Source organism: Musa acuminata, chromosome BXJ3-10, assembly GCF_036884655.1.
Source record: "Musa acuminata AAA Group cultivar baxijiao chromosome BXJ3-10, Cavendish_Baxijiao_AAA, whole genome shotgun sequence".
Taxonomy (NCBI): Eukaryota; Viridiplantae; Streptophyta; class Magnoliopsida; order Zingiberales; family Musaceae; genus Musa; species Musa acuminata.
Genome location: NC_088358.1, coordinates 27703085 through 27773570, shown reverse-complemented (window position 1 = coordinate 27773570; position 70486 = coordinate 27703085). Strand labels below are relative to the sequence as shown.

The 70486-nt window shown below is 38.6% G+C and overlaps 7 protein-coding genes and 3 non-coding genes across 16 annotated transcripts in view; 7 read left to right on the top strand and 3 right to left on the bottom strand.

Moving 5' to 3' along the window:
• Positions 1-869, top strand: part of LOC135651327 (potassium transporter 5-like) — a 3017-nt gene extending 2148 nt beyond the window's left edge. Inside the window, exon 8 of the mRNA XM_065171336.1 lies at positions 1-869. This exon is cut by the window's left edge and continues 86 nt beyond it. Coding sequence (XP_065027408.1) covers positions 1-777 — 777 coding nt within the window. The 3' untranslated portion in view covers positions 778-869.
• A 4353-nt stretch (positions 870-5222) lies between these two features.
• LOC135650795 (induced stolen tip protein TUB8-like) lies at positions 5223-6433 on the bottom strand. The gene is made up of 2 exons (XM_065170394.1): positions 6276-6433; positions 5223-5925 (listed from the first exon to the last, which is right to left on the bottom strand). The coding sequence occupies exons 1-2, from the start codon at positions 6288-6290 to the stop codon at positions 5485-5487; spliced, it is 456 nt and encodes a 151-aa protein (XP_065026466.1). The 5' UTR covers positions 6291-6433; the 3' UTR covers positions 5223-5484.
• A 3651-nt stretch (positions 6434-10084) lies between these two features.
• Positions 10085-24743, top strand: LOC135650413 (uncharacterized). Of its 3 annotated transcripts, none has more exons than XM_065169721.1 (19): positions 10085-10412; positions 11170-11641; positions 12145-12236; positions 14201-14365; positions 14462-14855; positions 15567-15685; positions 15815-15887; positions 15959-16173; positions 16312-16356; positions 16435-16528; positions 17974-18165; positions 18637-18743; positions 18884-18962; positions 20641-20772; positions 22634-22759; positions 23215-23385; positions 23993-24052; positions 24143-24302; positions 24402-24743. In XM_065169721.1, the coding sequence occupies exons 1-18, from the start codon at positions 10345-10347 to the stop codon at positions 24275-24277; spliced, it is 2739 nt and encodes a 912-aa protein (XP_065025793.1). In that variant the 5' UTR covers positions 10085-10344; the 3' UTR covers positions 24278-24302; positions 24402-24743. The 3 variants fall into 3 exon arrangements, with proteins under 3 accessions (XP_065025793.1, XP_065025792.1, XP_065025791.1); XM_065169720.1 differs by having other exon boundaries at positions 10092-10412; positions 24385-24743; XM_065169719.1 differs by having other exon boundaries at positions 10092-10412; positions 24143-24743.
• Positions 24744-34036: 9293 nt separating this feature from the next.
• Positions 34037-54764, top strand: LOC135650427 (E3 ubiquitin-protein ligase UPL1-like). Of its 2 annotated transcripts, XM_065169746.1 has the most exons (17): positions 34037-34238; positions 34357-34484; positions 37729-37824; positions 37910-38113; positions 38237-44768; positions 45047-46128; positions 46283-46585; positions 46661-46868; positions 47114-47379; positions 47459-47754; positions 49466-50561; positions 50651-50797; positions 50926-51006; positions 51679-51904; positions 52011-52150; positions 53241-53347; positions 54202-54764. In XM_065169746.1, the coding sequence occupies exons 2-17, from the start codon at positions 34389-34391 to the stop codon at positions 54302-54304; spliced, it is 10983 nt and encodes a 3660-aa protein (XP_065025818.1). In that variant the 5' UTR covers positions 34037-34238; positions 34357-34388; the 3' UTR covers positions 54305-54764. The 2 variants fall into 2 exon arrangements, with proteins under 2 accessions (XP_065025818.1, XP_065025817.1); XM_065169745.1 differs by having other exon boundaries at positions 37910-44768.
• A 352-nt stretch (positions 54765-55116) lies between these two features.
• TRNAT-AGU (transfer RNA threonine (anticodon AGU)) lies at positions 55117-55190 on the top strand. Its single transcript has one exon. It is a non-coding gene; the product is annotated as a tRNA-Thr (tRNA).
• Positions 55191-55266: 76 nt separating this feature from the next.
• Positions 55267-55340, top strand: TRNAT-AGU (transfer RNA threonine (anticodon AGU)). Its single transcript has one exon. It is a non-coding gene; the product is annotated as a tRNA-Thr (tRNA).
• Positions 55341-55441: 101 nt separating this feature from the next.
• TRNAT-AGU (transfer RNA threonine (anticodon AGU)) lies at positions 55442-55515 on the top strand. Its single transcript has one exon. It is a non-coding gene; the product is annotated as a tRNA-Thr (tRNA).
• A 1960-nt stretch (positions 55516-57475) lies between these two features.
• Positions 57476-59347, bottom strand: LOC135650428 (arabinogalactan O-methyltransferase 2-like). The gene has a single exon (XM_065169748.1). It carries the CDS (start codon positions 59150-59152, stop codon positions 58340-58342), a length of 813 nt encoding a protein of 270 aa, XP_065025820.1. The 5' UTR covers positions 59153-59347; the 3' UTR covers positions 57476-58339.
• Positions 59348-60676: 1329 nt separating this feature from the next.
• Positions 60677-61343, bottom strand: LOC103968468 (uncharacterized). The gene has a single exon (XM_009381700.3). The coding sequence runs from the start codon at positions 61108-61110 to the stop codon at positions 60898-60900; it is 213 nt and encodes a 70-aa protein (XP_009379975.1). The 5' UTR covers positions 61111-61343; the 3' UTR covers positions 60677-60897.
• Positions 61344-61740: 397 nt separating this feature from the next.
• LOC135651541 (PHD finger-like domain-containing protein 5A) lies at positions 61741-65645 on the top strand. Of its 4 annotated transcripts, XM_065171673.1 has the most exons (3): positions 61784-62312; positions 62404-62526; positions 65105-65645. In XM_065171673.1, the coding sequence occupies exon 3, from the start codon at positions 65129-65131 to the stop codon at positions 65459-65461; it is 333 nt and encodes a 110-aa protein (XP_065027745.1). In that variant the 5' UTR covers positions 61784-62312; positions 62404-62526; positions 65105-65128; the 3' UTR covers positions 65462-65645. The 4 variants fall into 4 exon arrangements, with proteins under 4 accessions (XP_065027748.1, XP_065027745.1, XP_065027747.1 ...); XM_065171676.1 differs by lacking the exon at positions 62404-62526 and having other exon boundaries at positions 61741-61839; XM_065171675.1 differs by lacking the exon at positions 62404-62526 and having other exon boundaries at positions 61784-61996.
• Positions 65646-70486: the final 4841 nt, after the last annotated feature.

Here is a 70486-nt window from a genome sequence, read left to right as displayed (position 1 = left end):
ATAGCGATGTTTGTTCTCGTGGTCTTCTCCTTTGAGCTCCTGTACTTCTCATCGGTGCTCTACAAGTTCAGTGAAGGAGGCTATCTTCCACTGACACTTGCAGCGCTGCTCTTCTTCGTCATGTATGTGTGGCACTACGTCCAAAGCAAGCGCCACGCATTCGAAGTGGAACAGAAGGTGTCTGCAGAGTACTTGAGTGGGCTTGGTTCCAACCTCGGCGTCGCTCGGGTTCCCGGCGTCGGCCTTCTCTACACCGAGCTGACGCAAGGCATCCCCGCAATATTCCGCCACTTCCTCACCAACCTCCCCGCCATGCACTCGGTGCTCGTTTTCGTCTCCGTCAAGTACTTGCCGGTGAGCAACGTGCCGGCAGAGGAGCGCTTCTTGCTTCGCAGAGTTGGTCCGGAGGATCACGGGATGTACAGGTGCATCGTGAGGTATGGCTACCGGGATCGGCGAGTCGGCTGCGAGGTCTTCGAGTGCCTGCTCATGGCGCAGCTCAAGTCTTTTATTCGGGTGGAAGCCATGGAGGGAGGCTGCCGAGAGAAGGTAGAGGCAGAGGAGGAGATCAGGTTCTTGGAACGCTCCTGCGCCGCAGGAGTCGTCTACTTGCTGGGTCACAGCGAGGTCAGGGCGAGCAAGAATTCCAGCTTGGTGAAGAAGGTGGTCGTCGACTACGTCTATGATTTCTTGCGGAGAAACTTCCGGCAGGGGCTCGTCGACCTTCAGATACCCAACAAGAACTTGATGCAAGTTGGCATGAACTACACTGTTTGATCGTATTACTCGAAATCAAGGAGACAAATGAATAAATTCTGTCTCACCCATCGATTTCAACTTTAGAACACGATATCAAACGCAGATTGAATTGAGCCTGTGAGTTAAGATCGGCAGTCTTAGGAGATCACGGGCAGATCTAATCACGACCAAAATATAGTTTATATGGTGTAAGCTTTTCTAATGGTCTGACGGCGGAAGAGGAATAGAGAGGTCGATGACTGCCGCACGTGAGCACGTTTGTATTGCCCACCGAGAATGTTGAAGAAGATGAGCAGATCCAGATCTGCAATCTGCTAGCTAATTTCACACACAATTTCAAACCATTAATCATGTATAATCCATTGCTTCGATCTAGTAAAGAAACAGGAGATTATTTGCATGAACTTTGATACTTGTGCACACAATATCGCACTTTCAACAGCTAGACAGCTACTGCTGGATGCACCAGTCGACGATGCATGACACTGCTTATTCCATGCACTTGATATCACGAAGGAGTAATCGACATCTGATGATAAGCACATCATCCCAATGACTGAACCTCGCCACCTCCATCAACAATTTGCTGGTAATTTGAGGTTGCACTTTGGAGGCAGCGTCATGGCCAGGCCGGGGTCGATTCCCAGCGCGGGCAGCAGCGGCGAGTTCTTGTAGGAGCAGAGGCACGGCAAGTCTGCGTTGGCGAGGGCCTTGCAGCACGCCACCGACGGCGGCGGTGGATTCGGCGGCGTCACCGAAGGCTTGCACGCATCGAAACCTTCCTGTGTCATGTTGCAGACGGCTTCGCCGCCCTCGAAAGTCATCGACAGCAGCAGTATGGCCATGGCGGCTGTCCTGAGAAACCCCATTGCTGCAATGCTGGGAGTACAGCTGCTGCATTGGTGCATATATATACATATATATATATGTATACATATAGCGAAGTTTCTAATGACTCAAATAAGCTTGATCACACGATTAATAGCCCGTTAACTCTGAGTTAATTTGATTGGGTGAGTGGGTTGTGAGTAGGCTGATTTGATGGGTTTGGGTTGGAGTTATCGGAGATTAGCAGATGTATTAGCTGTTCTTCATGAGGATTTGGATGCTGCTTCTTGTACGCCCTACGTGTTGGGGAGAATAAGGTGGGTCTTTGAGGCATGCGTGAAAGCAAGGAGGAACGAGGATGTCGGCGACACGTAAACAAAGGCATAAGAACGAAGGAGAGGGAAGCATCGATCATTAGAACAGCACTGGCTTTCTTGGCTTCTCTTCAGCAACTGGGTCAGCTTAGCTATGCGAACGATGTGTGTTCCAGGTCAATGTAACTGGAGACCTTCCTTCGACGTTTGTGCCTTCTATGTTTACCAGACGTGAAGCTCGAAGGGAATTAAACATGCATAAAATATATAAGAAAAGAGTTTTATGGGAAGAACAGCTGTCACATCCTGGATTTTTATATATATATATATATTTTTTCACACAGGCCAAATAAATAAACATCACTTTATTCATCATCTATAACCATTTATTACAATTCATTTATTCATCAAATTACAAATAGAAAAGTTAACTTCAAGAGTCATCCAAGTGGCTCTACCTAGCGGTAGAGGAAGGTTCGCTCTCTATTGGAATCCGATTTAGTACTAGAGGGAGGCTGCTCTGAAAATCAAAAACAAAGAAAATTCAGCAATGCTGAGTAGGAACCCCAAAAGTCAAATCAAAATAAATATATGATCAAAATTCAATCAATCATCCCATTGGCGTATATCAAGTACCCGAAGGAGCACTCCCCCAACAGCGGATGGAGAGGCTTTATCATACGGGATGAGTTTGTGTTCTCCCAACAGCGGATGGAGGCAAACTCATATCACACTCCCAACAGCGGATGGAGTGGTGTCCCACACCCGCCAAAGTGGGGACACGTTCCTCCCAACAGCGGATGGAGGAACCGCCCAGCCGCCGGCCCGCTAATCCCCGAAGGGAATCGCCCTACCTGCTCTTGGCAGGAATATAATCTCACACTAGTCATATCCATTTCGGGATGAAATAACATATTTAAAACATCTCTTTCAAAAATCATCAATATCAAATAATATAAATTAACCCTCAATTGACTTGAACTCTAGTTTAATCGATTCAATTGAACTCGATTTACTAGAGCCTAACTGAACTGATCTCTAATCCTTATTTAACTGGTCTGGAACCACCCTAGACTAGTATAATTTAGATTAGATTAAGTTCAATTTAGGTTAAACTAACTTGAATAAGTCAATCAATTCGGAATCACCCTGAATTGATCTAGACTAATCAAGTATAGTTTAATTCAATCAATATTTGAGCTCAAGTTCAACAATAATATTGGGCTAGATTGAGCCAGTCCATCTATTGGTCATGTGCATTATACATGATTGAGCATGCATTACATAAAACTGTCCCAGCCTTGGCCCATGGACTAGTCATAGCATATACCCATTAACAACATATATGAAAACATAATAATGCATTAAAAGATAGATGAGGAGAAAAGTTTTAATACAAAGAAATAACATTCTCAATTTGACTAGAAATCATAAGACATTAAAAGAGGGACTAGGAGATAAGTTTTAACATAAGGAAATAGCTTTCTAAATTCAAATAAAAATCATGTTTTCAACACATAAAATTTCAACATATTCTAGTCATATTTTAAATCATTCAGAATAATATATTTTAAATTTCAGATGAAGGAATATCAAAAAGGGATTTTAGATAACATATTCTAGTCTAACAAGATTTTAATCCAGATAAGATTAAAGATAAACTGTAATATAGAAAATATATCATATAAAACATATACCTTTTTAACATATTTAGTTCTACAATAAAAACCTTAATCATGGGTCAAATAATATTATGAAAACTTTAACTGATTATTTTAATACAAAAAATTAACATTTAAAGAATTGATGCACATTTTTCAAACTATAAAACTTTCAACATTTAAAGAATCAAAATAAAAGCTAAAACTTTTAAGAAAGGTAGGGAAACCTACCTCTTGTCAATAGGGTGTGACTCCTCGTTCTCTTGTCAACAGGGTGTAACTCCTCGTTCCTCCCGCTGCTAGGCTCAACTAGGTGAGGAACGAAGGAGAGAGATCTCTCCCCTTTAAATAGGAGGAGGTGAGCCTCTATTAAGGGAAATAAATTTTAATTTTCATATTTATTTAATATAAATTATTTCCATTTAATATACTAACAAATATGATATCATCATATTTGGAATAATTACTAGTTATTTCCTTAATTCATATCAACAAACAAGGAAGTAGATTAAGATTTCCTTAAATTATAATAACAAGTAAGGAAAGAAAATCAATTCCTAACTTAAATATTTGATGTGATTACAACAGCTACTGAATTCCTCGCTGATGATTCAAGTGGAGTTGAAACATTCCGGCCCCACAGTTGACATGAAACCAAATTCTTGTTCTGATATAAATTGAAGGATTAATTGAAGGTAATAAACCTACTTTGAGGTTTTTCATGTTTACTTACTATAATCAATGTTTACATGCCATATCGTATTGGATGATACCAACATAATTTATTGATTCGATAGGTAATCGATATATGAACTGGTGTAAATCAGATGACACATTTAGTATCGAACTTGTATCAAGTGGTATAAATCTTATACAATACAAGGATCAATCCTGTAAGATGTGGTACATATTTTATACTAAACCATTTTTGCTTTTATTCTAATCTTTCTTATATTTTTTCCGAGACTCAATATGTATTGTTATAGTGATAATTGATACATTGACATAGTTTGACACCTTATTGATCCGAGCCCTATCGATATATGAAATTACAAACACCAACCATGATAGTGAGGTTGACAATCTAGTAAAATTTTGTTATGAAATTATACAAATTAGTATTCTTAGAATTATATATAATGTAATTCTTATTTATTGAAAATGTCATCTTCTCCTATCGCATGTTATCGAATTCATTAATTCCTTGACACTCAATCAACTTCCTTCGTGCATCAAGTGAGATGACAAATCAAAGAAAGAAAGAGACACCGTCTCCTTTAGTCCAAAGACCTGCTCAAGAGATAGGTTGTGCTTTCGGGTGGCAGGATACTCTTTTCCGCTCTCTCCCTCTCTCCTTCTTTTGATCCTTATGCTTTTGCAAGGTACTCAACACCCCCTTTCCTTAGTCCACCGACGCATGAGTTCTTGAATTATTACTTTCTTTCCTCTTCCTTTTTTGCCTTTTTGGATAGTTAATAACTACTTGCATCAGGTCTGATCACTGTAAGCAACATTATATATATATATATATATATATATATATATATATATATATATATATATATATATATATATATATATATATATATATATATATATATATATCATATAAAAAAATAACGGACACCTTAAACCTGCATTAACCAAATAAAGAGAGTAATTGAGAGATCGAATAAAACACCTTGATATTAAACTCACAGGACAGTATATAGTAAAACAGCCAGGGAGTAATCAAGGAACTACAACACAAACTGGAAAAGGCATGGCGAAGACACCAGCACTATATATACTTCTCATGATCCAGCAGACCCAAATAGCCTCACACTCTCCTTAATATTAGGATAATAGTAGTAGGCTTTAATCCTTAATCTCTTATTGTGAACCTTGATAGCATCCAAAATGATCGCGACCGAAGCAGCATTCTACTCGGCCTTCTCTTCTGCCGCTTCCTCGGCCTTCACCTCCTCCACAGCAGCCGGTGGCTCCTCCACGGCTTTCGGCTCTTCTACGGCGGGTTCAGACGATTCCTCGGCTGCAGGTGCGGCGATCTCGGGCTCGGCCTCCGGCTTAGCTTCTTCTGTGGGCTCGGCGACAGCTGGCTCGGCCTCCACCGCCGCCTCCGCCACCTCGACTGCCGAAGGCTCTTCGACGGGCTTCTCCTCAGGCTCCGGAGCGACCTCTGCTGTGGGTTCCGCTGCTGGTGGTTCCGTTGCCGCCGGGGCTTCTTCTTTGGGCTCTTCTGCAGGTTCGGCTGCGGCTTCGGTCTCAACCACCTCTTCCACGGCAGGCGGTGCCCCGTCTTCCGCTTCGGCAGGGGTGGCGGGGGCTTCTACTGGCACCTCGACAACTGGAGCTGATTCCACCTGCATGCATCACAGAGTCGTCACCATAGATCAAGCTTCAAAGTCGTCGATCGCTCTCTGTCAACTTATTGTCTTTAGATTAAACGAATTCAGCGTGATCACAAGATCTAAATGGCATGCACGTCGTAGAGTTTGGCTAGATGGAAGGATCAGAATCCCATCACGTAGAAAAACTTTTGTGTTAAATCGCCTCTGCTACTGTATACCCTTTATAATAATATGTAGTTTTCAACATGAGAGAAATCACCTATGAAAAATCAAGTATATCATTCCGATCTTTGTTTAAGGATCCATGCAACCTAATAATTCATGCTAAGTAAGAGATGGATGAGGAGGATATTGGCTCTCACCTCAACGGAAGCCATGGGAGAGAGGCAGAGAAAGAAGAGGAGGCTGCAAGCACAACAGAGCACAGAGATAGGAGTGGGTGGGATGGAGCCAGCTCTTGGGGTTGTGAGGGTATTTATACGAGGAACTCGATGGCAGTGTGAGACCTTTACAGGCAAGCAACCACACAGTGTTGGCTTGCCGGAACACCATTATTGTGGTATATTGGTAGAGGAAGATATGCATAGCCATTTTCATTTGTCGAGCATATGCCTCGGATTGTGTGAGCCCATGTAGATGGAGATTCATACACCCCCACAACAATATATATATATATATATATATATATATATATATATAATATTTATATATATTATATGTTAAATAGTACGTATACAACTATACGTCCACACGTAGAAAGCTCATATTTAACGGCGTCCATACTCGGGGGCGGTGTACGATAATGAGTTGGAAACCCAGAGACATCCACGTAAGCATCATTATAGGATCAACCGTTCCTTTAAACGGGCCACGTGGCTGGCCCGCACTGCGGTACGTACGCTCGTGGCCTCTCCTTGGCAGGAAAGCGGGTCCCACAATGGCGGGGCCGCGGCCAGCGAACCTCGCGCAAGAGGGGTGGGGGGATGATATCGGACGGCCCACCTGAGTCCGTCCGAGTGGGACCCGCTCGGTTACGTCGGTGGATGGCGAGGCCACGTGACGGAGACAGGCAGGAGAGGACGGCGTGGGTCCGGCGGCCACCTGGGGAGGGGCGCTTCCGGACAAGCGGCACCGCCCAGGCCGGTGGGTTCCTTTGGTTCTTTGCTTTATCTTGTTCCCCTGTCACGGCCAGGCCACCAAGCGGGAAAATACGCCTTCTCATTGGTCGATAGGACTTCCTTGCCAATCCGCCTCCGTCAGGAAAGGGACTCTTTCACTGAATAGTGACTGGACCAAGACACGTGAGCGGCGCCAATCTTTGCGCGCTCGTGATCTCTGTACGTCCCTTCCTCTCCTAAACTACTGTGAAGAACTCTTACCTCTGTTTCTTCGCTGGAAATACTGAAGTCTGCTCCTCTTTCATTTCAATCGCAACCACTAGACAAATTTCTTGTCTATTAATCTTTTTCTCCTTTTATTTGTCTCTGTTCTCGGAAAACGAGACAATGAGAATAAAATCGGGAGAAGGACGAGTAATAAGAGATCGATCGTCCTTCTGCCAGTGACAACTCCCTCATTGTCATAATGGTCATTTGCTTCAGACACCTATGAAGTAAACTAAGCAACGACTCGCTCAATGGTTATCATTTCATCCTCAACCTACCAACTTTTTTGATCGATGCATGTATTCAATGATCCTCCTTTTCTGGCTACTTGACATAACTTGGCCGAAAGCGTGTTTCCTAACACCCCGTAACACATGATTCTGACAGAGAGATCACTACCATCAAGCCCAGCACACAACAAAAAGCGAAACTGTTGCAGTGTCATGTCCTAGTTTTAGAAGGAAAGATATGAATCAAACACTGCGTTTAGGACCACCATCTTTTGACTCGAGAAGCAGGGCGAGGGGTGGATGATCTCATAATGGCTGATACTGTGGAAGTGGTGGCCATCATCTCCACCAACATTAGCAAAGGAGCGGGGCCGTAATGCAGGATGTGAAGCCATGCTGTTGGTATAGGTAGGCATTGGGTCATAGTCATAGCCATCCGTCTGATTCCAAGTGCTCCTTTAGTTTGGATGGGAGCTTGTGAGTAGGAAGCACAGTTGATTCTTCTTCGCCGAGGAAGAAATGGCTCCTCTATGTGGATGTGAACCAATTCATTTGGTTGTCATGGCCTACAGTGATGTGGAACGCCATCCGAGATGGACATGCACATCAGTGCACCGGAACGACGTGTCTGTCGACATATCTCCATCTCCTTCTTGTCTCAGAGTTAGGGCACGCAAGCATTTCGTCGAGTTGATAACTTCTACGATGAGGGTACTATTTGAGAGAACGAATACTCTATATTGATCTTATCCAAATCTTCTATTGACAGAAGCTCCAGGTGTTACAAGGGAACGGGTGATCGGCATACTTACTCTTACTGAAAGAAAGCTCAAGACTTCGAGATGCGTTGGAGTCACCAAGAAATTTCTGGAATCGATATCATGGGAGACAAATAATTCTTCGAAAGTCCAGACAAACTCTATACAAAGTAAAGAAGCCATAGAAATCAAAGTTCGATTTATTCTATGAGTACCTATGTATTCTAGGCTTTGATGGATTGGTTGATGTCAAAAAATACTTTGAAATCTCTTGGGATTTATGACCAGTAAATATACAACGGACGGACAGATTTCTAACTAGCAGCAATGTCAGGGCATAAGATTATAAGAGCAAAGCAATGAAGGCTGACAGGTGGTTCGATATAGTCTTTTTAGCCCATGTAATTGTCGAAAAGGAGATCAAGGCAAAAAGAAGAAGGAAGAAGAAGAAAAAAAAAAAAAAGCAGGAAAGTTGGATCTTTTGTGTGCCTGTTCATCCAAATATAGACACGGCACAAAAGTTTGTCTCCCTCTCGCCTTGCCATAATTAAGTTCATCTTTTGGGCTTTCAACGATACCACTTCTCTCCATTAAAATTTTGTCATATGTTTTAATATTTTAACAGTATTTTGTTAGGATTCTGAGCTTTTGAATAATGTTTATTGGGTCAGTTTAGTTCAGTTATTTATTAAGATTATTAAATTTAATTAAAATCGGATATATATTTATTTAATATTTAATTATTATTAAGAGTCCAAGTCCTGATAAATAGTAATGTAACACTTTCTTTAAATCAATCAATCAGTTAATTAATGAAATATTATTCCAGTTTGTTACGATAAATCTTAAGAATCTAAGTCCTGATGGACTCCGGGTGAAATTCTATAAATAGTGATGTAATCATTTCTTTAAATCAATCAATCGGTTAATTAATGAAATATTATTCCAGTTTGTTATGACAAATCTTAAGAGATCGATCTCCTCGAAGCAATCGCTAATCCCCTCATCAAGGAGGCCGATCCCCTCGAAGTGATCATTATCATTCTTATTTACGATAAAACTTTGGGATCTTATCATTTGGTACGAGAATTCTTCGTTCTTTTACGATAAAACCTTAAGGTCTTATCACATTTCTAATAGCACATACATTCAAAAAGCTGCTCTCATGCCGAGAAGTGCAAAATAGGGAAACCAATGTCTAGCGTAAAGTAATCTTTACCCTCGGAAACGACTTCGGGTGTCCATGAAACCTCGCGAGGTTAAGATGTGTAGGAAGTCCAGATGGCTCATATACAAACGATGAGTAAACGATTCCATGTGGGTTGAAGGGGTTTCTTTTCTTGCTTATTGGATCAATTTGGGCCTTCGGCAATAAGTAGTAGCGTTATCGGATCCTAGAATCCACCAGGGTTGCAGATCCGGATCCGAATGCATCGAACTCTAATTTCTTCATCAAGAAATCGAGTATTTATTTCTTGATCAAACACAATCGAGTAAAATACAAATTAGACTTCACGTTGTTCATCCCCTTCCTGCGTTGTCGACATTATCCAAATAATTAATGTATTAGTAAAATTCAAGTAGTTTTTTTACACACGCGAACGATGTCCGGAAAAGAGCACTCTAACAATCTGCACCCTCGATCTGACGGCAAGCAGGTACGTTGATCATCTCCAGGATCATTCTTTGACCAGGGTGTTCATTTGGGTATATGGTTTTGGGTGTCTGAGGATTAAAAAGAACCACGATAGCCAGCTGTTTGAGCTCATTGTATTAGGAAATAAGTTATCGGGAAGAAGTTAAATTTGGTTGGTTCCGGTGGGAGGAGGCGACCTGCGGCGGTCGACTCGAGCGCACGTTGGACACCCAAACTACCTCAAACCCGCTGCCGCGCTCGAGCATTCGCCACCACACATTCCTCCGCCGATATAAACCCTATCTACCGATTGTTGCACGGCAAGCGCACCCTTCTCCTCCCGCCGCCGCCTTTCAAGAAGCCGCTCGCTCGCTCGCTTTCCTCGGAGGGCAGATCCGCCGCCGCGGTCCGATCCGAAGGCGATGGCGATGGCCGCTCCCCATGTCGCCGCCCGTTGCTCCCGTCGTGGCGGCGAGAGTCCGATCACGAGGTGGTTTCTTGTACCCTAATGCGCGCAAATATGTTCTTCTTTCCCCTTTCCTGCAAGGATTTTCACAAAATTCGATTTGATCGTGCAACTGTTCGATTGATCTCGCCCCATCTTGATTTTAGTACGATCATCGAGTGCAAGAAAGGTTGTGTTCAGGGACGACAATGAACTCATGGTCTTCTATGCAAATATTTGGTTAACAAATGGCATGGCACTATAAATTTTGCCCCAAATGTCACCCTCCGATCAGAGTAAGGAGTCTCACTAGTTATTATAGGCTTTATTTTGGCTAATTTTGTCCCATGGAGAGAGGAAGCTTTGAAGGGTAAAGCCAGCATTAGCTTATTGATGGTGTGATCTTGCGAACTGGGTCAAAATTTATCTTCCGGGCCCATATCCCACGAAAGAATTTACATAAAGAAACTGGTGCAATGCTTCATGAACAAGCTAGACCACGAGTTGATTAAGCCAAAGGTCCGCTGGATTTTTTCCATCGCCTAAAAGGCATGATGCATGTGAAATATGCCCTCTCGGAATATAATATCTATGTGCTTGCTATGAGCAGTCTTGGTTGTAGAATTGGTTTCATGATATTCGTGATCGAATGCTGTCTAAGAATAACGTGCGATCATGTCGAAGATCATGCAAGTAAAGATTGGTTTAGATTGAGTTCCTATTTCTGAACAACTTTATTAGTATGTAGGTTTGCATCTAGACTGTAAAAAATAATTTGTACTAATAGAATTTCATTTTCCAGGAGTTCCTATTCATCAAATGGCAAATTTCTCTGCCAAGGCATGGCTGATCGAAATCAGCATATATTCTATTGTTGGTTTTCCATAAAAAGGTTCTCAAGGCATGTACGGTCAGAATATGGTAAAGCAAACCCCACGTGTGGGTGGCTAGAAATAAAAAAGATTCATTCACCCATTTACCAAGCAAGAAGGATGACACAAAGCATAGCACTAGCCTCTACCGATGATAGTGTAGTTGTCAATGGAACACCACAGGCAACTTCTAACAGTGAAGTGGAGGAGATGAGGATTAAGTTAGATGAATATTTACAAGGTGATGACCTTAGCAGTGGATTGGTCCAGTCCATACATGATGCATCAAGGGCTGTTGAGTTGGCTATTCAGGAGCATAGTTCATTGTCGAAAAGCTCTTGGTTCTCGAAGGCTTGGCTTGGAGTGGACAAGAATGCATGGATTAAGAGACTATCTTACCAGGTACACTGCATTATCTATCAGAAACTGCTCCTGGTGCATTTTCTCCTTCTTGATCTGAAAACATAATCCGTATTCTGATTTGCTTATTATTTTCTTTATAGAATACTTAAATTCAAGGTTAATGATGATTAAGAATCAAAAGATTCAGGAACAATTATCCTGTTGTTTGTTGAGTCTTTGGCTACTATCTTTTAGAATTTAGACTACGTAATTTCTTAATTTTTCTGCCAGATGAATAGGTAAATGTTTATGATGCTTCTTGTATATTGAATCTTAATTGTGTTTTGCTTCTTAATCTCATTTAATTATCTGTGGAAGTGTGTAGGATGATGCTTTCTATTTGCACATAAGCTTTTGTTATGAGGATGGTATAAAAGGAAATGCTTAAATATTGATCATGTTTATCATAGTACCATCCACGATAAAATAAGATCTGGCTACCTTGCACCAATTCTAGTTTCATCTAGTATACAACCTAGGATTTCACAGTTTATTGCTTCCAGGCTGCTGTACATTCCTTTCTGCAAGCAGTTATTGAGATTTCATCACGAGGAGATGGAAGAGACAGAGATGTTAATGTTTTTGTGCAAAGAAGGTTATTGATTCTTATTTTTCTGTCTTTATTTCAGCTCTTTGCCAATCTGATCATAATATCTCTTTCTGAAGATGTTCTGGTTTGTATATTAGGTTGTCTTCATCCTTGCAATTTGGTTTCAATTTTGTTTAGTTATGTGCTTTGACAGTGCATTCAGATTTTGTCATTGTAATCATACTCGCATTTCTCTTGTTTCTTTTTTACTTGTTGTATCTCTTTGGTGCATAGCTTTATCACCTGTTCTAATATAACACAAGGTTAAAACTGAATCCTCATGTATCCCAATTATCTGCTTTCTTTTGTTTAATATTATTCTGTGTGAACTTTGAGGTATAGGACTTATGTCTTTGCATCCTTGGTGCTTCAGTTTTAATGTCTTAATCCTTTGATTTACACTTAATTTAAGATGTGGCATGATTTTATATCATTATGTGTTTTTGATAATGTACCTTTTTCAAAAACCCTGCCATAATAAATATGTAGGAATTCAAATATATATATATATATATATATAGAGAGAGAGAGAGAGAGAGAGAGAGAGAGAGAGAGAGATGCACACGCACACACCACAGAGCAAGGACCACACAACTACACTGGTGATGCGTGGGTTGTTTCATGGGATCATTAAATTTCATGGACGAGAAAACCTTGTCTTCCAAAAAAAATCTTGTTAAAAGAAAAATCTAGTCGATCAAGTATTTAATGGTTCAAGCAAGAACGAGTTCTAGACTATATAGGTTTGTACCAGTAGGTTTTCATTTTTTTCGGTGATATCAAGTGGTACAGATTGGTACATCCGTATCACTCGGAGCAGTTTCTGAAACCTATATTAATATTTGGCAGATGGCTGATATTACTTGTCAATATTTAGCAGTTCAATCAAAGTACAAGTCTGCACCATATGGATTGGTATCACTCGGTTAACAATATTTTTAGTGTTTTTTTTTTCTGCTGATACGGGACAGTATAGGTCAATATATCATCCGATACGTCAATATCATACCAGTTCGACCAATTTCTAAAACACATTTGTGAAGTTGGGTAATCAGTGTTGTGTAGCAAACATATCGATCTGCATATGCTACATCATCTCTGATGAAGATATTCAAGTGCCATATGCTCTAAATTATGGAAAGATCATATGTCTTGAGCATTTTGTTATTGGTTCATACGTCACTATTTGTGAAGGTGAGCCATTGCTGGAGTGCTGTATTTAATCCGATTCCAAGATTTTCTGTAAAATGCATCTTATTGTTGAGTTATTATATTGATGCTATTTCACATTGTTTTGCTACATATCTTTGGATAGCGGAATGCACAATCTTATAGCATTTAAGCAACTAAATTGCATCAGCTATATTTTCTCTGAAAATTATGTGAACATGTTGTTGATATTACACGTATTGTGGCCCACCATCTCATCTGATGCTAGTTACATATCTTGATGTGTTACCATGACTTATCATATTGACTTATGCGGCTTATGCCAAATATTCACTATGATATGTTTTGCATATCATGGGTATATTACTTGCTTTATCAGCTTGACTTACCAGTGTGCTCTTGGTCTCCTTATTTCTCATGGAGGTTGTTAGTTCATCTTCTTTACATCCAATTGTATTCTTGGTTATTTTGGATTACTCATTACAAGAGTTTTAAGGTAGCGGTACGTTCAGAACCACACAAATGGCTCTGTTAAGTTCAGCAATCTTGCGCTTCAGAACAATAAGGAAAACAATTATTCAAGAAGATATGCATATATATCTTACAAATGTTGGTGTCATATCGACTAATCTCTAGTATGATAACAAAAATTTGATAGATCCTAATGTTTGTCAATGATGCAACAAAAATGTTCTTGTTTTCAAGTATATTTCAAGTTATCTTTCTGCTTTCTTCTTTTTATTTTTGTTAATTTCTTTACTCTAAATGTTTTGCATGATCAAATATTTTCTTAACTGCAGTTTACTAAGACTTTGTGCTCCATTGGAGAGCACTGTCCAAGATCAATTGTCTAGCAAGCACACTGCCACATACGAATGGTTTTGGAATCACCAACATCCAGTGGTTGTAACAACATTCATCAATCTGTTTGAGAGGGATATCCGCTTTAATTCTGCAACAAAGTTGTAAGTCATCCATTCCTTTTTAAGATAAATTTAACTTAACATGTCTATATGATCTTGAAAATACTGAGGATGATCATATTTATCTTTTTGTGTCAGATACCAGAAAGGAGAATCATCAGATTCTGGCATTGCAAGTGATCTATCACTTATTATGCTTGCTTTGAGTTGCCTTGCGTCTGTCAGAAAGCTTGGAACAGCAAAAGTATCTTGTTCACAGTTCTCCTCGATGGTTCCTGATATTACTGGTAGATTCATGGAAATGCTTCTTGATTTTCTTCCAATAAAGAAAGCATATAGTTCTATGAAAGATATTGGTCTATGTAGAGAATTCCTTGTCCATTTTGGTCCTAGAGCTGCTACAGGTGAATTTGACAATGATCACAAAGCTGAAGAGAGAGCATTTTGGGTCAATCTTGTGCAAAAGCAGCTGCGGCTAGCTATTGACCGGGAAAAGATATGGTCTAGACTAACGACATGTGAGAGTATTGAGGTTTGAGATTTGTTACACTTCCAATGATTGTCTCCCTGTTTGTCATAGTCATTTTGGAATCTTATAATCTTATATATATACATACACCTGTCCATGTATACACGTATGGTTACAATATTTGTTCTCATTACATGAGTATAAATACATCACCAATAAGATCCTGAAATAAAGTGTTAGGCTGCAATAGTAGAATAGACTGGCAGAAAAATATGCATCTCTATGCTGCTGGTACTTCTTTGAGATAGAAGTCCTGTGCCATATGTAATGGTACAAAACTGTATCTTAATCCACAATCTTCCTTGGCACTTGAAATCACAAGAAAGGAGAAGACATGTTAGGTTGAGTTTGTAGAGCTGATGGACTCAAAATGATGCATTTCATTATATGTGAAGCCCTTTGTCAAACAGAATCAAATAATGATTAAAGAGTTATCGACAAAATTTAAGGAGTATGGCATATACATGCAGGGGATCAAGGAGTTATATGGAATAACTTACAGGGTCCTTTACAAATATAACTGAACTGGCTCACATGCATGTATAACAAGGTGGATTTATCTTTTGACCATAAGCTGATCATGTGGCATGTTCTTTTTTGTTTTAATTTTGATATTACTGCCTCTTATCTGCTTTTTTTTTGTCCCTTTGCTATATTTGGACATTCTTAGTTTCTAATTGGTGATGAAGTGGACTACTTGGTCCTTTGCTACAGGTACTGGAAAAGGATTTAGCAATATTTGGCTTCTTTATTGCTTTGAGCAGAAGTACGCAGTCGTTTCTGTCTTCAAATGATATAAATATGTCAAATGAACAGATTGAAGGCATCATAAGGTGTGGACACACAATTTTTTTCTCCTCGTTGACTTATGAGGTTTCATTTGTTTCCCAGTTTCCATCTGTGATTTGGAATTTCACTATTCCCTGGAACCTCATTTGATTGATTGAGTTGCTTGTTTTCAGGTATCTTATAGGGGGAAGTGTATTATACTATCCTCAACTTTCTTCAATTAGTTCCTATCAGTTTTATGTGGAGGTTGGCTCTATTAGAACTAAGTTTTTTTTTTTTCAATCTCATAATTTTGATTGTGTGATTTTGCTCCGTAGGTAGTTTGTGAAGAGCTGGACTGGCTTCCCTTTTATCGAAGTAGCATATCTAATGTGAAAATTGATAATAAAGATAATAAGGAAGGGATCACCAAAAGAGAAGCTATTTCCCAAGTATTAAAAGTTTGTTCTTACTGGATAACAAGTTTTATTAAGTACAGTACATGGCTTGAGAACCCATCACACATAAAGGCAGCTCGATTCCTTTCCAGAGGGTATGCAATAGTCTTTATGTTTGTTACAAGTCTAACATACTTGTGAATTGTGATATTTATTTTTTTATACTATTCTGTGTTCTGTTCATGAGTAATCATCTGACATCACTTAATGGTCCTTTGTTGTGTGTGTTCTAGGCACAGCATGGTCAACGAATGCATGGAACAACTTGGTGTGCTTATGTAAGTTCTCATTGTAGTTCCCAAAGTGTACTTTATTTTCTGTTGCAACAATTCATTTATGCAGTAAATGTCCTCCAGGAATAGAAGTAAAGAAGACATTGTGGAGCTTCAAGTTCAGCATGGACTTGAAACAAATTTATTGGAACAGTCAGAGCTAGAATCCTTTGATGAGGTATCAATCATGTCTTGATCAGATTGACAACTTACAAGCCACAAGAAAAAAGACTTTTTTTGGTTTGGGTAGTATAGAACTCGGATCTTAGCATAGGTAAGGGTGGGTATCGGGGAGTGTCACAATTATTAATCATTCATTTTGAGGTTAAAAATCGATGGATGCCCATCAGATTGGAAACAAATATTGAAGAATAACAGAAATGTAATTTTCTGGTTACTTAGAAAGAAGTTGACTGAAATTTATGCATATAATAATTCAGACATATATAGAGTGAGGGCATTGTTATCCAATGGTGTATTTCAGTGTTATCTAGTAAAATAATAGTTGTGCTTATCATCCATAACTTAGAATATGATCTTTGTTGCATGATGTTGGATGGAGCATACTTCATCAATAAGAATTTCAAAATGATTGAGAAGGTGGTTGGTAAAAGGCATGATAATTCTTCATGGCTATTGGAAATGCTACATTTACTGTTCTGGTGTGGTGGTCATGTATGGCTAGATATTTGGAACATAAGGTTTTTGCCATTGGTCATGTAAGCAGTTGTGGTGCTGATCGATGCACAGTTTTTTCCTACAATAAACTGTGGATAATTTGTTTATAAAATGATCCAAACATTGTTGGAGTTGCAGAAGCATTTTGCCTGTTATTTATGGCTTGCTATGCAAGTGAACAGATAGGTGACTTCTTGGTGCCTATGGCAATGCAAGTGAATATGCCTATATTGGCATATTCAATCTACTTCAAGTGAAAATGCTTATAACTTCCTTGGTTCATAATTGCAATGGAACTGAAAAGGAGTATGTGTCTCTATGCATGATCCATTTTTAGTCAAAGTAGCAAAAGGTATAGAAAGTTATTCAAACATCAACAAATTCTTTCAATTTTGAAAAAATTGAGAAGGCTACTCAAAGAAAAAATTCTGATTAATGACATTCTTTCACTTTCTCTCAAAAGCCATTTCTTACTTTAGTAACAGGAATTTTAATGATATAAAATGTCCTAATGTAGAAGGCTTTAACCAATACAGGGCCTAGTGAGGATCTATCCATAGTTTTACCCCTGCAAGTAAATTTTCATATGAAGCTTTTGTTTAAGTTGATGTAAAAATGTAGGTATTTATATTCTTCTGTCTAAAGTTTCTTTTAATTGCCAAACAGTAGAATGATGAGTCAAGTACAAACTTTTTTCCTTGTAACCAAATAGCGACTTCTTAAATAGATCCATAACTTGCACATTTTAATTATTTATGTTGCAATATCTTCCACTAAACATGCTACTACATGGTTCTTCCTGCTTCCCACTTTTTTTTAATCTGTTTGCCTTATTTTTCTTAGTTCTGTTATTAGTATCTTGTTTATGATTTTCTTGGTGTTAAACATATTGATGAAATATTATATGAAATTTTGAGCCTTAAATCCATTTATTACCGGCTGCAGGCACTTGAAAGTGTTGAAGAAGCTCTTAGAAGATTAGAAGATTTACTGCAAGAATTATATCTTTCTAATTCAAACAATGGAAAAGAACATTTACGAGCTGCTTGTTCGGACCTTGAGAGGATACGGAAACTCAAGAAAGAGGCTGAGTTTCTCGAGGCATCCTTTAGAGCAAAGGCTGCCTCGTTAGAACAGGTAAATTATTGATTGTTTCTCTTATTAAATGATTTAGAAGCATGCATGTTGAGATTGTTTCAAGCATAAACAATGAGCCCTGAGGCTTTGTTGAGGTAAATTATTTCTAGAATGTCTCACATTTAACATGTAAGTTTCTTTAACACGCATCAAGAAAGTCAACTTCTTTTGGTCATGATTATTGAAACCAAAATTGGGAATTATGTTTGGAATGGATGTCGATAATCTCCTTCGTGAAAAAGGCTGCTGGGTATATCTAAACCTGTCATCTGATTTAGCTTTCCATAATAGATAGGTTCATAGAGCATCAAGTTTCCTTTTCATTGTTGTTTAAATTTTTAACTAGCCTGTTATTTAAATGCATGTTTTTTTCTCATGTTTAACGCTGAATATGAGACAAACTTTTATGTTAAGTGGAAAATAGAATTTGCTCCAATTTTTATCCATGACGAAATCCTACCGTCCAACTAGGGTGAGAGTGATGATTGCTCACTGCCTTCTGCCAGTGATCAGGGAAGGGTGAAAGAGATTGGAAAAACATCCGGTGAGGGTGTAAGCATTCAGAACCCTGAAGATGAGTGAGTTTCATGTATCTAGCCTCGGCAATTTTCATATTCACTTCTATGACATGAATACTGTCTCAACTATTTTAAGTTTGTCACGTTTTGCTTGTTTTTATACTTAGATTGTGTACTTATGATTGTGTCTGTGTGGTTAGAAAACCTCGTGGTTTTTGGAGTTTCTTGGTGCAAAGCTCCAACAGAAAAAATGAACAAGCGTTCAAGCCTGATCAAAATGTATGTAACAAACCCCAGTTAAATTATTCCCAGTTTTGCCTTTTATGTTTTTTATGTTTTCTTGTTGATAATAGATTTGTTGACTTTTCAACAAAAGTACAAATGAGAGTTTCATCAACTTCGCCCTGAATTGTATGCTTTATTTCAGGTTGTGTCCACCGATAGTCCCACATCAGTTAGATTGTTATGGATGGGTAGCTTGTTGCCAATAACATAGGCTTAAATTGTCTTGAACCATGATGACTAAGGCAGATTCCATGTAAGTTATAAGCCAATAGCCTAATTAGGTTGCCATGCACTATCAGTGTCTTTTGACCTCTATTTTTTTTTTCTAGACACTATAATTGTTTTCTTCCATGCGTCAGATGTTTTCACAGATCTAACAAATTGTATTTCACTCAATAACAAAGCAGAAAAGGCTGGGCAAATCATGCAACAAAGTGTATATATATATATATAAGGAAACAAACAATAAGAATATGATATTCTAAAACAAATGACATATACGTGTATGCATAAATCTGATGCATCTTTGTGGAGACCAAGGACTGCTATGCTAGTTGAAGAGCGTAAGGTGGGAAACATGGATTACTGTTGTAAGAAGTTAAATCAATCTTGATGATGGGAAGATCACAATAGTTCCTGGTGATTAATACTTGTTTGTAGATTTACATGGAAAGGTCTAATAATGGCCTCATAGAATTTTTCTTTTTAGTATAAGAGGCACCGGCTCATCATACAGAACTCCTAATGCCCCTCTATAAGTAATATCTTTATCTATCTTTTTATTTTGCTGAATAACTGATCTAAGATATCTAAAATGTTTAATTAATTAAACTTCTTAGAAACTTTTTGTCTATCCAACTTAACTATATAGATCTAGATCTCATATATTTGGTCTTAACCCACTCAATTTAAAACATTTAGTTCTCAAGGTTTGCTTCCTTAATTCAAGTCTTGAACTAGTTTCACTTGAACTCTCATCGACTAAAACAATATCATTAACACAACGAGGTTGACTTCGTACATTACTAATGTGAAAAAGGTAATGACTTAATACAAATCTTTGATGTAGTGCTATACTAATAAAAAACTCATTAAACACATTCCTTGCAGTTTTAAGACTTATCCTTGCCTAATGAGTTTGTCTAATGTCAACGTAAAAAGATAAAAGTATAATCACTCCATGCATAACTTTTGATGCAAACCTATAGTAGTGAGGAATTTGCTGAATGCTTGCTAGTGACAACTCCTAGGATAACTTTAATCACCTTTATATTTTTTTTCTCTAAAACTTGTCTTGTTATATTTTTAGGAACTTTATCATAGACTTTCTCTAAATAAACACCAAGAAAATCAGGAGATATGAAAATTGAATTTATTCTTCATCTAGTGGCATATATTGGTGCTTTCCAAATATCTATAATTTTGCCTCTTAAAAATGAATTTAATAATGAAGACATGTTTGAGTTTTATACTGTATGGATGCTTAAGTTTTTCATCTATGGTGGGCTTGTTTCCTGAATACTAATTTCATTGTATATGGATTATCAATTAAACACTTTATCCCTAACATACAGGAATAAAAATGAGCGAATTTTAGCATAATAGACCCAAGTTGGGTTTTTAGTTCCGTTTGGTACTGTCTGTATTATTTACTGATATTAGTTTCCTGCAGGTCTCTAATGTCAATGTAGATAACCAAGACTTGGAAATAAATGAGATTCGCCGCTTTGAATTGCTACGGAATGAGTTGATTGAGCTTGAGAAGAGGGTCCAAAGAAGTACAGATGAGTCTCAGAATGAGGAGGTAATATGGTCAATGTCTATGAACATTTTTGCTAGAATCTACCATAATCAGTCTGATGAAGTATGCTTGTCTAAGGTGTTTCTTTGTGACAAGCTCCCCAATGACCATGAGTTTCTGGCACAACCACTTCTTTACTTGCTGTTGCTATACAAACACTGATGTGCCATGAAAAAGAGGAAAATAAAGAAAATAGAAAATAAGTTGAAGACCCTCCTCTACCTAGAGGGATTTGTGTGAAACCTATGTCTGCACCTGAAAATATAAATATGTGGGCTATGCTTGTATGTAAAATAAATATTGAAGGCCATCTCAACATGTTATGTCCAACTGGCAGAAGTTTATAAAATTTTCAGGCTCAACAGTTTGTGATGATTGTAACTGGAATCTAGAATGAGAATGATTGGCAGAAGTAAATGAGGTCAAAATTGATCCATTTGCATGATCTATTTGGTCAACGTTTTAAGATCATCCTGCAAAGTATGGAGTACCATAGCATCAATAGGTAGTTTTTCGTGCTTAAAAATTGTTTACTTTTGTTGTCAAAAGCTCTGTGCAAAAGAGTCAATCCCGTCTTTGCATTATCTTTCTTTATCTCTGTTTGGCATCATGGAAATTTCTTTTGAAATAATTGTCTTTCGTATGGAAGATGTTTGACATGTTCTACGATATTTGAAGTTGACCTGATAATTTTATTTATTTCTCGGTTCCATGCTTTGTGAATGTTATATTTATATTTTTCTGTTTAATACTTGTTTTCTTTCAATCAAAATTGAGGATGTAATTGGTGCAGGAGTTTTCTAAGTAGGATGACTAAAGCTTGTCATAATATTAAACCTGTATGCCTGCAAGGAAGTAGGATGACTAAAGCTGTCAGGGCATAACATAATATTAAACTCGTATGCCTGCAAGGAAGTAGGATGACTAAAGTTGTCAGGCATAACAGATGACCGCCTTATTCTGAGATTCATCTTATACTTCTTTGAACCCGTTTTTGAGTCTCGTTGAAATCATGGCTTTGTGGATCCAGATTCTTTTATTTTATTTCACTAGACCCAAATAAAGCATTTCAGAATTACACTAGCTGAAATATAAGATATTATAATCTTTCTGCTAGAATAGAGGAAGAGATTTAAGACAGGTATCACTTATCATTGCAAAAGATAATTATCCATATGTTGGATGTTTGAACATTTTTATATACGAGTTGTTCAATTCAAATGGGCGTTTATTGGTACTTATCAAATACACATCAGACAGCATTCTAGATTTTGTATAAAGCAATGATACCAAATATGATGATATAGATAATTGATTGGACGGTAGATTTGAGGACACATTTAGATTCTTCTGAGCTGAATCCTGATTTATTGGGCATGCTTGGAGACATCAGTCTAGATCAATTAACTCTGTTAAGCTTTAATTTACCTGAGCATAACTCTGATAAAGGATTTTCAGCCATTGGCATCGTACATTCAATTTCCCTTCCATGTTGTCAAGAAATAACTTACATTATTAGGTCTGATACTTGTTATATCATTTTACCTAATTAGCTGCAATATTTAGCTTTGATTCAAAGCCTCTCTCTCTAAAAGATAAGGCTTCACCTTTTCCTTTCCTTTTTTTAACTGATTTAAGTATTAGTGTCAGGAGAGAACTTGAGAAAATTTACATACAATTCCTAACCAATATTTTTTGTGGGGCTTTCCTAGTGTTCTTTATCCTAATTGCTGACATTTATATCCTTCAAATCAATAAAAGTGACAGGTCCATCCATCTAAATTCAACTTAAAAATACTCTTTTTTTATATATCTTTTACCATTCCTCTTCTGGTTCAACTAACTGTTACCCATATTCCTTCAGGAATCTGAATTTATTGATGCAAAAGACAAACATTCATCTGCAAACAAACATCATTTATTAGTTCCTGCAACAAAGAAAGAAAATGTCATTGCCAAGTCAATTGAGAAGATCAAAGAGACTACGACGGTACAACTCTCTTTAGCTTTCATTATATATGCATTTTCTTATATCATATTGAGCTCGGGAGGTGATAATGAGAGCTTGATATTTATCCTTCTTTTTTATCTGGGCATGAGCTCTGCTAAGATCAGAGTTTCTGATCCTGGTTACAATATGATATGAGCATGTGATAGTGCTTACATGAATTTGTTATTGGAAAGAATTGATCTAAAAAATGGTCTTAGGATGCATTTTGTTTAGGATCGTTCAGCTTCTTGTTGTACTGCATTCTAACATAAGGAGACAGTTTCCATAGTCCACTTACATGGTATATCTCCAATTTGCAACTTATCATTTTATCTCATATGCTTTTCACATACACACACACACATTTCCTTTCCTTCTCTCTTGTGCATGTGTAACAATTGGAAGGGTCCTGTTGTGAATAGATGTTTCTGGGTTTTCTCTGATTATCTTTGTAGGATGTCTGGCAAGGAAGTCAGCTGTTAGCCATAGATGTATCGGCAGCTATGGCTTTACTAAAAAGAGCAGCTACCGGTGATGAACTTACAGAGAAGGAGAAAAAGGCTCTTCGTAGAACTTTAACTGACTTGGCATCTGTTATTCCAATTGGGTTCCTGATGCTACTTCCAGTGAGTCTCTCCACAAACTCATGTTAGCTGCTCAGTTATGTTATTGATTTCTCTATTGGGTATAATCACAAGCTAAAGACTTTTCTGGATTCATACTCCTTTTGGTAAAAAATCTGACGATATTGTTGTCACAGTACAATAATTATGTGTTCAAGACTCGAGTAAGCTTATGCAAATTTGTTCTCATTAATGTAGCTTCCTTGACATTCTGGTTAGTCGACAGATAATCTTGATAAAGATCATATGAAATTTAACCTTGGTATGTGAAGCTCAAATGATATCTTCAAATTTTCTGCTTGAGCTGATTTTGGGCTCAGGATATGTTTCAACAATCTAAAATGGATCTTGTCTGGCATAATTTCTATAGATTGATGTTGAATTAGTGCATTTTGGTGCGCAGAAAGTGTGCTTCCTTTCTGTTGTAGTTGCAATTCCCTGCACTTGAACCATGAATCCATCATTTGTTGCTTCTCAAAACTGGATATGGTGATTCTTTTCGTTGGTTTCTATCTGAAACCAATGCGAGTCAAACTTGTTTCCAGAATCATCTTAATTGTCATTGAACAGAAACAACTTTCTGCTAATGAACTACTCTACTGCTGTGCAGGTTACAGCAGTTGGGCATGCTGCTATCCTGGCTTTCATTCAGAGATATGTACCTGCTCTGGTAAGTAGTTTGTTTTAGTCAGTAGTCACTATGAGTTCCAAGGCATTAAGCTTCTGTTTGCTGATAAATTGATTCTTTACTGCTTGATAGATTCCATCTGCATATGCACCGGAGAGGTTAGATCTCTTGAGGCAGCTTGAAAAAGTAAAGCAAATGGAGATCACTGATACAAGCACTGATAGAGTTACTGAGGTAGTTAGCTCAGGCAGCAGTAGAGCCGAGTAGATATAAACCGGTCAAGACCATAATGGTATGTGTGTTGCAACTTGATTTTTCAGTTGTTTTTTGTTTCTTTTGTTGTCCTTTATAAATAACTAATGACAATGGAGAAGTTCCTGGTGCATTCCAGTATGATGGTACGAAGACACTACAAGAACTTTGAAAATGGATTGTTACCTGGTGGTAAAATGAAGTCATCCCTACCATGATTGTTTTGGCAGTGATGGCAACGAGACATTTGTGGTCCAGGTTGGTTGTTGGTATCCGATGTTTATAGTGTGACAAACTTATGCGATATCCGTGAGCAATTCATACAGATTCAGTTGCATACATTACAAATCGTTTGTTCATCTTTATAAAGAATATTTATTGTTGTTTTCTCCGAGATAGGGTATCGATTTCCTGAGAGGATATCGCTGTAAAGTACAATGCTGAAGACTAGTGATATAACCGTAATTATGGCTTGTGGATATGTTTTACTTTCGTTTTTTCGTACGTGCTTTTTTCTTATTTTCCTCTTCTGTACATGTCAGTCCTCAATGCTGAAGACTAGTATAAAAACCGATTCCGGATTTTTCCTTTTTTACACTCTTTGTACATGTTAGTCATTTACCATCACCTGAAGGCTCTCTCTGAAATTAGTTAGTGTGATAATAGCGTAAGTTGCTGCTTCAAAGGTGAGTGATTTATCTGGCTATTATAGACCTTGGCTCAATAACTTTGAAGAATAACAAAAACAATATAACTTGTTATCTGTTTAAAATATATTTTCAAATAGTTATAAGGTTAAAAAACGTCTTAAATTGTTTTACCTGCTGTTGGGGTATGTTACATTTCGCCTGCTGTGTAGGAATGTGTCACAGAATGAGTGCTACTAAAAAGAAATTTTGAGTTATTGAAAATCGCACACATATATACACAAATAAAAATTTACACATGCAAAGTGCGCCAGTTTCGCCAGGTGCAGTATATAATCGCCAAGCAAGTACATAAATCGTTTCAACCAATTGTGTACAGATTCCGAACCGACCAAACTTGTGCTTTTAATACACGAACTCTATTTCAAACAAGTAGTAAAGCAGCATTGACAAACCGATAAATTTTTCATGACCTGTGGCAGGTGTCTAACCCAAGCTTTTGCTTCTCTAACTTATCAACCAAGATGCACGATGCCAGAACAAATAGATGCCAAAGGATCACCAGGCTCACTGGCAAATCTAGAATAAACATGGAAATCAAAGCGAGCCCTCTCAGCAGAAGCCTGTTCTCGAAACTAGGAGTGCTTTGGGCAACGCAGAAGCATTAATGACCAAGAAATTGGCATGCACTTAAGGCCAAGACGAAGAACAATCAACTTGTTTCATGCACTAGCATGCTAGTTTGGGTATATCTCTATGAGCTAAATATTATGAAAACCCTAACTGATCGTCATGGTACAGTTACGTTCTCCTACTTGCTAAAATATTTGCTATGGAAGGGATTTAGGAGGAATCACAGATTGTCCGGCTCAGATGTAACACACGGCACGAGGTGATCAAAGCGCCACGTGTAACGATGAGCTCCGTTCATCTGCCAAGCATGTAACTGTATCAGCCATTATATCTCCAGCAGCTACCTGACTTATGCTTGGTCTCCCGTCTTCCGAGCATCATAAAAGATCAACAAAATCGAATATATATATATAATGAAATAAATGAAGAAAAGATAAGCAATCGATCAGATAAAGATGTCACAACCGGGGCATGGGCGACGTTGAGCAGCGAAAACGAATCAACAGCACCCATTGAATTGGTTGTGGGAAGAATATTAGTATTGCTGGTTATGGGAGGTGCAGAGAAACCTATATCACGATTCTCAACACCACATCACCAGCGACCGATCCAATAGACATGAAAACACGCGATCGAAAAAGGTTCAAATCGGAACGGAAACAAGAAGGAGAGGCACATCTTTGGGAGGGATCTGCGGCATGTATCGGATCTTGACAAGAGCGGGACTCGTGAAGAGAAGAGGAGTCCGCTCGGTCAGAGATCGACGGATCGATGTGGCTGGCATAATGAGGCGTTCGGCCACGGCGATCTGCACTCGCTCGACGCCGCTTTACCAGCGGTCGATCCCGCCCAACAAAGATAACGATGAGGATTTGGGGTATGGAAAACGACGATTACCAGCGATCAATCCCAAGAAGATGGAGGAGAATGGACGAATAGATCGATGCGACGAGGAGTAAGAGGAGGAGAAGGCGGATAAGGGCCGCGGCTTCGATCTGGTATTTATGGATGGCTTCTAGGGTTTGAAGGTGGAACGCTTGCTACATCTGGAGGACAGGAAGTGGGTTTTGGTTGGGCCGTTCGGAATTGGGTTCGTCTTTCCGGGTCGGATTTTTGCCTCGGCCCAAAATCTCAGTCAATGCCTGATCCGAGTGATCATTGTTTGCTTTCGAAACTAACCTCAAGTCAAGAGATTAATCACTAAAATATTTTCAATTGGGATCAATTTTAAATATTATAGGAAACCCTACGTCAATGATATTTCCATTCATTTAGCTCACTCCTAAGCCTATAATATGATGGTCGGGGGACCTCAAGACCCCTTCTCGCTCAATTGAGACAATGGTGGGCCAAGTGGGCATGGCAACGACCAAAGTGTTGTGGGCTAAGGGGAGGGTGGGGAGCCTGCGTCGACTAAGCTGCTGCGAAAGCATTGGAACGATCAATTGTATCTAAATGATATGTTGGACAAGGTTCGAGAAGACTTCCATTGAGGCTAGCATGTGAAATGATATCGACTCGGAGGAGAGAGATCTAAATTGTTGAACAACTATTAGTATTGCATAGGGGTTTAGCCAAGGTATAGGTGTTGAGGATCAAGAATGTCGGTTACGTTGAATCTCATATTTTGATGATGAAATCAATTAATGAGTTTATGATTTAATATACTGTTTGAGAAAAGTGATACATGATTAACTTTGATCATAAAAATATAAAATAATTAAAGAACCAGACATTGGGTCGGAGTCAAAGATCGAGCATCGGGTCAAAAGAATCGGAAAATGCACCTAGAACGGAGGAATCAAGCGTTACACCAAAGGTTCGGACGATACGATGAAAGCTCGCCAGGAGTTCGTCGGGAGTATGCCAAAAGTTCACCGAAAGTTCGAATGAACAATTGACATGCTAGACAACGGAGATTGCTTAAATTAAATTGTTTTAACCTTAAATATCGTTATTAGGTGTCAATTTGAGTTATTTTGAGGTGACCCTACTAATTCAATTAGGGGCCAACTGCGTCTTAGTTATGGCTTTTTGGACCAAAAAAAAAAGGCTCATTCAATGACCATTAGTTGGCCCAAGCAGTGGCACCGCTTGAGGCTCAGCTTCTCAAGCTGTTTGGGCCGAGGTACCGCCCATACTGGCAGTGGTATCGCTTAGACACAATCACCCAAATTGTGTCAGATAGTGGTACCGCCAGATTGGACAGTGGTACCGCCCAATGTCAATGTCAGATTGGGCAGTGGTACTGCCTAATGTCGGATTAACAAACAATGGTACCTCTAGTTGTTAGTATGCCAGATGGTGGTACCGTCAGTGGCTCGGGCTTGGTCATATTATGATGTGGTCCATGATCATTTTGTGTGATTGCTCATTTGATATGTGATTGATTATATACCCGCAAGATATGTATATATATTTGTATGTGATGTACATATATATTAAATATGAATGTGTGTGACATGTTATAATAGGAGACTGAATCAAAATCCCCTCTCGATAATATTGTCGGTAAACGTGAGGCAATTAGATTGACTCACATGACCTTCCATCGTTATAGGTAGGGATTAACTCCCGATGTAAGTTGAGTTGATCGAGTATCTCAAGGCTCACCTATGTCACGATTCATTAACTTGCCTACGACATAGAGATGTCACCGGTGACCTAAGAACATGGTATGCTTGATCGAGTCCCTCGAGAGTATATCATCGAATCAGACTCATCTTGTAATGAATGTATTGACTTAATCGAACATTATGGTTGATCGAGTCCCTCGAGGCCATGATGGTTCGGAGGCCGAATAGGACGAGAATCACAAGGAGTTGTGATCGGCAAGAGTTGTCTACCTTTTGGTCTTAGTGTGATTGGTCGAGTCCCTCGAGGTTACACTAAGACACTGATTGGATCTCAATCCCCACTAGAAGTCTGTCGAAAACTTTCGTTTCACGTGTTAAGGGTGTCGCGTGACTCGTTAGAAAAATAGTGAGAGTAGATTAAGATAGAAGTCCATATCTTATTTAACTATTTTTTTATAAAATCTGTATGTTATTTATTTATATTGCAACTTTATTTTCAGAAAATGTCGCTTTCAAATCCCTTACGTGGCATCAACCGTCTCACTAGTCCGAATTATACGGATTAGCTCCGTAACTTGAGAATTATTCTCATGATGGAGAAAATCGCGTACATCCTTGATACAATGATGCATACGCTTGAGGATGAGATCGCTCCCTACGTGAAGTACATAGATGACTCTACTCTTGCTCAGTGTTACATATTAGGCTCCATGACTCTTGAGTTAAAGAGACAACATGAAAAGAAAGATGTCAGATCCATTCTCCTACATGTTTGCAAACTATTTGAGGAACAAGGAAAGACTCAGCGATATTAGATATTCAAGAGCCTCTTTCATGCTAGGATAACTGAGGGGACACTAATTCAGAACCATGTCCTAAAGATGATTGAGTGGATAGAGAAACTCACAGGTCTAGAAATGGTCCCTACCTATCGTAACCTGTATATGGATCTTGTGTTTCAGTCCTACTAGTTCATAATGAATTTTAATAAAAACATGCTTAAGATTACTCTCCGTGAGCGCCTCAATATGTTGAGGGAGGCAGAGAGTACTATCAAGAAAGAGAAGCCAGTTCTTTATACTTGTGAGACCAAAAAGAAAAGAAAGGCAAAAAAGTCCCTTAAGAAGGGCAAGGGTAAGGGCAGACTAGGTAAAGCAAATGTTGCTAAGAAAGACCCGGCAAAGAACAAAGATCAGTGCTTTTATTACGGCAAAGATGGGCACTGGAAGAAGAACTATAAATAGTTTATTGCAAAGATGGTGAAACATAAGCTTGGAAAAGCTACAGGTACATTCATGATCAGTCTTTATTTGTCAAACTCTTATGATAACACATGAGTATTGGATACTGGTAATGCTTATCACATTTGTAATTCGTTGTAGGTTTTAGCAAGACATAGGAGATTGGCGAGAGGCACGACAGACCTCAAGATGGGCAATAGAACAAAAGTTACTATAGTAGCTATTGGCAATGTCACCTTATACTACCTAGTGGAGCTATTACTGAATTGGATGTATATTATTTTATTCCTTCTATTATCAAAAATATTATTTTCATTTCATGTTTGATAGTTAGTGGATATAAATTAGTTTTTGAGAATAATGGTTATTCAATAATATTAGATGATGAGATCATCACGAGAAGAACATTGCATGATGATTTATTTATATGAGACACTGCTCAAATATCATGAATGTAAGTGTGTCCAAGAGGAAACGAAATGAGGTGAACAATGCATACTTGTGGCATTGTAGACTATGTCACATTTATGAGAGAATGATTCAAAAGTTGCTAAAGGATGAATATTTAGATCCATTCGACTATGAGTCATATGTAACTTACGAGCCTTGCCTTCGTAGAAAACTGACAAACTCTCCTTTTAGTGGAACTGGAGAGAGAGCCACTGAGCTGCTAAAACTCATATATAGTAATATATGTGGACTCATGTTAACTCATGTCATAGGTGGTTTACTCATACATTATTACTTTTACTTATAATTTCTTAAGGTATAATATGCGTACTTAAATAAAGTACAAGTCTGAGACCTTTGAGAAATTTAGAGAGTATAAAAATGAAGTGGAGAACCAAACTGGAAAGAGTATCAAGACTCTTCGATCAGATCGAGGAGGTTAATACTTGAGTATAGAGTTCACTCAGTTCCTTAAGGATTATGAGATCCTATCTCAATGAACACCTCTTTATACATCTCAGCTCAATGATGTATCTGAAAGGAGGAATCGTATACTGTTAGACATGGTGCAGTCTATGATAAGCTTTGCCGACCTACCTATCTCATTCTGGGGATACGCCCTAGAGACTACAGCTTAACTTCTGTACAAAGTTCCAACTAAGTCGATAGTATATACGTCATATGAGATATGAAAAGGGAAGAAGTCTGATCTTAAAGTTGTTAAGATTTGAGGCTACCTTGCCTATGTTACGAGACACAACCCCGATAAGTTAGAATTGAGAACGGAGCGATACAAGTTCGTGGGATACCATATGAAAACTTGTGGATATTATTTCTATCATCTCGAGGACCAAAAGATCTTTGTAGCCAAGAGAACAGTGTTCCTTGAGAAGGAATGCATTCTTGACGGAGACAGTGGGAGCGTGATAGAGTTGAGCGAGGTTGGAGAATTTATTTCAAGCACCACTCTACAGCCCGAGTTTGTTCAGGTACCTAGTACATAAGTTCGCATTTTACGGAGGTTTATTAGAGTATTTCATTATCCTGAGAGATATGTGAGATATATTAAAGGAGAGAATGTTGAGGATATTGATCATCAAACCTACAAGGAGGCTATTACGAGTATAGACTCTAGGAAATGATAACAAGCAATGAATTCTGATATGTATTCTATGTACTTTAACAAGGTTTGGAACATAGTTGATGCACTTGAGAGTATTGTACCCATTGGTTGTAAGTGGATCTTAAAGAAAAAAATTGGAGTAAATAGAAAGATAGAGACCTATAAAGCCAGACTAATGGCTAAGGGGTATCGTTAAAAGCAAGATGTTAACTATGGTGAAACCTCTTCACTCGTAACCATGCTAAAATCCATCCGAATACTCTTAGCTATTGCAGGACACTATGATTATGAGATCTAACAGATGTACGTGAAAACTGCGTTCCTCGATGACAACCTCAAGGAGGAGATGTATGGACTAAAGAAAGCCTTCCGAAGTTGGAACACTTTCTTTAGAAAAAAAAAAGAGGTTTGTGTGTACAGGAAGGTAAGTGAGAGCGCTATCACCTTTTTGGTGTTATATGTGGATGATATCCTAATAATTGAAAATGATTTAAAAATACTATCCATAATAAAGACTTGATTATCTAAATACTTTTTCATAAAATACTTAGGAGAAGCATTATATATCTTGAAGATTTAGATCTATAGAGATATATCCAAGAGGATGCTTGGCTTGTCTTAGTCCAAGTACATAGACACCATTGTCAAAAGGTTTGATATTGATAATTTTAAGAGATGTCTCCAATCGATGAGATATGGGATGTAGTGCATGTCATGCTACGTATCAAGCCTAATATAGCGTATGCTCTGAGTATCACTCGAAGGTGTTAGGCAGATCCAGGCTTGGAGCACTAGAAAGCAATAATTAAGTATTTGCGAGGGACTATAATCTTTTACTAGTATATGGAGGTAGTAGCCTCAGGGTAGAATGCTACATAGACTTGAGTTTTTAGTTTGATATCGATGATAACAAGTCAAATTTTGGGTACATGTATACCCTGAATAAAGGAGTAGTGTGCTGGAAGAGTTCCAAGCAAGATACTACTGCTAACTCGATCACAGAGGTGGAGTACATTGCTGCAGTAGAGATAACAAATGATGGAGTCTGGATGAAGAAGTTTATTATAGATCTGGGAGTTAGGTCAGGTAGCGAGGTGTTGATTCCCTTATATTACGACAACAACGGGGTGATTGCTCATGCGAAGAAACTCAGGTCTCATTAGAAGTCTAAGCATGTTCTAAGGAGGTTCCACCTAATTAGAGAGATCGTGACCCGAGGAGATGTAGCAGTGTAAAGAGTTCCATCAAAAGATAACTTCGCAGATTTATATGGGTTTGATAGAGATTAAATACAAAGGTGATTAACTTTAGGTCAAATGGGAGATTATTGGTCATATGTGTCATGCAAACCAATCACGTGAGTGATGACACGTGTGACTTGACACGTAATATTTTTACTTATTATTATTTGATATTTTATCACTTTATATTGTTTGTTGCATGAATATATTATGATGTTCGTGAATCTATGTAATGAGAATCGAATCATGATGAGATCACAATAATAAGACTAATTCATCATTAAACACAGATCCTAAATAATTCCGGTCATAGATTACTCGAGAGGAACATCGAGATAATCGGACAAACTGATATGCTATATACCCATCCATATGATGGATATAGTAAGCTTCATAGTTGCTCGTATGAGAACATTAAGGATATAGTGCAGATGCTAATTGGAGAATGAGTTCATTGATTGATCCACTCATAAAATATTAGATAGTTGATGATGCTTTATTGACAGACAACGATTTTATTATCCCAGTACTTAATAGGTTCGATTTGCACATGATATGTTCGTCCATGACTAAAGATATTAAAATATATGACATATCCCAAAACATCTCATTCATGCGTAATGCATTAGTTCAAGATAGAAAAACATTTGAAGTGTCAAATGCACTATGAAGTGTTTGATTAGTGCACGATGCATTTGTTTATGCCATTGAAGCATATGAAGCTCTTTAACACACTCTAAAACGTTGACGATTGAGGTCTCAAAATAAACACCGCACTCCTAGATGAACATGCTTTGTTTCTTATGAAACATACTATGGGAGAAGGACAGATAATGTGACTATTATTTTCAATCATTTGAGATACCACATCAGGAATTCATTCAGTATCTATCGAACATTACATGTCATGTTAGTTCGAAGAGCCTATTAGGCATCTTGCATCAACATAGCATATAAATGAAATATTTTTTCATTAAATCAATAGTTATAAAAACGATGATTTATAAAGTATATTCTTGTGTACGTGATTATTCAAAACAAAAACTAAATGAGCACTTAAAACTTTAGACGCTATGTGAACTTGTATCGAAGGGTTTTACTGTATATATCACAGTTTTTATAAGAGGTAGGAGTTTTAGATACAAATATCTTCTATCTTAAAACTAAAGCGAGAAAAAAAAAACACATGATATAAATATATATTTTTGCTTTCAAAAATATTCCTAGAGTCCTAAATGCTTAATTATTATTAATTTCTTCCAAATGTGACAATACTCACTCACCAAATAAAGTTAATTTTGCTAAATCAAATTAAAGATCAAATTTGATCTTATTAACATAATATAAAAAATTAAAAAAATAAATAAATTTAGTAAAAATAAAAATAAAAAAGGTTAATTATTACGAATCAAATACTATCCAAACAGTGAATTTGAACCAACCAAAGATGCGTTTGCTGGTTTCTTTAATCGGACCGATCAGACCCGTAAGTCATTCATTCCTTCTTCCCATGTACGTATATCTACTCCTAACACGTAGGTAACACGTGAGATGTACCCACACGCCTCTCTTTCTTTTACATACATGGATATATCTACGGCACGTGGATATCACGTGAGTGTTCCCTGAGGAAGTTCTATCGATCCTCCTCATCCCTTCTCCGTTCTGGTGTCTTCTCTCTCTCTCTCTCTCTCTCTCTCTCTCTCTCTCTCTCTATATATATATATATATATCGTTAGACACGTGGATATCACGTGAGAGTGGCCTCTATGGGGATCCGCTCCCCCTCTCGTCATTTCTCCGTTACGCCGACCTCGCTCGCGAATATATCTGTATATATGTCTCGCTTCAACCCCCCCATTCCCCATTTGGTTTTTAACGGTGGCGGCCCTTTTCCCTTCCTTTCCTTCGTAGCTACTCTCGCTCTCTCTCTCCTCCGTTGTGGCCTCTCTTTCGCTCTCTCTTTTTATGTCTTTCGTTCGATGTGTATGCATCATCGCCTCATCAGCTCTTTCTCCAAAACCCTCTTTTCTTCGCCCTTTTTTCCGCATCGCCCTAATCGTAGGCCCGTATCATTTTTCGATCTTTTTCCTCTTTTAATTTAGATTCTTGGGGCTCTGATCTGTATCGCCGTTTGTTCTGGGCTTTTTGGTTGATCTTTGGGTGTTTGTTGGGGGTTGCAGGTTCTTGAGATAGGGGAGAGGCTGGAATCGAGATGGCGGGGAACCGGTCAAATCTGCCCTTGCGGCTGCAGCAGATCCTGTCCGGCGGGAGGTCCGTCTCGCCGGTCCTTAAATTGGAGTCCGAACCGGTGAGTTGTTTCTAGATTAAACCCCTTTTCTATTCCGTTCTTGGCGTTCCAATTTACTTGACATGATCAGATGGGGGTTTTCTTTTCGGTTGGTTCTTAATCGTTGGTCGTGGACTGTGATCGGTGCTTGTAGTTGATTCGATGGGTCACGTGATGGACTCGTATCTTAGGTATTATGTTACCTGACTGTGATGAAAGTTATGCTGGGCTTCATTTGGGCATGTTGTGCCGTTCTGAATTATTTGCTCTAGTCGGTTTTGTTACGAGGGGGAAAAAAATATTGCGCGACTGTGACGTAACAAATCTTGGTACTGCTTTTGGTGCTTCAATGGTGATATAACTCCATTGCTCCTTCTTTCTATCTCTAATCTGAGCCTTTTTTGATTTTATTTCACTTTGTTGTTGGACGTGTGTTGGATATACTACTTACTCATGCATCACAGATAAAATAGATGATCTGTTATCTATGCCTGACTTGGCATGACGGGTAACAGAAAGAAGAAGAAATTATTTGAGTTGCGATATTGCTCTTTGGAGTGGTTAATAAGATGGTAAGGTAAAAAATAGAAGACAAATGAGAATTGCTAGTGGTTTGTAACCCCTTTGGCGCTTTAGCAATTGCTCTTCATGTGTATTTCCATGCTTTTCTTGCCTAGCCTTCTTGGGGGTGCATAAGAAAAATATAGGAGTTTTCATTTTATCATTTATGGAGAATTAGTTCCATCTGTTTTTCTTGTGAAAGAAGCTAGACTATTATGGAATTTTAAAACAATAAATAAACCGTAGGGAAGAGCTATGGTGATTGAATTTTTTACTTTGATCAGAGTAAAGAAACTTATGTATGGTTTGCATCGCTTAGATAAAAGAATTTTTCTATTTAGAAATAGATTCTATCAACCGGAAATGATCAATTCTTAAACCTGAATCAAAGAATGTGCTGCTGTCTGTTAGAAGCTTCCTGTCATATGAATTTCATAGTAGATTTGCAATTCATTGGATATTTCATATTCATAGATTGTTCATTTATGTTGGATATGCAGAAATATAAGATCTTGGTATGTGATTTCCTAATGAACAGGTGATCTACTGAGACCATGGAGAGGCTATTTTAGATTTTTAGACTTTTATGGTGCGGAGTTCTTTCTTTAATATAATGATCAGTGTTTGGACTTATATTTAATGGATAATATACTTAGTAACAACATCTTTAGTTGTTCTGAAGTATCTGGGTCAGTTAGATTGTTTGCTTCCCGCAATATATAACCTTTGGAGGACAAATTCATAGATAATCAAAGGGTTACAGTATTTTTCTTAATTCAGCAAAGCCTTTTTTCTGTTGGTTGTCTATCCCAGACTCCACTAACTGACTTATAAAATCAATATATTAGATGCCTTCTTGAAGATGGGTAAAATGTTTTAGAGATCTTTTTTCTTTTTTTGTTTTTTGATTATAACTATTACCATTGACTTTCCTTGAAAAATCATTTCTCATCATTGAACATTCATCCACTTATATTTGATGCACCAACGTTTTGAGGTGTGTTTCTACTCACATTTGTCATTTAATGGTTTACACAAATCTGTTTGTAGTTTATATTGTGTTCTTTGACTTGTATTTGCTTGTTGTTCAAGATGTACTCTCTGAGAGAGAATCTCATCACTTTAGTGCATATTGATCAAGTAACTTGATGTTATCATAATTAATGCGTAGCTTAGATCACATCCATGTCTAAGCAACTGGCGATACAAAGCCTCAAATCCTTCTATGCTTTTCCTTTAAGATAGTTTTTCAGTCATTAGGCTCTTGAATGAGCCTTTGCATATTCATCTCCCAATGCCTGTTTCTGAAAAAAAAGGTTGGATAGTGATTAATATTCGTTCGACAAATACATTTAATGGTAAAGTTGCAAACTATTGTTTTTTGGCAACTATATGTGTTGCTAAAGTAGACTTAGTTTATTTAATGATGATATATGTACAATAAAATCATATAACCTCCTAGCTGACAAATTAGGAGAGCTAAGAGCTCATTTGCTAAGTGCCCTCTTTTATCATCTTCATCTCCTTGTTGCAGTAACACTATTCGTATCATGCATTTACCATTTTATTCTGGATTATATTAATTGTTTCACCTTCTTCATTCTAACCATATACATCGTGTAAGTATAACTGTATTTCTTATATGATGTATTTAAATGAATTAGCACAATTTCATTGTTTCAATGCATGGAACTATGTTTCCAGTCAAGAGATAATAACTTCTTTGCTAGTGTTTAGCTATAGTGTTAGGATCCTTTTGGGTTAGCATTGACATGATTCTTGGTTGTTCTTATGGTATGGTTTGATCCTTGTTATAGTTTACTTTGTCTAGTGTAACACAATATGCACAGACAGCCTTTTATCACTCTTTAATACATTTTATGGTTTAGATTGTCCTTGTTTGTTCAGGTACAGTTTACATTTTTTTTGTCAGTTACTGTTTGTAGTGGTAAGTGCTATAACTAGTTTTTCATGTACAATAATGAGAAATGTGACCCATGTATGTCTATGATCTGTTCTCGTTTAGGTTTAGTTTTGATTCTGGGGTTGAGTTGCACTGATCTAGCTGTTAGGTATTTCCACTTTATAAATTGCTAGGGTTTGTAGGTTCACGCTTGATGATTTGTGCATCAAAATAATTTTGATTACATCAAATTGTGACAGAGGATATTTGTAATGTCTGGATATTCAGAATTCTTGTGGGATTATAGTAGAGTTTTACGATTGGGATGGCATTTCAACTTAAAGATGAACCAGAATCAAAATATCAAAAAATTTCAAGAATATAAAACCAAAGTTCGCAATTCCATGTATTGGTAGTGTGCTGATTAGGGTTTGGACCGGTATACTGATGTATGTATGTATTGAGTTTCACAAAAAAAGTCTTAAAAATAAAACTGTACAGTACCAAGAATATGGTCTGATTTACCCTGGTCTGGGTGCCAGTTTGTCGTTGGACTGGTGAATACCCTCCGGACTGAACCATAGCAGGTGGTTTTGCAAACCTTGTATAAAACCAAACATAGTACGAGCGAGAGAAAATTAAGCTAATCAATATGCACAGGTATACCATAATACCAAGATATTGGCTCGGTGTTTGTTTATCTTCTAAAGTAGAATGTTGGTTGTGATCTTGATGGCAAATTTTGGACTTTCCTGTGGAAACTGATACTTGTCTTAAGTATGTTACTATTTGTATTTGCAGCCTCCAAAGGTTAAAGCTTTCATCGATAGGGTGATCAAGAGCCCATTACACGATATAGCTATACCTCTTTCAGGCTTCCGTTGGGAGTACAATAAGGTGCAGTTGAGTTTAATAACTAGAAGAGTTTCTCAAATGCTTTGCTTGTTTTGAATTTTGATATTAGTTTTTTGTTTCATTTCAGGGAAATTTTCATCATTGGAGGCCGCTTTTTATGCATTTTGATACATACTTTAAGACGTATCTTTCTTGTAGGAAAGACCTCCTTTTATCTGACAATATCGTTGAGGAAGATCCATTTCCCAAACATTCCATTATGCAGATATTGAGAGTCATGCAAGTTATTTTGGAAAATTGCCACAACAAGAGTTCATTTGGAGGTCTAGAGGTGAAACTCAAGATTCAAGTTCAGAATTATGTCCATAATATTGCACAATTTCAGCAAAATTGTAGATTATTTTATTTGGCATTCAGGCTTTCTAACTTTTTTTTAATCATGTTCTTCAATCAGCATTTCAAGCTTCTACTTGCATCCACAGATCCAGATATTCTTATAGCTACCTTGGAAACTCTTTCAGCTTTGGTGAGAATAAATCCATCCAAGATGCATTTGGGTGGGAAATTGATTGGCTGTGGCTCTACGAATAGCTATCTCCTGTCTCTAGCACAGGGATGGGGAAGCAAAGAAGAAGGCTTGGGTTTACACTCATGCGTAGTGGCAAACGAGAGGAACCAACATGAAGGACTGTGCTTGTTCCCTTCAGATCTTGGAGATAATTGTGATGGCACCCAGCATCGTCTGGGTTCAACTCTTCATTTTGAATACAATATGGGTTCTTCCATAGGTACTGAGGGAACTAAGCCATCCAATATACATGTTATAAAAATTCCAGATCTGCATCTAAGAAAGGAGGATGATCTGGGCATTTTGAAGCAGTGTGTCGACCAGTTCAATGTACCTCCAGAGCACAGATTCTCATTGCTTACAAGAATTAGGTTTGCACATGCTTTCCGCTCGCCGAGAATTTGTAGACTATATAGCAGGATCAGCATTCTTGCATTTGTTGTTCTGGTACAATCAAATGATGCTCATGATGAACTTGTGTCTTTCTTTGCAAACGAGCCTGAATACACAAATGAGCTGATCAGGCTTGTTCGTTCTGAAGACTGTGTTCCTGGAACCATAAGAGCACTTGCTATGCTTGCATTAGGAGCACAGTTAGCAGCATATGCATCATCTCATGAACGGGCTAGAATATTGAGTGGTTCAAGTATTATATCTGCTGGTGGAAATCGGATGATGTTGCTAAATGTGCTACAGAAAGCTATTGTGTCACTTAGCAACCCCAGTGATCCATCTACTCCAGTATTTGTTGATGCTCTTCTGCAGTTTTTCTTACTTCATGTTCTGTCATCTTCAAGTTCTGGTAGTGCTATAAGGGGGTCAGGAATGGTTCATCCTCTTCTACCCCTTCTGCAGGACTCTGATCCAGCACATATTCATCTCGTCTCCTCTGCAGTTAAAACCTTGCAAAAGCTGATGGAGTATAGTAGCCAAGCTGTATCACTATTTAAAGATTTAGGTGGGATTGAACTTTTGGCTCAGAGGCTACAGATTGAAGTTCATAGAATTATTGGCTCAGGAGAAGGCAGCAGTAACACAGTGATTTGCACCGATCTAGGAAAATCTGATGCAGATCATATGTACTTGCAGAAACGCCTCATCAAGTTTTTGCTTAAGACATTGGGTTCTGCTACATATTCCCCAGCAAATGCTACAAGGGCCCATAATTCCCACCATAATTCCTTGCTTTCTTCTTTATCTTTAATATTTAACAATGTGAACTGGTTTGGAGGGGACATATATTTTTCAGCAGTATCTGTTATGAGTGAAATCATTCACAAGGACCCCACATGCTTTCCTGTTCTGAATGAATTGGGTGTCCCAGAATCATTTTTATCATCAGTTAATTCTGGGATTATCCCTTCCTCAAAAGCACTTATATGTGTTCCTAATGGTCTTGGTGCCATCTGCCTTAACGCTAAAGGATTGGAGGCGGTTAAAGAAACTGCTGTACTGCGATTTCTGGTGGAGGCCTTCACAACAAGGAAATATTTGGTAGCAATGAATGAGGGTGTTGTTCTTTTAGCAAATGCTGTTGAGGAGCTTCTTCGGCATGTATCTTCATTAAGAGGTGCTGGTGTTGAGATAATAATTGAAATTGTTAACAAGCTTGCTTCCATGGGAGAGGAGAAGTGCAAGGAAACTGCAGATGATATGAATGAGAACACTGCCATGGAAACTGATCTTGAAGAAAAGGCAAATGAGGGGCATGATTTGGTAAGTGCTATGGATTTGGCTGCAGATAGCATCAGCGATGAGCAGTTTGAGCAATTAAGCATTTTTCATGTGATGGTATTAGTTCATCGAACAATGGAAAATTCTGAAACTTGTAGAATGTTCGTAGAGAAGGGGGGCATAGAGACTTTGTTGAGACTTCTTCAACGACCTAGTATCACACAGTCATCTGATGGGATGCCAATTGCTCTGCATAGTACTGTGGTCTTCAAGGGCTTTACACAGCATCATTCTGCACCCCTTGCACATGCATTTTCTTCCTCTCTTAGGGGGCACTTGATGAAAGCCCTGAATGAATTTAGTTCAGTTTCTGGCTCGCTTTTGCAGGATACCAAGTCTGTGCAAGACAATGGAATTTTCTCTTCTCTTTTTGTTGTTGAGTTTCTCCTTTTCCTTGCTGCTTCTAAAGATAATCGTTGGATGAGTGCATTACTCACTGAATTTGGAGACTCTAGCAAGGATGTCCTAGAAGATATTGGACGAGTTCATCGTGAGGTGCTGTGGCAGATTGCCCTTCTTGAAGATTCAAAAGTTGAAAGAGATTATGATTCTTCTTCAAGTGACATAAATGTAGATCCTGGTATGGTCGATTCAGAAGAGCAACGGATTGGTTCTTTTAGGCAGTATCTTGATCCATTGCTGAGACGGAGAGTGTCTGGGTGGAGTATAGAGTCCCAATTTTCTGACCTCGTTAGTATATATCGTGACCTCGGCCGTGCTGCTACTGGTTCACATAGACATGGTATAGATGGCTATTCAACTTTGCGAGTTGCTCCTACTACCCGATCTCAGCCTTCTAATTCTTTAGACACAAGTTCTGCAAGCAAAACAGAAGAGGACAAGCAGAGATCTTATTATTCTTTATGCCATGAGACGATGAGGTCACTTTGTTATCATATTAACCATCTCTTTATGGAGCTGGGTAAAGCGATGTTGCTCACTTTGCGTCGTGAGAACAATCCTGTAAATGTTTCCCCTTCAATTGTGTCTGTTGTCGGCACAGTTGCTTCCATTGTGTTGGGACACTTGAATTTTGCGGGGCGTGTGAGTGCTGCTATGGAGAGTGAGGTTTCTGTTTCCACAAAATGTCGATACCTTGGCAAAGTTATTGATTTTGTTAGTGGAATTCTATTCGACAGGCCAGAAATATCAAACCCCATCATGGTAAAGTGCTTTTTTGGACATGGGGTCATTCAGGCTGTTTTAACCACTTTTGAAGCTACAAGCCAGTTGCTCTTCACGATCAACAGGATGCCAGCTTCCCCAATGGATATGGACGATAAATGCCAGAAAGAAGAAAAAGAAGAATCAGATAATTCATGGATATCTGGTCCTTTAGCAAGCTATGGGACACTATTGGACCACTTAGCCACATCATCTTCCATCTTGTCTTCCTCAACAAAGCAGTTGCTTGAGCAACCTATTGCAAATGGAAGCATTTCATTTCCTCAAGATGCAGAGACATTTGTGAAGGTGCTTCAATCTAAGGTGTTAAAAGCTGTACTTCCTATTTGGACGCATCCTCACTTTGCTGAATGCAATTTGGAGTTTATTACGTCAATGATCTCTATTATGAAGCACGTCTACATTGGGGTTGAAGTTCGAAATGTCAGTGGCAATGCTGGAGCTCACTTACCTGGTCCCCCGCCTGATGAATCAGCTATTTCATTGATTGTAGAGATGGGTTTTTCTCGTGCTAGGGCAGAAGAAGCACTGAGACAGGTTGGCACGAATAGTGTTGAGATTGCAACTGATTGGCTATTTTCTCATCCAGAAGAACCACAAGAAGATGATGAACTTGCTCGAGCTGTTGCTATGTCCCTAGGGAACTCAGACACATCCTTGAAGGAAGATGAAATTTTAAATGCTGGTATTTTTGACCAAGAAGAGGAAGCTGTTCAATTACCTCCTGTTGATGAAATTTTATCGGCATGTATCAGACTCCTTCAGGTGAATGAACCTTTAGCATTTCCGATTAGGGACCTTCTTGTTATGATTTGTTCTCAAAATGATGGTGAACACCGACTGAAGGTCCTCTCTTATATCATTGATCATGTCAAGCATTGTTGTGTGCCATCAGCTCCGTTAAGTGAAAGTATGCTATCTGCATTATTTCATGTGCTTGCTTTAGTTCTCCATGAGGATTTTATGGCACGGGAAATTGCCTTTCAGGCTGGCCTGGTAAAGATTGCTTTAGACCTGCTTTCTGGATGGAATCTGGGCTCTTCTGATGGGGAGAAATCTCAAGTTCCAAAGTGGGTGACTGCATGTTTGCTTTCTGTTGATCAGATGCTTCAGGTGGATCCTAAGATGACTCCAGGAGCAATTAATTTGGAACAACTGAAAAAGGATAAACATAATTCCCAGAATTCAGTTGTGATTGATGAGAATAGAAAGAAGGATTTACAGTCTTCTTTGGGATCAACTACTGGGAATTTGGATATTCAGGACCAGAGGAGGCTTTTGGAGATATGCTGCAGATGTATACAGAATCAATTACCTTCTGAGACAATGCATGTGGTGCTGCAGCTATGTTCTACATTAACTAAAGTTCATACAATTGCTGTTAGTTTTCTCGATTCTGGAGGTTTGCATGCATTGCTTAGTTTGCCTTCCAGCAGCTTATTCCCTGGATTCAATAACGTAGCAGCTGCCATCATCCGTCACATTTTGGAAGACCCGCATACTCTTCAGCAAGCCATGGAATTGGAGATACGTCATAGCCTCATTGCGGCCACAAATAGACATTCAAATGCCAGAGTTTCACCACGGACCTTTGTTCAAAACTTGGCTATTGTTATTTCCAGGGACCCTGTGGTGTTTCTGAAAGCTGCACAAGCTGTATGCCAGATTGAGATGGTAGGTGACAGACCTAATATTGTGCTGTTGAAAGATCGTGAGAAGGAAAGGTCCAAGGCAAAAGACAAGGAAAAAACAGCCGAGAAAGACAAAGTAGCAGCAAGCGATGGAAAGACTACTGGAACGGAAGTGGTCTCAGTGGCCGCAGGAAGTGGACATAGTAAACTTCCAGACTTGAGTGTAAAGAACACCAAAGCTCATCGAAAATCTCCTCAGAGCTTTACAAGTGTAATTGAATATCTTTTGGATTTAATTGTGAAATTTGTCCCTCCTTCAGAAGTTAATTACCATACTGATACAGTTCCTGGTACTCCCTCGTTATCAGACATGGATATTGATTCCACTTCAGCTAAAGGAAAAGAAAAAGTTATTGCTGTTTCATCTGAAGATGGCAAAATTACTACCCAGGAGGCTTTAGCCTCTCTTGCAAAAATTGCTTTTATTATCAAGTTATTGACAGAGATACTTCTGACGTATGCTTCATCAATTCATGTATTGCTTAGAAAAGATGCTGAACTCAGTAGTTCGCGTGCAACTTCAAAAGGTTTATCTGGCAATAGCAGTGGGGGAATTTTTCATCACATTCTTCACAATTTTCTCCCATATCCAGGAATCCACAAAAAGGATAAGAAAACTGATGGAGATTGGAGGCATAAGTTAGCTACCAGAGCAAACCAGTTTTTGGTGGCATCATCTGTTCGTTCAACAGAAGGACGCAGAAGGATTTTTTCTGAAATTAGTCGTGTGTTTAATGACCTTGTTGACTCATCTAATAATTGTAGAGCAGCTGATTCCCATATGCATGCCTTTGTTGATCTACTTAATGATATCCTTGCTGCTCGTTCACCAACTGGTTCATATATTTCAGCAGAAGCTTCAGTTACGTTTATTGATGTTGGGCTTGTTCGCTCTCTAAGTCGGACTCTTCAAGTTCTGGACTTGGACCATGCTGATTCACCAAAACTTATCCCAGGGATTATCAAGGTGTTGGAGTTGGTGACCAAAGAACATGTGCATTCTGCTTACATTAACTCTGCAAAGGGGGACAACTCTCTGAAACTTGCTTCTAATGAGCATCAAGTCGGTTCTTCTGATTTTCATGGCGAAAGGTTTCAGGCCCTAGAAATGGCATCACAACCTGACCATGCCGAAGTGGTGGCTGACCAGCGGGAAGCTGTTAATGGTATCCAAACTTCAGGCAATTATCATTCTGATGATATGGAACATGACCGGGAATTGGATGGAAATTTTGCTCGTGAAGCTGAAGATGATTTCATGCATGAAGCATCTGAGGATGGTACTGGCCTGGAGAATGGTGTTTCAACTGTGGAAATCAGATTTGAAATACCACAGAATGCGGAAGATGATATGGGTGATGAAGATGACGATGAAGATATGTTAGGGGATGAAGGAGAAGTTGATGAAGACGATGAGGATGATGAAGAAAATAATGATTTGGAAGAAGATGAAGTTCATCAAATGTCTCATCCTGACACAGATCATGATGACCATGAAATTGATGATGAAGAGTTTGATGAAGATGTCTTGGAAGAAGAGGATGATGACGACGACGACGATGATGGTGTGATACTCAGGTTGGAGGAGGGATTCAGTGGAATAAATGTTTTTGACCACATTGAAGTCCTTGGTGGTGACAATTTTTCCGTGATGCCTCTTGACATATTTGGCTCTAGACGTCAAGGACGGACAACATCCATTTACAATCTTATTGGAAGAACTGGTGATCATGGTGCTCTTCATTTTGATCATCCATTGTTGGAGGAACCTTCTTCCTTTAGACAGCTTGTTCACCAAAGACAATCAGGTGAAGTATCCATTTCCTATGTTGCATTATCGTTGATTTGATGTTTAACTGTTAATTTCCATGTGATTTTTTCATTTAAAGACAATCAGGTGAAATATCCAACTATCGATTTCCTTTGCTGTTACATCTAACCGTTTCATCTCTACATGGTTTTTCTCATCCAACCGTAGTTTCTTACATGAGTAAACAATAATACAAATAGTTAATTTGTCAAAATTGTATTTATTGGAATTTCTCAAGGCATTACATGCTGACAGTTTCAGAATTTGCTTTTTCAGAGAATGCAGTGGATATAGCTTACTCAGATAGGAATCACGAGAGTGCTTCTTATAGAATGGATGCTATCTTCCGGACATTGAGAAATGGGCGGCATGGGCATCGTTTTAATATGTGGCTAGATGATAATCATCAACGTGGTACATCTAGTGCTCCTGCAGTGCCACAAGGCATTGAAGAACTACTTGTTTCCCAATTAAGGCAGCCTACTGTCCAAATTTCTGACCAAAATATACCCACTAACAGTCCACAGGAAACCCATGAAACCAGCCAGTTACAGATGTCAGAAGTGGAAGTTAGAGAAGAAGCGGAAACAAGAGCTTCTGACAATAATGAGAATATTACTCTTCCTTCACGAGTGATAGGTGGTTCTGGAAATGCCAGTGTTGGATCCACAAATGGTGATATAATTCAAGATGCAGGTGTATCTGCTACAGGTGAGCAAGTGACAGAGATGCAGTATGAACGAGGTGATGTAATTGTACGAGATGTTGAAGCAGTGAGCCAAGCAAGCAGTGGCAGTGGGGCAACTTTAGGGGAAAGCCTTCGCAGTTTGGAAGTGGAAATAGGGAGTGTTGATGGACACGATGATGGAGACAGGCCAGGTCCTGTGGATAGGCTTCCTTTGGGTGATTTGCAGCCACCTGTTCGTCTGAGAAGGTCTTCTGGAAATCCCGTGCCAGTAAGTGGTCGTGATACATCACTGGAAAGCGTTAGTGAGGTCCCACAACATCAGGACCAAGAAACTGATCGGAGTGCTCCACATGAGGAGCCACAACCCAATGGAAACGTTGAGACAGACACAATCGACCCTACATTTTTGGAGGCTCTTCCTGAGGAATTACGAGCTGAAGTCCTTTCATCACGGCAAAATCAGGTGGCACAGACTTCGAGCGAGCAACCTCAAGCTGATGGAGATATAGATCCTGAATTTCTTGCTGCACTTCCACCTGATATACGGGAAGAGGTCCTAGCACAACAACGTGCTCAAAGGCGACAGCAAGCACAACAATTGGAAGGTCAACCAGTTGAGATGGATGCTGTTTCAATAATTGCTACACTTCCTTCAGAAATTCGGGAAGAGGTAAGCTTAAAGCAGCACTGTTATTAGAAGTTCTAGCTATAAGTTTCCACTACAAAGTTATAGCCATTAGTTTCTTAATTTGTGACATTTCTGTTCACGTTCTTGAAGATGACCTTTTTTTTGTTCATGATGTCTAAATGTTTGATCGTTCCAGGTGCTTTTAACATCACCAGATACACTCTTGGCTACATTGACTCCTGCACTTGTTGCTGAAGCAAACCTGTTGCGTGAAAGGTTTGCTCATCGTCACCACAGTGGCACACTTTTTGGCATGAGTTCTAGAAATCGTCGGGGTGAGTCTTCTAGGCATGGTGAAACTATTGGTTCCACACTAGATAGAACTGTTGAGGCTGCTGCTCGGGGAACTGCAGTTGGCAAACTGATTGAAACAGACGGTATCCCTCTAGTTGATATAGATGATCTAAAAGCAATGATCAGACTGCTGCGTATGGTTCAGGTAGTTGCTTGCTTTTATCAACTTTGTGTTGTATGAAAAGTTTACATGATTGACAGTTTGACATGCAACTTGCAGCCATTGTATAAGGGTCAGCTACAGAGGCTTCTCTTGAATCTATGCACCCATTATGAAACAAGAACTTCACTGGTGAAAATTTTAATGGATATGTTAATGCTTGAACTACGGGGATCCATTAACAATTCAGTTGACTCTGCTGAATCACCATTTCGATTGTATGGTTGCCAGAGTCATGTCGCGTACTCCCGTCCTCAATTTAATGGCGGTATAGTTTTAGCTTCAGCAGTACATTTAATTGATTGTAATAATTTGTTCATGTTTTTGTAGTTTCAGCTTTTCTCATCTAGCTTACTTTATTGGTTGCTTTGTTTAGAATAATGAATTAGCATTCATGCTAGTAAAAGCTGGTTGATTAGATATGTCGATGATCTCTCTCACATTTTGGTTAGCAGAATATTATTTTAATTATTTATCATGCTCCATGTTCACTAGATCTTTGATAATATGCAGGAGTGCCCCCCCTAGTGTCTCGTCGTATTTTGGAAACTCTGACTTACTTGGCGCGAAACCATCCGAAGGTGTCTAAACTGTTACTCCATCTTGAATTGCCATGTACACCTGCATGCCTTTTGGAAACATCTGTTCAGGCACGTGGGAAAGCTGTTCTCATGGAAGAAGATAAACCTGAAGATGAAAGAGGTGCTTTTGCCATTGTGTTGCTTCTACGTCTTCTGAGTCAACCATTGTACATGAGGAGTGTCGCTCATCTAGAACAGGTACAACTTAAGAACAAGTGCTGTGATCTTGTTGCTGTTTTAGAAGTTCATGACTGATAGAACTTCCTTTCCATTTCAGTTGTTAAACCTTGTTGAAGTTATTATTGTAAATGGTGAAAGTGACTCTGGCCTATCCAACAAACCTGGAGCTTCTCTTGAACAACAATCTGGTTCTGAAAACACCACGCAAGATGCACCGGTTACTGCTGATGCTGTTGGATCTGCTGCTGAAGAGGGTGTTAAATCTGTACAGGCCAAAGACTCTGAAAGGGCTTCTACTTCACGTGCAGACAATGTGAACAGTATAAGTGACATTCTATTGAGCATTCCAGAGGGAGAACTGCAACTTTTATGCTCATTGCTTGCACGTGAAGGGTATGTGAACAAAGCCTTTCTCTATATTCTCTTTCTAGTTACCTTTAAGTGATGCATCTAATGGCTAGTTGCTGTGGTTGCCATAATCTAAAAGAACCCTTCTTGTTTGTCATTGCGACGGGCTTCAATTTAGAGGTCATTTCTTTTAACAAAAAAGGGAATCACGGCCATTTATACAGTTCAGTGTGTGTGATCGGACTATTGGTGCTTGTTTTATTTCTCTATCATAAACTTAGCAATAGGGCAGTAAGATTTAGTAGTAATATGCTGATGCAAACTGATTTAGAGCATTTGATCAAGTCGAGTCTGTAATGTGTCTTCTTTTTGTGTGTTCTTGTATATTTGTTGGGGGTTGAGGATTACCTTCAAATTTTTCTATGTAGAAAATATATTGGTTAGGTTGGGGTCTATTTTACCTAGGAAAAATTCTCACATTGGAGATAATCATGGTTGGATTCGTTCTGTGATAAGCAATGAAGTTGTGTGTGTGTTAATATTCTATGATAGAAAATGACTACCAATTGGTGCTCTGTTGACTGATGATTAACTGTACATATTTGTTCTTGCTAGACAGAAAAGGGCCACCAATTTGTACCCACTAGATGCTTCAGTTCTAGTCTCCAAGGTGGATCAAGGGGAGCAAAAGATCATTTTTAGCTATTGCGTCTTTTTTTTATTTTTTTGAGAACCTGTTCTGGATGTTTATAAAGATGTGATGAAATTTCAATAAATCTTTAGTCATGTGGCGTTATATATCTCTTCCCTCTGATTAATGTTTTCTCTAATCTACTCATCCGTAGCAACAATCTTCTACCTGCACATTTCTTTCAATCTTGTTTCTTATCTTGTTGTCATCTTTATTTTTGTATTACATAAATGGCTGCACTACATGAATTCTAAAACATATTGGAGCAGTGGGTCCGACTTACTAAGCTACTTTGTTTTATGATGTTGCAGTCTTCAAGTACTTTTTAGTTTTTAATTATTTCCTTTTAAAGTTTTAGTTTTCTGTTAATTTCTTGCGAGGTTATGATATTATTTGGAATAAAAGGTAGGTACCTTCTTGTAAAGTTACCCACTGGTTTGCCATCAGCTTTTCAGTCTTAATTTATTCTGCTTTTTCACAATGCCTATCTGGAGAAATATGTTTGTCCTCAATTTTAACAGGTTGATATTTTATTAATTAAATTTTAACCAACACAACTTAATTTTAACTGCCCATTAATATTGGCTATTGTGTGAAAGCATTCACTCAGCTATGCTGTAGGGTTTTTTCTGTTGGCTGCAGTTTAAAATCTCTTATCAGTCCACCTTAGTATAGTTGTTTGGGACTTAGGTGTAAAAGGGTGAGCCAAATGTGTGAGGCTCCCACAGATATCACCAATGTAGGATAGAGGGAGGTACAATGAGTGGATCTGCCTTTAAATACATGATGTCTTCTCATTGAAATAAAGCTGTTGTGACCATCTGGCCTCTATAGCAATTCCCGTTGTTGCTGTCACCCTTTTTCACTCGTAGTATGCCCTAAGTGATATTTTTTAATCTTATTTATGCTCTATGCTTTAATGCTGCACATGTGCTTCTCTGATATATGACATATTAAATTAACATCATGGAACACTTGCTATGCCAATGTAAATCCTTCTGCCACCCAAGGCTTCAACTTGTTTTATCGTGCTCTTTCTTACTTTTGAAGTTCTTTCCACTGCAGATTGTCAGATAATGCATATGTTCTTTTGGCTGAAGTATTAAAAATGATGGTAGCCAGTGCTCCTACGTATTGTCGTTTGTTCACTACGGAGCTTGTCAATGCTGCGCGAAGTTTGAGTGTCTGTGCAATGAATGAACTGAACTTATATGAGGATGCTGAAAAAGCTCTTCTCAGTTCATCTTCTACCAATGGAACCGCAATCTTGAGAGTTCTGCAGGCCTTGAGTTCTCTTGTCACTGGATTGCATGAAAAGGCTCCTGATGTGCTCCCCGAGAAAGGCCATACTGATGCGCTTTCTCATGTATGGGACATAAATGCTGCACTTGAACCTTTGTGGTTAGAGTTGAGCAACTGCATAAGCAAAATAGAGATTTCTTCAGAAACCCCATCAGATATGGTTTCTATTTCAGGAAATTTGGCATCCACAAGTACACCACTGCCAGCTGGTGCCCAAAACATCTTGCCATACATTGAGTCATTCTTTGTGACATGTGAAAAATTACGTCCTGGGCAATGTGAAGTAGTTCAGGATTTTGCTACTACAAGTGACATTGAAGAGGCAACAACACCAGCTTGTGGGCAGAAGTCATCTGGGGCATGTACAAGCACTGATGAAAAACATGTTGTTTTTGTTAGGTTTTTAGAGAAACATAGGAAATTGTTAAACTCATTCATTCGGCAGAATCCTGGTTTGCTTGAGAAGTCATTTTCTCTCATGCTCAAGGTTCCACGCTTCATTGATTTTGACAATAAACGTGCTCATTTTCGGTCAAAAATAAGGCATCAACATGACCATCATCACAGTCCAGTCAGAATTTCAGTGAGAAGAGCCTACATACTGGAGGACTCCTATAATCAATTGCGAATGCGATCACCACAAGATCTGAAGGGAAAATTGACTGTTCATTTTCAAGGTGAAGAAGGTATTGATGCTGGTGGGCTTACTCGAGAATGGTATCAGTTGCTTTCACGAGTAATTTTTGATAAGGGTGCTCTGCTTTTTACAACTGTTGGCAATGAATCGACATTCCAGCCAAATCCCAATTCAGTTTACCAGACAGAACATCTTTCATACTTCAAGTTTGTTGGACGAGTGGTGAGTGGTGTCTTCCATTTATATCATTTACTTTTAAAACTATTTTTTTTTCTGTGGTTTACAGACAGATGTTGCCTATTTCCTTCCAGGTTGGTAAAGCACTCTTTGATGGTCAGCTCCTGGATGTCCATTTCACCCGCTCATTCTACAAACACATTCTTGGTGTGAAGGTTACGTATCATGACATTGAGGCTGTTGATCCTGATTACTTTAAGAACCTGAAGTGGATGCTTGAGGTATGCTTCACTTGATATGCACTCAGGAGTTTTTGATTCTTTTGCTACCTCCAAATCTTGCTTCACTTTTGTTGTTTCATGAATATTTTATTACCCAATTATGATATTCTATTAATTTCTTATTGCAGAATGATATAAGTGATGTTTTGGACCTTACTTTTAGCATGGATGCTGATGAGGAAAAGCTGATACTGTATGAAAGGGCAGAGGTAGTTGACTGTTTCTAATTCAGATAATAATTTTACTTGTTTATAATTTTTTTAGGAATGGACATTAGAAGATGTTATAACTTAGATACGTCCTAAGATGAACATATTTGCTAGAGTTAAACAAAATGAACAAAACAGTTGGTTATTCTTGGGGACTTCTTTAAAACACATAATTAGTGTTGTATATAGTAGAAATTCAATGATGATATCTGTGATTTATTGCTGTCAAATGGAAGGTGGTCATACATCTTCTATATTAATTTTCCCTTATTAGGTTATGTATATCTTCTTCTTCTTTTTGATGTGATGATCCATAAATTATATCCACATGCTTGCTGCTAAAGCTACCTCAAGGTGACCATAAAGAACATGATCACAAGTCCTCTTTTGTTATCTCTTCTTCCAGCATATGCTGTGTTTACTGTGTGCTTTCATGTGGACATGTTTGTTGTTCCGTGGAGTAGCTTTAGGTGTTTTGCAGTTCCCTAAGGCTGTTCTGCTGAATCATGTGATACTGCCATGTCCGTGTGGTTAATAATGAAAAATCATTTTTAATGATTTATCTTGTACTCTTTTATTTAAAGTTGTTGTAAAGTCCTAATAACCTAAATAAGTTATGCTTTGTTATTTCTCATTTGATACTATATTTGTTCTGACATGTTGGCTGTGTAGGTAACTGATTGTGAGTTGATTCCTGGTGGGCGAAATATCAGGGTCACCGAAGAAAACAAACATGAATACGTTGATCGTGTAGCAGAACATTTGCTAACAACTGCAATTAGGCCTCAGATCAATGCTTTTATGGAAGGCTTTAATGAATTGATTCCTCGGGAGTTGATATCTATTTTCAATGATAAAGAGCTGGAATTATTAATAAGTGGACTTCCAGATATAGACTGTAAGTTGTTAATTTATATGTTTGCATGATTCTAGCATTTCATTCAATTGACATGGTTTATGTTATTTTACTTGTTACTTATATTCTTTGTTTAACTCTTTGGCAGTGGATGACTTAAGAGCAAATACTGAATATTCTGGCTACAGTAATGCATCCCCTGTAATTCAGTGGTTCTGGGAAGTCATTCAGGGCTTCAGCAAGGAGGATAAAGCTCGATTCCTGCAATTTGTGACAGGCACCTCCAAGGTATTTCTCCGAGGTTAAACGTCATATTTTTTTATGTTTCATGAAGTAGCAAGCTGCTTATAAATAGAAGCTGACAAATATATAGGGCAGTTTGTTTAGGTAATTTGCTTAAGTTTCCAGTTGATAGCAGCCGAAAGAGGGGACATTCGGTTTCATGACTCAGCTTTAAATTTGATATGCCTAAACCACATGGTTCAAAATACTCAAGCCTAAATTAATAGTAGTAGACTCATTCAAATCCCCTTCCTCATCTGATGTGGGGTTAAGTTTGTCACAATCTTCTCTGCATAAAAGTTGATGTTCTTATCGAGGTCCAAACATAAATAAAATACAAATCTTAGTATGGTGCATGTGAGGCATAGTCCAACTATGGTTCCATGTCATGATGTGCCTCTAACCCCATTTACAAATAACCTTATTCTACTTGCCCTCTTATCATGCCAAGTTATAGGGTTGCTCATATAATTTCACACGGTCCCATATGATAGATTTGAATTACATGGAAAACCTTGATATGGTTTCTCACAAACCCATCTAATAGATTGGAATCACATACTTCAAAAAGTTTATGCCCAAATTAATAATAGTATGCCCATCTAACCCCATAAACTTTCACAAATCTCCTCTTGCGTTTGATGAGGAATTAAACTGGGGTGTCACATTTTGACTTCTTGTTGCTACTAGTTCATGGTAAAATTCATAGTATGAACCTCTATGAGCCATCACCGTACATCTAATCTGATTGCTTTTTTTATGTTAAATTTTTTTAATGTAAATCTAGCTTGAAGTCAGTGATGCAACATTGTCTCACTGCATTTCTTTTTAACCAATGTGCTCCACTTATTTTGGTTTTTGACATTTCTCTGTGGTTTGGAGTACCAAGGTGCACCAAGCGCACCATGTCTGTTTAACACCATATATTTGATTTATGATTTGCTGGTCGGTACTAACATGATCTTACTGGTCAGTGCTTTTTACATAGTAAGCTTTTCATCTTCATATTTGCATGAGTTATTATACATGCATAGATATCTACCTAATAAATTCTTTATGTATTTGGATGCTCTTAACTTGTTATCCTTTCTATCAGGTCCCATTGGAAGGTTTCAGTGCTCTTCAAGGAATTTCAGGCTCACAGAGGTTTCAGATTCACAAGGCATATGGGAGCCCCCACCACCTGCCTTCAGCTCATACCTGGTAAGTCTTTTTTCCTTGTATATTAACGAACTTCAGAAAATAAGTGGACCAAAAGAGAGCCAGAGTTTCAGCAATTTTAAATCTTCAAGTATTTTCATTTGTTTGAAAAAACCAATTGCATGACATCTTCCAAGGAACAAACACGTACCATCTCTTGGTGTTTTACTCAATTAGAAAAGATAAAGGTTAGTTATATGTGTTTCAGGTAGCAAAGAATAATCAACAAATTTATAAATAGGTTGATATGGGTGTCTAACCAATTTAGATATAGAATTGTCTTGCCCATATGCACTATTTAGGTCAAGTTTGTAAGAAGTTGGCAGGTTAAGATAGGAATCTGCTTGATCCTAATTGGTGGATCGGGTTAGTCAACCAGGGTGGGATTAAAATTTACAAAATGACGGAATATTATTTCACCTGCTGGTTAGACTTTTTTTTATGTGAAATACCATGTTTAATCTGATTGATGCCGTTCAGATTTGTCTGAGTTAATTCCATTTTGGTTCTGTAGCAGTAATTGTCTCCTGTGATATTATGCCCAATAGATGCAATGCTCAATCTCCAACAGTCATTTTTTCATGGCACTCAGTTCCAATAGCTTGTTGGCATGGGCTTTCATTTTATGCCTTCTAAGAGCTTAGTGTGTATAGATAAAGAAGGTGCTGCTAGATATAATGCTCTTAATGTAAGATGTCAGAGGGCTCTATGTTATGTCAACATCCATTGTTATAGCTGTTGCTTGTTTTTCCTGTCAGTTCTTCCATTACTGTGGTCTTCTGCCATATGAACCATTAGTGTTATGATCTCATGTCCACTCGTTAACATGATCATGGATCACATTGTACTTGTTGCAGCTTTAACCAATTAGACCTGCCTGAGTACACCTCCAAAGAACAGCTGCAGGAGAGGTTACTTCTAGCTATCCATGAAGCCAATGAGGGGTTCGGCTTTGGCTGAGTCGGATGGAACATTTGCATCCCTTTTGTACAGATACTGTATTGAACATGATGTCTGGATCCGACTCGGCCTTCCTAACGATTGGAAATGTGGTTTCTTGGATGCTTTCCACCTCCCACAGATGCTAGGGTTCAGAGTTCAACTGTGAAGCTGTTTCTTGATCGAATAATGATGATTTGAAAGGAATGAAGGCCCTATATATTCTCCATCGCCATGTTCTAGTTTGCAGGTTGGGGGTGAGGTATGCTTCGAGATCAGAGTACCGTTTGGTGTTCGGTGTGATAATCTGCACGGCAACTTTCTTTTTCTTTCTCCCCAATTGTTTCCGACAGCTTTTGTACCTGAAAGTAGCACATAGTTTTTTTTATTTTTATTTTTTTTTTACTTGGAATACTTTTGGAAAGATTATGTATGGTGACCTCTAGTTATCAATCAGTACAAGGTTTACATAACAATCTCATCCGGAAGGTTCTTGTGGTTTGTGTGCCTATCTGGGCTTGTAAGTAGACACTATTGAATGGTTCTGCTAGTGGAAACAATCCGTGGCATGCTTTACTCGACGGTCATGCGTTTCGACTCTGCCACGCTGGTTTGGCTCCATTCTATGCAATTGCATTACATTTCATTGTCCTCGGTTCGTCCGTGTAGGGGGATAAAATTACAACCGGTTCGGTTCATTCTGGGATCATATCTCATCCACCAAAGAAAATCACATAATAAAATTAAAAGGACGAGAGCGTATCGGATAGCTGGGAGAAGCGTCAAGAGCTTTTTAGAAACAAGTTATGAGAGTTAGAGATTAAGACCAATTGGCTTTCATAGCTCAGTTGGTTAGAGCACCCGTTTAGTAAGCGGGAGGTCTTGAGTTCAAATCTCAATGAAAGCATTATAGTACTTGCTCCATTCAGCAGATATCATTTGAGTTATGTCATTTAGCAGAAAGTAGAATTTATTATAAATGAGCTTTTATATCTCAGTTGGTTAGAGCACCCGTTTAGTAAGCGGGAGGTCTTGAGTTCAAATCTCAATAAAAGCTTTATTACTCACTAATCAGCGAAGAGCAGTCGTGTCTAGGTTATTTTACTTTGTTCAACTAAATTATGTCATTTAGATAAAAGCAGAACTAATTACCAACTAGCTTTCGTAGCTCAGTTGGTTAGAGCACCCGTTTAGTAAGCGGGAGGTCTTGAGTTCAAATCTCAACGAAAGCATTATAATATTGCTTGCTATTAGTTCGTTCTTTGTAATTCTTTACCTTTTAGCAGCGTTGAAGACTTCTAAAATAAAATTTCTAGCACTCAAAATTGAACACTTACTAATTTCTAGCACTCATCATATAGCTTGCTATGTGCAAAAGGTATAGCTAATTAAATATATAAAGTAAAAATATACAAATGTAGGAGATGTAGCTTAGATGGTAAAACGCTCATTTAGCAATACGCTTTACCATAATTTCGCATTAAACAGAATTTACCATAATTAGTATTCTTTTACTTGTACATCTCCGTTAAAGAATTCACTTATGGTAAAACCTACTTCATAAGAAACTAGACGTCCTTGTATAATTCTGAAGAATAATTACTTCCATAAACTTGGGTTACTAACCTAATAACCTAAATAAAACAGACATTAAACTATGCCATCTGAAATGTGATTTGAAGGCTTATTTCTTCCAACAGAGAGTCCAAGTATCCTGTAACCCAATGTGATTTGCAAAAACAATGCTGCTGTGATGATGTTCTCAACAAAACAAGTTTGAGATGGTACATGGTGTGTGAATGAATGAATGAAAGGCTAGAGGCAGAATTATGTAACAATGGCATGAGATTTATAAACCAATTTAGAGATCCATGAGATCTTACTTTTATTATTTCTTCTTCTCAGATTGATCTTTTATGTTTAGGTCATCTCTATTCATTGTAGACAAATTTGGACAATGAACTGCATGATTGCTGGGAATTTGAAAGTTCAAGGAATATGCCCAGAGCAATCATCACTAGAAGATACACCATTCACCTTCAGATGCAAAGACCAAGTGGCAAATGCTAGTTTGAAGTAGAACATGTGAAAAACTTGTGAGGAAACTAGAAACTTACAAAACCCTCTGCAAGTTAAGGACCTGAGCTAACCGAGGTACCTGAAGAACTTATTTCTGCTGGTTAACTTGTCTGAACTGTCTGCACTAGATTTATCGAGGTATCTAAGTGTGTGTTTTACCGAGTCATCTCTCCTGTGTTTTCCAACATTGACTTATACCGAACTAAAAAACCCTTGGATGCTGATCTGCTTTGAGGTGCCAGAGTTAAGAGTATCATGCTGAACAATATACAAATCAAATCTACTTGATCTTAGTCAAACTGTATATGATGGATGTAGCACCTGGATTTAGTTAATAGAAAGTAGAAACATCATCAAGATATTGAAGCTAACCATAAGAAGATCAAGTTCTAGCATCTTCTGAAACATTTTAGACCATGCTGTTCTGACTTCAAACTGTTTTGCCGTAACAATCAAGTAGCATCGATTGAAACATAAAGAGCATGAATTTATGTGACAAGAATATACCCTTCCTGTACTTTTAATTATACACTTCAAGTTCATATACCAATTATGTGATACTAATACGACTTGCTACTTCATGGAAAGAATGACTATTGAAGCTACATGGTTTGCAGGACCATAAAAAGAGTGAACAGAAGCTGCAATTAGTTAACATTATCTAGTTGTCGTCACTAAGAAAACAATGAGCAGATCTCATTAATCTATTCTTAATGTGCACATACTTTGCACTAGAATTATGATGCTCATCATTTCTATCTAAGTATTACAGCCTTGATAAGTAGGTAAGCTTTGTAAAGGGAGACATCTCCATGTTTTTGTTGCGGTATCATCATTCGATCCTGTAAGTTTGCGCAAAGTGAAAGTTGCAAGTCCCTCCTTTTTAAAAGAAAAACACATTTAGTGCTTGATATGTGCTTATGACAATGATGCTCTTTCAATTCATTCTTATTCCAATGTTCACTTGAACTAATGGCTTCTATTCAGTTTGAAATGTCACAACTATTAATCTTCTCGATTAGAAAACTGAACAACAGTTTTCTATAGATGATAGGATAAAATGAGGATGTTTCTATATCACGCAAATTTATTGTTATTAAATAGAGAAGAACAAAGAGAGAAGTGCAAGAAATCTGATAACACAAAGACTTATGTGGTTTGGCTCCTAAGCCACATATGGAGTAAAGACAGAGATGAGTTGACAATAGCAGAAGTAAATGAAAAGAGCTGCAAAGAAACCCTAAGCAGGAAATGGAACAGACTGCAAAATCCAAGATAAGACGAACTGCCAAAATTGGAAGCACAACTAACCAATTTGATTTCTTTCCAAATTGACAGCAGGCCTGGTGCAGGTTTGAATTCAAGGCACACCTCACATAAATAGTATTCCCAAGCTGCACCATGTCTATCGCTGCCTTGTCACTGGGTCAACCCATCTTTGACTTCTGTGCTTGGCCTTAAATTCCCAGAGTTCATGTCAGACATTATCAAATTTTATAAATCTCTCTGCTAGTTCAGACAATTCATCAAACATCTTTGTTTCTTCAATCTTGGCTGTTATCTATCAACCTGCTCATTGTGTACTCACACCAATTGATGAACAAAAGATCACCTGGCTCCTAGTCTCGTTACTCTTGAGTCCTTTTTGTTCCTGCACTAAAGAGGTTCTACCATAAACACTGATGGTCTGCAATTAGAACTTTGCTCTCATCATCTAGAATTGCTGCTAGAATCTCTCTTTGTTCTTGAGCTACCTAGACTACACAAACTAGAATAACTATATCAACTTGTCAAGTTTGTTATACTCTGGCTAGTTCTATTTAGTTGACATGAGATAAATCTCATTCAACTTCACTTATAGATCCATCGACAAGCAGAATCAAAGTCAACACCTACTTGATGGATGCTGATACCTAGCAAAAAGTCTGGAAATCCCTTAGCACCTACTGTGACTTCAAATCAATTGGATAGGCTCACCTACAGTATCTGAACTGCAGATTGGGAACAAAACCTATCAGAACCGGAGTGAGCTGCAACCCTAAAATGCCACAATTTCCCCTTGGAAGAGACCAAATTCTCATGACACAGGAACTCCCATGAGTACCACTTCTCGATCATGCGATCCGTATCATGAACAAAGACATCGGCGTTCGCACCCATGCGTGCAAGCCTGGCTGCTGTGTAGATCGTCCCCATCCTTCCTGGCGCCTCAGGTTGGTCTCCGCTCGGTCCATCGATTACAATCACATCCCATTTCCTCCCGTATACTGCCTCCGGAAGCCCCTTCAGTGCTAGCTTGCACCCAGATTCAGTGATCAGACCCACCTGCAGCCTGCAAGAAGGGTGCTTCCGGGCATGTTCAAGCAGCTCAAATGCTTTGCCAGCTTTCTCATGGTTCTTCACCAGGTAGATCCCGATCCCTTTGGGCAGCTGAGTCTTGAGCTTCTCTGAATCATCCTCCAGAAATATGGTAGTGCCTTCAGTGTTCAGTGCAGCTAGGTCAAGAAACTGCGGCTTGAGCCCAAAGAAGAGAAGGTTGCAGGGGGCTCTCCTAGAGATAAGATTGGAGAGAAGCTGGTACTCCTTCGGGCCGAGTGCGTCCTCAGTAGGAAGAGAGTCATGGTGGCTAATCTTGTGGGATACATAAGGAGTCTCATACTCTGAGATGGTGGGTGCTAAAGTATAGAGCTTGAGGAAGGACAAGGCTGAGAAGATTACCAAGATGACGATGATGGCCTTCTTTGGGATCATCTTGTGCCTTTCCCTTGTCCACCTTACCTCCTCATTCATGGCTTTTGTACCTTTGTTGCAATCTCTTCGAGAGATGCTGCCCTTGTTTCTCCTGTGATTCTTCTTCTTCTTCTTCTTTTTCCCTTCTGCTTCTATGGTGGAGATGATTTCTACTGTTGAAGGTGTACTCTCTTGCCAAGCTGCCCCAAAGTTGACCAAATGGAAGAGCCCACAATAATCAATGGTTGGTGATCATTTTCACTCCTTGAATTGGATTGGTGATCTGCAATGCCTTCTTTTATGTTACACTCAAAAGACACATCTAGTTGGTCATTTTTTCAATATATATATATATTCTTGTATATGCATGTAAATATTTATTTGGGAATGATTGCTTACACATTTTGTGTAATATGTCATGTGAAATGAATTAAATTCTAATCCTTCATAAATTCGATTGATTAATGCTCTGATTCACAAGTTTGATGCTAATAAATGTGGGACCGAGTGTAGATTTGAGTGCAATGTCTTACAGATTAGCTCCCTAAATGGGCTGGGCTAAGAAGGTACCTTGGCCCAATTAGCCTGCTATTGTTCTCATCATCAAAAGTATCAGCAAGTTTATCGGATTCTGATCTGGATTCGGATCCACAATCCGGTTCGACTACATCCGCAGACGCAAGAAACTTAATCAGAACTGCCTAATTAGCACTTGGTTCGGTTAATAGAGCAGCAAGAGGGACCCGACTGGCGAAGGGAAGTGGATCCCACGAGTTATTGAGTCACTAACTCGGACTACCGAGTCAAACCCACGCCACTTTACCAACCGACTCATCTCGGAAGCCCTTTTATCGTAAGAGGGTCTCCCCCAAGCTTCGCCATGACCACCGTGGCTGTGGACGCGAAGCCCTCGCTGCCCGCTCCTCCGGCTAGCATCGTCGCCTCCGGGCCTCTCCATGGCGACGACGACGACGACCACCACGACGTCCTCTACGGGCGCCTGAAGTCCCTGCAGCGCCAGCTGGAGTTCATCGAGATCCAGGATGAGTACGTGAAGGACGAGCAGAAGAATCTGAAGCGCCCCAGGAGGAGATGAAGCGGATCCAGTCCGTGCCCCTCGTCGTTGGTATACCAGAACAACGCCACCGTCGGATCCCCCACCGGCTCCAACTACTACGTCCGGATCCTCAGCACCAACAACCGCGAGCTCCTCAAACCCTCGGCCTCCGTCGCCCTCCACGGCCACTCCAATGCCCTTGTCGACGCTCTCCCGCCCGAGGCAGGCAGCAGCATCTCCTTCCTCAGCCAGTCTGAGAAGCCCCTCTGTGTAGACTAAATTCATCTTTGGATACTGCTAAGATCCAGAAATGAAGAGGGGATTTGGTGAAGATGATATCCAGGCAAGGATTCAAGGAGCAATTTGCAGGGCATCACTTCCAGCCGCCTCTGTTTTTTTCTCCTTGTATCTTGTTGCAATTGTCTGCCAGCAGCTGTTCTATGTGTGTGAGCGCGTGTATATATCTCTTGATTCTGGGTCTAAATGAGCCTGAGCTACCAACAGTGGATGATTCAAGAGAAGGTATGTACCTTTAAAAGAAGAACAACCAGCTGCCTAATGGATAGAAATATTGTGATACAATGCTCATTGTTTATGTTTTGGTCCATCCCGAGAGGAAGCATGAAGAAGGAACCATCACAGGGATGTCCGAGTACGTATCATTTGACTCAAGAGGCATGAGGAAGACGAAGGATAGTAGGACGCGCATGACAGCGTGAGACAGTACGTAATGTACCAAACGATGGCTTTAGCCGGTGTAGACGTGGACGCCGACGGCGATGAGGAAGATGGTGATGAGGGCGAAGTAGATGACGGCGTGGACGAGGATGGAGACGCCGCTGGTCTGGAAGTTGCCGAACTCCACCAACCTCCCGCCCTTCCCCGGGATCTGGAACAGCAGCCCCGGCGAGAGCAGCACGAACAGCACCACCGCTACCACCACCGGCCCCCAGTCCGCCATCCTCTCTGTCGAGCGACCGTGTCGGCAGAGAGATCAGAGCAGGTGGAAAAGGGGAAGCCAAGGAGACAGCGAGGGGGAGACAGTGTCAGTGCTTCGCCTCGTGGTGAGTGCGCGATCCTCGAGATCGAGGTTCTCCCCCTTGTATTCTCCCCCCTCGCGATGACGCGGCGAAGTCGTTCGCCTGCGGTAGCGCACTCGGAAAAATGTGCCCTTTTTATCGTTTTCTTTTATATTTGACTCAACTTATGATTTTTCATACTACTCGTCACGATTTAATTCGAATTATTTAACACTTATAATATCTACCCTTAAAATTGTTTTAGTGCTAACAACATTCTTGAATTAATAATATCTATTTATCGGAAAATATTAAATATATTTAATATTCATATATCTGCCTTTCATTATAACCTTATCTAACGATTAAATAAATAATGTCAATTTCTCGATTCAAATCAAACCCAATGCTAATCCAATTCAACGCGGAAGGCTCTGTTGTCGTGCCCCGCGGAAGCGTATAACATAAACTAGGCCAGGAGCTGCACCGACTGTGCGTGGGCCCAACAACAAAAAGAGCCTTTTAAAGAGAGCCACGTTTGTCAGAGCACCTAATAATACATGCTTCCGGAAGAGCACCGGACGCCAATTAGGGTCCTTGTCAATCGAGTAATCGAGAGGTTTGCGGAGCCGATCTCGAGGGGGTTTCTTCTAGGGTTATTGACGGTAGACGTACGGAAAATTTCCTTTCGGCCAGATCTTGTCCTTTTCTTCTCCTTATTGATCCCTCCTCTGATTTCCTTTTTCTTCGAAGATTTGCATTTGTCTGGCCTCAATACTTCTTGTGAGTGTTAACATAGGGTAACGAAATCTTGAATTTGTTGACAAGGTTGGTTCTGCTGCTCTGTGAATAATTTATGTGAGACGTCTTTCGATTCGGCCTACGTTATGTTTTCTCAAGAAACAGTTTCTTGAGACGTTCCATTTGTTCGTTTCAAAGATTTCACGAGGGAGCCATACTCTGTTCGGTCTCGTCTGCCGCGGTGCTTATTTTTTGGTGGATAAAGGATACAATATCCTCAGGGAAAATAGTAGAAAACAATTTTGTCTGGTCTCATTCTTTAAGTGTTAACCTAGGGTTGCGAAGTCTTGAATCAACAAGTGTGGCTCGGAAGGTTTGATCTGCCGCTCTGCGAATAGTATATGTGAGACATCTTTCGATTCGGCTTATGCCTTGGTTCTTTTTTCTTTTCTGGAGAAACCGTCTTTGATATGCTTCATATGTTCTTTTCAAAGATTTCATTACGGCGTCATAACTGCCCGTTCTTGTCTGCTGCACTTGGGGTTTTCCTTCGAGTCTCATTCTCGAGTGTTTACCTAGGGCTGCAAAATCTTGAATTAAGAAGTGTGGTTTATAAGGTTGGATCTTTTGCCCTGATAATAATTTCTGCGAGTTTTCTTTTGATTTGCCTATGCCATAGTTATTTTTTTCAAAGTGCCGTTTTTTGATATGTTTCATACGTTCGTTCCAAAGATCTCGTGATGGAGGTGTACTCTGTTCGTTCTTCTCTGCCACGCTTGTGATTTTGCAGTGAATAAAACATATAATATCCTTAGAGAAAACATGGAAAGAATCTCGTAGAGAGTTGTTGGATAATACTGTTGTTGACAATAATTTGTCTGGTCTCATTCTTTTAAGTGTTAACCCTATGTTAACCTAGGGTTTTGAAATCTTGAATTTACAAGTATGGTTCACAAGGTTGGATCTTCCGCTCTGTGAATAATTACTGTGGGATATCTCTCGAGTCAGCTTATGTATTAGTTGTTTTTTTTCTTTCTCAAGAAACCATTTATTGAGATGCCATATATTTCTTGTCTTCTTCGTGCATGATATTTTGAGAATAAAGCCGATGATGTTCTTAGGAAATATGTGGAAAAAGAGCCGTCGGACGTTAATAAAGTAGTTGCAAAAGTTTTGACCTAGATTTCAATTTATTTAGACAAGATGGTTTTTGGGTTGAAAGATTTTTTATTGATGAGAGAGAGAGAGAGAGAGGACAAGATGGTCAAGTAGTGTGGAAATTTTGGAATGTGAGTTGTATTTTCAACAAAAAGAAAACATATAAAATTTGTGAAGTTTTTTAAAACAAACATTCTCATATCCATAATAATAGACCTTAAACCATCAGAGAAGTTAGGATGAAGTTATAATCAAGTGTGACATCCCCATTTGACTTGAATCTCAAGGAGATCACATAATGCACGAACCATAATCTTCTCTAAGAGATATTTATGTATTTTTTTACATTTTCTCAAATATTTTTAGACATCTCTTGCAACATGATCAGTTATGACTTATCTTTATCTTGAATAATCATTATATTCTTTTTTGGCAAAAGAATATCAATTATGATTTTATAGTTCTACAAAAGGACCTGTGGAGGTCGTTATACAAAAGAGATGACAGTTCATGGGGGAATGAATCCATCCATATGAGAGAGTTTGTCTATCCTAGCTGTTATAGCGGCCCAATGAGCTGCTTAGTTACATTCTTGAGAATAATGTATAACTGTGTATGAGATAAAGTGCTTCAATAGCTCCTTGATATCCACAATAGTATGTGAGATGGATCATGATGACTCTTTTGTTGTGGTGCGTATAGATGTGTGATGGTTCTTGCAATTGCTGATTCCAGTCCCATTTTAACTAGGGACATTGTTGTAATTTTAGTTAATGTCTAACAAAAGTAAGATATCGGATTAGAGTTAGCTGCCTCCTCTATATGTACCTCATCACTGTTTCCTCCTTATCATCATCATCGCGAGTCACACAGCTTAACTATGGAAAAGATTTGAAGATAACAGAGGGGTATCACCTATGAGGGACATTGGTAGGGATTTATGTATAATGTTTTCTCTCTTGATTGCATCTGAGTTCCACACCATATTGAATTAGTGGGATGCAATCAAAAGTGAAAACATATTAAAAAGGTTCTTTCTTTATATTTTTTATATAAGATATATCATTATAGAACAACCATATCATGGTACTTGTAACCTATCGAAATCGTAGAATATGAATATGTTTCATGTAATTCTAATACCATGATAAGAAAAAAATTAAATTCAAGATAAGATCAAAGGAAATGGATCACTATCAATCTTTCTCTTAGACGTGCCTTTTTGTCTGCTTCACCCTTTTCCGTAGCCATCTTTCCATTGAAACAATGGTCGAGGCAAGGGTGATGAGATATATATAGTGGTAGTTAACTCTGTTTTTAGTTCCTTTTTACTTAGAGATTAACTCAGATTATAAAAATACCCCTACTTAGAATTTGGGGATAACATCAAGGATTTAGATCGTAGTCTGTTATGATCCTTTGATGGACATGCTTATTTTATCCTCTAGTATTTTCATTGGCAAAGATACTTGGGTGTCAAGAAACTTTTGATCTTTTATGGTAATCTTTTATTATTTTTTATCTTTATGATACTTGAACTGAATAGTTATATTTCTTAGTGTTGATGTACTCTATAAGGTCCTTATCTTCACGTAGTATACTTCTTCCATTTATCAATGCTTGAAGATGATATAGACAAAGATAGGCTTCAGGAGATTGTAGTGCATAAAGAAAAGATGGAATCACCACATTTAGTATATTCTAAACAAAGGCACATCTAATTAAGAAGAATGATTGATATATAAGACTGTCATAAAAACAGCTCATAGTTTAGTTTGGATGGTGTATGGGATTTTATGGAAATTCCGTAAGGTAAAAATCTTTTTCATTAAATGACAAGGTTCTGTCTTCTGAGGCAACATCACAATGAAAAATGGAAACAAAAGATAATCAAACAGAGTGTTTACTGATGGTTTTTCTATAGCTTTCTTGATCTCGGCTCTAGAAGTTTAGACTCCCCTCAGATATTGAGAAAAAAAAATATATAACACTCAAAAGATGAGGAATCGGTTCTAATTTTTTTTCTTGTTTGTCCAGGAACTTTTGGGTGATTAAAGGATCATGGCCAAGCATCATCCTGATCTCATCATGTGTCGGAAGCAGCCAGGGATAGCCATCGGCCGTTTGTGTGAGAAATGTGATGGGAAGTGTGTCATCTGTGACTCTTATGTTCGCCCATGCACCCTTGTACGTGTGTGTGACGAGTGCAACTATGGATCATTCCAGGGAAGGTGTGTAATATGTGGTGGAGTCGGGATATCTGATGCTTACTATTGCAAAGAATGCACTCAGCAGGAAAAAGATCGTGATGGGTGTCCCAAGATTGTTAATTTGGGAAGTGCCAAGACCGATCTGTTCTATGAACGTAAAAAGTATGGATTTAAGAAAAGATGATCCATATCCAATTTTCATATGATGATTAGCATTATAATGAAACTGCTGAATTCAAAACCCCTGTAGTAGTTTAAATATATTAGTGCTGCCAAAGTTGGTGGCAGTCCGTTTCAACATTTCCTAGTTCTCATATAAGTAGAATGTACTGGAGAATTAAAGAAGCAATGCAAAATTGTAAAGACCACACGATCTTCTTGCCATCACGGAGTTGTATTGAATAGCCTCCATGCTTCAGAAAAGGTTCATTCTACTTTCTGATATCAACTATAGTTGTGTTGTGATTTCATTATTGATCTGACTTGGATGTTGTCAGGGATATGAATGATAGAAATGTTAATAATGCTGCATTGGCGTTTCCGGTTCATTGCCCCTGATATTTCTCTCGTGGATTCATCTTCTCTTTGACACTCCAACAGAATGAATTGAAACCATTTTCTTCCGTCTGCTATGATGATTTCAACTTCCATTCCTGTTCTCTAGATCTGATTCATATCTGTCACAGGGTCTTATATTAAACTGGGAAAAAGCTACTTCATTTCGTTGATTACTGGGTTTTGACTTAGAACAGTTCATCGTGCAGCAATCTGCTATAGCATCAAAGATGGAGAGCTACAAGTATACACTTCCAGCTGATGCAACAGAAAACTCCACCTGCTTAAAATATTGCACCAGGTCAACTTGAAAAGAGAATCATTTTTATAAGGCACAAGTGGTTACACCATACTACATCTTCCAGCTACAATCTTTACTGCAAATACTGCAGATCATGGAAAGTTAATTGTGATAGAGTTGGCTTCTCTATTTATCAGACTTCTGGATGAAGTTATTCTAGTAAGTTCAATCAGGACCAGCAACCAGATTAAACAGAGATTCCACCATTTGTGTTTAGTAGATTATTGGAGTACAAAATGGAGTCTCCATGCTTTAAGGAGAGAGAGTTATGTGGGCAGAGTTGTCCTGTCGGAGGCACATGGTATTCAGTGATTGGTGATGCTAAAGAAAAGTTGGATCACTCCTTTCCTTCATCAGCAACAACATGAAACATTAAATCTACAGAATTATCTTTGGTGCTGGAAAAATGATGTTTATTCATAAACATTAAGCAAGCAAAGATATGGGTCCTGCCAGGAAGTAGCTCAACTAAGAAATCATTGTGCTTTGAATGGTTCTTGAGATATCTCCAAATTAATGACATCAACAAGGGGTACACAAAACCCATGAAGCCATTAACCTACTTCATATCCTTACTCCAAACTCATTGTATTACAAGTCAAAGTTTCAATGCTTCCATAGTATGTAGGGGCTTATATGGATATTTATTAGTTTGAAATGCTTCACATGAGATTATATACATCCTCTAAAGCAATAGTACTCATTCACATAGTAGCTGTGTAATTATGTATTGGAATTTTTATTTTGAATTATATTTGATCTTTTGTTAATTAAAGTGGTTTTTAATCCTATTATTGACAAATCACAACTTGTAATTAGAATGTAGAGGATAGGATGGTAAAATTTTGCTTCTTAGAATATATATATATATATATAAGGCTGTGACCTTTTCCTTTTACTTTTTCTCTTTTTTACTGTTGGTCTTTATGTATTATTTGTTTAGGGTCTGACGGGTGTTTGACTAAAGGAAACTCACCTTCTCCGTAATATTCGATGCTTTCAGGGGGAATTTTGGTGTCTGAGAGCTGCTCATGGTGGCCGTTTGGTTCTGATGATTCCATCATTTACGTGGAATTCTCCTAAATTGGTGATCTCTCCTCCTCTTGATTCCCGATTGCGTGCCCTGGTTTCGTTTTTACTCCCAGCTCCGATCTGTTGGCGAAGATCTAGGGTTTCTAGGTTTCTTGCTGCATAAAAGAAGATATTTTTAAGCCAAATGATTGCCAGTTTGGACGTTTATCTTGCAGCATAAAAGAAGATTAATGTGGAGAGAGACTGTTAAGCAATTTTTTTCTGAAGAAACATTTACAGGAAGTTAGCCCTCCAGCGACACCCTGACAAGAACAAGTCCATAGGGGCAGACAGTGCTTTCAAGCTCATGTCTGATAAGAATTGGAAAATGGAATATGACCAGTTGAGAAATGTTCATGGTTTTCGAAACCAAGCTTCTCAACCGAATGGAGATCATTCTGTTCGTAGTTCTGCCATTGGTTTCTGCTCATTTTCCCACACCACATTGTCCAATAAAGGGCCTCGAAATAGCAACAGTTCAATTTGAACAGATTTTGGACATCATGCGATTATTGAAGAATGCAGTATGAATACTCTAGGATTTTCTTTAATCACAATCTTTTATGTCCCAATTGTCATCAAGCCTTGGCTATTGAGCTTGGAATTCCAGGTAATGCAGCAAATTCTTCTATTTCTTGGTCAGCTAAGCGGTGCCCACAGAATTTGAACCATAATTACATTGCTGAAAATTGCTGGTTTCAAAGCGGGCCCAAAGGAGGTTAATAGGATCACAAAAGAAGAGATGTTTCAATTTTCGCATCAGGTACCTTCTTATTTGCTTACGGGTGAAGAAGCTCCTAATGCTCTGAAGGCCTGCTTTGAATTGGACCCATCCACAACTCATGTTGATCTGATTTGGAAATTTTATAAGGCAAATGATGAACCTTTGGCATCAAACATAGTGGACTCCATTTCTAAACTCCATTTCATCATCCCAGGGTAGTTGGGCTATTCACGAATCTTATATGACAGTTGATTCTTATCCCAATATACATGGAGGTTGTTGCTGGAATAGCAATCAATTTTTGGAGACCATATTATCTTGTTAGAACCTGATTTCCATCTTTACCTTTGAAGGTCGAACTTCCTATGCCCTTAAAGGTGAGTGCAGTTCTATCATAATAGTTTCAGCTAATTGATTGTCAGTCAGAAGCTAAGACATGAGATTAATAGGCGGTTCTAGCTTCTGTTCAGTAGTTGAAGCATTCCATATGTATTAACAACCAAGAACTATGAATAAGTGGATTTGAAATTCTGGGCGATGTAGGCAATTCCCTTTTAGGTACAATTATGAACAATAATTATGCCTACCTTAATTTCCTAAATGAGCAAATTGGGCACTTGACTTGTGTCAAGCTTTTAGGTTGATTAGAAACTCGTTTAACACTGGACAATTGCACACAGTGTTTTCCTTAAAATAACATCTCTCATTTTAATAGCAGACAACATCTATTACTGCAACTTTTTTGTTTTATTTAGCTGATGTTCATTAATATGATGCCTGTATTTGTCTAGTGAATATGTATATGTGCTTCCATAAAGGGGTTTCTTTTCACACATTAGCAAATTGATCTCCGTGAGTTGAACTGTTTATGAAGAAGCATCCAATTATGTTTGTCCGGAATTCATCTGAAGTACCAAATTATTCACATATATTTTCCAGTTATTTTAATGCTTTCTAGTCCACATTCATGCAAGGATGAGCTGGTTTCATGGAAAAATTAACCTCCAACACCTGAGCTAGTGGAATGAAAACCTTCAATCTGCTAATTTTTGGTACCTTGCCTTTGAGAATTATGAACTGTTACCTGTGCTTTATATGCTGTTAGGATTCTACACGCATGCGACTGTCTTCTGCTGGAATTATGTTCTGCGAATCAAGTCCGACACCTTTTGAGGTTAATCATGAACTCCTCTTAGCATCAACAATTTCTTGGCTACTTTCTTCTGATGAACAGATTGTAGGATTAGCCAAAAATAAATAGAAGGAGAAAAAAAGGTCCTAAATAGGTAGAGTATATGATAGAGATGGCACACAATAGCTACTTCATTTATTGATACTGACATGAATGAGTAGCCACAATTAACAGGATTAGGCAACAACTGAAATATGAGACATGATGCTAGTGATAGCTACAGTGAAGGAAGAAGGAACTAGTAGCTGTCTTGCTGCTTTAGCTCAGCCTCTCGGGTGGTGGTGGAGTCTCAGACAGATTCTTTTCTATAGTATCAAGGTGCTGGATCTGTCCAACTACACGATCATATGGAGGGTTCTGCGGATTTGGACCTGATGGAACCTGTCGCTGAATTGGAAGTAGACCTTGCATCTCATCATCATGTTTTCTGGTAACATCGATGGTGCCAGAGGCTATTTGCAGATGCTTGACAGGAAAGGCAGTCTGGCTCGTATCTTCAGCAACATGCCTGCTACTCTTTTCGAGTCTTCTTCCCATTGCATCGCCTGCAGACACAGCCAGAAGAAATGCTAGAATATAAATGACTTCTCTTTGCTCCATACCTCTGGTATGTTGAGTTTTAGATGGATCCATATGAATGAGTTCCTGGTCTTTTTATAGGCCCCTAAATGTGGAGGGAAGTATATAGATTCAGGAAACCATGTGTCTTTTTTTTTATAACCCCAGCAAACTTGTTGTCATCTACTTTAATTAGGTAACAATCTCTTTCTGTGTACTTTAAAAAGCTCTTATTGCCCTTCTGATCAGGTTGGCTAGCACTTCAGGTGTCACCCAAATCAATCACTTTCTGATCATATGTGGGAGTGGCCAACGTCAAGTAGGAGACATGAGCACACATCATTACTTTCCAAGTGGTCAGTTCATTTCTTCAACTCAAAACTCAGTGGAGAAACCAGTATAAATTGGTACATTCTATCTAATAAACCTAAATCTTTTGATCTTGGCTTATTATAAATGATGTTGATACAGGGCAATGTAGTTTTGAGATACAGCAACAAGATGGTTTTAAAATGAGAATAAAATAGTTTAACTATTTTCATCATAGATCAGACATTTTATCTAATTTATTTAAGACATTAGAAAAACACATTACACGTATTGGATGTCAGAAATTGCAGCTCTTGTAGTCAATCCATTTCATATCTTTTTAATTTGTGTTGATGATTCAGGCAACTGCAATATTTTATTAAATACAATAGTCTCAATTTTTTTCATTCCCAAGGTTTTGTCCTTGCACTGACTGAAAATTATGAATTTTTTGTTCTTGAGGTCTATAAATGTTTACTCTTTTTATGTTACCATGGTG

Bases quoted from the DNA above. Each gene is read 5' to 3' on its own strand.
- LOC135650413 (XM_065169721.1), top strand. From the start codon at position 10,345: ATGGCGATGGCCGCTCCCCATGTCGCCGCCCGTTGCTCCCGTCGTGGC. The intron at 11,642-12,144 runs GTACACTGCATT...TATTGCTTCCAG, and splicing joins TTAAGAGACTATCTTACCAG to GCTGCTGTACATTCCTTTCT. The intron at 14,366-14,461 runs GTAAGTCATCCA...TTTTTGTGTCAG, and splicing joins TTTAATTCTGCAACAAAGTT to ATACCAGAAAGGAGAATCAT.
- LOC135650427 (XM_065169745.1), top strand. From the start codon at position 34,389: ATGGCGGGGAACCGGTCAAATCTGCCCTTGCGGCTGCAGCAGATCCTG. The intron at 46,129-46,282 runs GTAAGCTTAAAG...TGATCGTTCCAG, and splicing joins CTTCAGAAATTCGGGAAGAG to GTGCTTTTAACATCACCAGA. The intron at 53,348-54,201 runs GTAAGTCTTTTT...TACTTGTTGCAG, and splicing joins CTGCCTTCAGCTCATACCTG to CTTTAACCAATTAGACCTGC.
- LOC135650428 (XM_065169748.1), bottom strand. From the start codon at position 59,152: ATGAATGAGGAGGTAAGGTGGACAAGGGAAAGGCACAAGATGATCCCA.
- LOC103968468 (XM_009381700.3), bottom strand. From the start codon at position 61,110: ATGGCGGACTGGGGGCCGGTGGTGGTAGCGGTGGTGCTGTTCGTGCTG.
- LOC135651541 (XM_065171676.1), top strand. From the start codon at position 65,129: ATGGCCAAGCATCATCCTGATCTCATCATGTGTCGGAAGCAGCCAGGG.